The sequence below is a fragment of the Tiliqua scincoides genome, chromosome 4 (genome assembly GCF_035046505.1).
Source record: "Tiliqua scincoides isolate rTilSci1 chromosome 4, rTilSci1.hap2, whole genome shotgun sequence".
NCBI classification, from domain to species: Eukaryota; Metazoa; Chordata; class Lepidosauria; order Squamata; family Scincidae; genus Tiliqua; species Tiliqua scincoides.
This window is the reverse complement of record NC_089824.1, coordinates 64,834,209-64,899,154: the sequence shown is the minus strand read 5'-3', so window position 1 is coordinate 64,899,154 and position 64,946 is coordinate 64,834,209. Positions and strand designations below refer to the sequence as shown.

The following is a 64,946-nucleotide window of genomic DNA, read 5'->3' as shown; positions in this document are numbered from 1 at the left end:
TCTTCTATAATCTCTGCAATTGATCTCAAATGTTCTTCTTTGCTACCCTTCAGTCCTTTTCACTTTTCACTTATTTAGTTAGGGCTGTTCCCCTTTTCCAGCTGCACCTGGATACATCTGTAGCTGGGTACTGTTATTCACACATTCCATTCAATGCAGGTGCTGTCTGTGAATGGATGCACGTGGATTGCTGATCTGTAAAAATGAACCCAAAAGTGTGTGGTCATTTACATGGAAACACCAGGCATCTTGTAGATGTTGTGAACAGTCCTGTTGTGGTGGACACAATTTTGCAGAATTCTGAGCTAGATAACTCCAAACTTCGGCAACACTGCTAACTATGGGCAATGCCAGACATTCACAGGTATGCAGTTAATCCTATATCTCTTTCGCTAGCATGCATTTTGAACCCTGTGGAGAGGGAGAACCAGTTGGGAGGTTGTTTGCAGTAGAGAAATAATGGTTGGGGAAGGGGTAAGCAACCCATCCAACCCCCCTCTTTAAATTCCATCTTTCAAAGCACACGCAATATGCAATGTGTAGCCAGCTTCTAAGAGGTGTTTGCCATACAGTCCCTTCTCTGTATTGCTGGAAGAGGCTCAGTAGTTTTCAGGTTTCGCAACCAATTTGCAAGCATTCTGTCTGATTTATTTTCTGTTTCACAGCAAGTCTGTTTAGTGTGGAGGAGGGGGTCGATCCACACCGCAAGCTTCCAATAAATATAGAATGGCTTTTGTATATTTAATAATGTGCTGTGTGCCTTATTGGAACATGTCTCTTCGTGTCTGTGCTCAAGCTTTGTGAAATGTTCCTGAAGGGATTGTTGCTTTGCTTTTTGCTTATTTATTTAGGTTAAATGCTAGACTACTAAACAGAGCCCAAGAGAGTGCTTTTTAATGCTCCACATTCTATACCGTGTATTCTCTTCCCAACAACAGTCTTTTTAAAGAATTTTTAAGGCCTATTTATCTTATTCACAGCTTAGGGTTGTCAGTTTTGAATTTTAAAAATCTGGTATCAGAATAGGGCCAGACAGCAGAACAAAACACTCTAGGAAGCCAGAGCTACCAGAGAGAAGTGGATTTGAGAATATTCCTATATACTCTGCTCGAGGGACTTCCTTTTTTTCCTGGTCATCACCTCCGCTGCTTGATTGATTGTGTGGTAAGCTGCCAAGGAGCTAAGAAATACACATGTGTGAAATGGCATGCTGAGGCCAGCTTTATGTTGTATTGTGTTGGACCTACTGAAGTAGTCCTTCTGTGTCTAGGTTGCACCACATGTATAGGTGGTGGTGGGGTGCTAATGAAATTGAATATTCTGCCCCCCTCCAAAAAAAACCCTCTACATAGATAGAAACAGATAGGAAGCTGTTTGGTAAGAGAACCGATTGCTGGTATCTTGTTTTTTTACATGGAAGAAATGTTTTGCACAAGGGTTATTCAATTGTGTTAGGCCCTACCTGTGTTTGAAGCAGTGCAGCTCAGACACAAACTGACAACACAGGAAGAATTTGACATTAGGACACAAGTTGACAACACAGGAGGAATTTGGCAGTAGTATGTATGTATAGGCCTCACAACTCAATAAAAATCTCATTAGTTGCCTTTATACCCAACAGTTCCAAATCTACAGCACAATCCTTTGTGTGTCTGCTCAAGAGGGAGTCCCATTACTTTCAGTGGAGCTTACTCCCAGGAAAGCATACATAGAATTATAGCTAGGGTCAGACAAGTCTGGCAATCAACCCATTTTTTATTTTTTTTGCATTTATTTTTGCTTTCATTAGATGTGGCAAGTTGACTTGAAAGTATTCTTTTATTGGAAGGTGGGATATAACTGATTTAAATAGATGTCTGACTTGTATACAGAAATGATTGGCAACTGGCTAAAGACTAAAAAAAACCCACCAAAAACCACCACATCATGCTGGATTGCCATTAAATGAACTTATTCAGATGCGTTTGTTAGTATATTTGATGGCATAATAATAATTAAACCCAAAGGTGCCATTTAATTACTAATCCAACCATGTTGTTTGCTATATAAGCTATAGATGGTGTTCCATGAACTTGTTGTATCTATAGAGATCTGATGGGGACATTACCCTTGCAAAACTTTCATGTGAAATAGTACAGTGTTATTGTTGAAGCATCCTCTTTCAATGAGCCATGCCAACTGTCCGACAAGGGGATGGACAGAGTAGATAGAGAGACACTCTTTTCCCTCTCATAACACCAGAACCAGGGGACATTCACAAAAGTTGAGTGTTGGGAGAGTTAGGACAGACAAAAGAAAATATTTCTTTACCCAGCGTGTAATTAGTTTGTGGAACTCCTTGCCACAGGATGTAGTGATGGCATCTTGCCTGGATGCCTTTAAGAGGGGATTGGACAAATTTCTGGAGGAAAAGTTCATTACGGGTTACAAGTCATAGCAGGTATATGTAAGTTCTTGGTTTTAGAGGCAAGCTGCCTCTAATTGCCAGATGCAGGGGAGGGCACCAGGATGCAGGTTGTGTCTGTTATCTTGTGTGCTCCCTCGGACATTTGGTGGGCCACTGTGAGATACAGGAAGCTGGACTAGATGGGCCCTTGGCCTGATCCAGCAGGGCTCTTCTTATGTTCTTATGTTAACTTGTGACTTGAAGTGACAGTTGGGAGTCTCCTAAGTAGCTCCGTGCAAGGTCCAGTATATATCTTATACTTCTTTATTGGCAAAATCATCTAAAGGAAATTTGTATGGTGTATCCCAGCATTTCACAAACTTGGGGGAGCTTTTCTCCCTAAGTAAGTGTTTGTGGGGGAGGGGCTAGGGCAGCGACATGACTCACAGGATCTCGTCACTAAGGGAGGCAAGGGGGGTGCTTTGCACTTACTTGTAAGTAGGTAGGGCTGCTGGAGGCTGCAGGAGATGTGGGGAGCCCTCCACAGCACTCTTTGAGGCTTGGAATCTTCAGTAAAAGCGGGTGCAAGGCATCTCCTGCAAAACGGAAGTGTTTTGTGCTCACCTTTACGGAAGATTCCAAGCCTTGGGGAGTACTGTGGAGGGCTGTGCAGGGCTCTGGTTGTTTACTGGTGGTTCACTGGTGGTCCAGTGCTCTACAGTTTAGAAATAGGTGACTAAGAAGGAAAGAGACACGAGAGAGATTTATATTATTATTAACACTGTGGAGAAATTGGAGAGAGGAATGTCCCTTTCTCATAATTGGAATAAATAAAATTTGGGCTCTTGTAGTAAAAACTGAATTTTGAAATTGATGATATAAGTCCACTGAAACGACAGGTTCTACAAGCTTGCAGCCAAGTGTTTATGTGACTAGAATTATTAGTATTTCTGTTAGCATTTATTAATGAATAAACTGAATAAATTGTAACTAACTGGTAAGCAGCATTGTTATTCTGAAAAAGTCATTCATATTCAAACCATTTCTGGCTTAAATGTGTACACCTGTGGGCTGGGCAAAAATGGGTTAGTGAAGAGATACATGACCATTTTCTTAAGTGGTAAAATGTTTTGATTAAATATTAATAAGATTTAGGGCACAGTCCTAACCTACTTTCCAGCACTGACATAGCTGTTCCAATGTGGCGTGCCCTGCATCCTGCAGTGGGGAGGTAGTCAAGGAGGCAGTCAAGGAGGCCTCCTCAAGGTAAAGGGATGTTTGTTACCTTACCTTGGGGCTGCATTGCGGCTAGGTCAGTGCTGGAAAGTTGGTTAGGATTGTGCCCAAAGGCAAATAGTGGCTCTTATTTATTTACAATTGACCAACTGTTTCATTATTGTAATTACAATCCTGATGCCTGAAAAGTTGATAGTACATGGTGTTAGCCAGAGGGATACTTGAAGAAATGTGCGTATAAGGATGCAATCCTTACCTTGAGAAGGCCCCCTTGACTGCCTCTCCACTGCAGGATACAATACATGCCACATTGGCACAGCTATGTCAGTGCTTGAAAGTTGGTTAGGTTTGCACCCTAAGTTGCATTGCTAAGCACACATTCATGCAATCATCTTAATCTTAAACCTATTTTCTCAGAAGTTGTAAATTCCATCAATTCCACTGAATGTACTTCTCTCTGACTTAAAAAGATCTGTCACAACCAAGCAGGACTTTTTTTGTGGCTTGCCTCATCCACAGACATCTCTTCCAACTCAGGTCACTTTTCAAAAGTTTGTAAAGCAGGGATTTGTAATGTGGTTTAAGAAAGATGCAGGTCAGGGAAAATTCTGTTGTGCATGTGATTCTCCCTTTTGAGGTCAATATTTTTAAGACCAGGCTTCATTATGATGACCATACTTGAGCCGATTAGTTGGTCCTGTCCTGTATACGAACAGCACAATTCAAACCACACAGAGACTACTTGGGAGCTGGCTGGGTTGGCATGGAGGTCTGTGCCAGCTCAATAGTGCTCCTGTGCCAGCTGGCACTGGCAAGTGTGTACCAGACGGTATGGGGGGTGGGAGAGGATGGAACAGGGGCGAGGAGGTGGGGTGTTTGGATGGGGGGGTGGAACAGGAGTGAATTGAGCCCGGGAGGCGGGCAGGATCATCAGCAGTGGTGCGTGCCACATTCTAATCCCTGTTGCTGCCAGGTATATAGCTGGTGCAGATCTGAGAAGCCCCATAGGGGTGGCTGGGGCTTTACTTGGGATAAGGGGAAAAGGGTCATCCCCTACCCCAAGATGACCTCTAGCTGCCTCCTAAGCTGCTTTGGATGCAGCGCAGGCCATGTAGCCTGGCTCCACCAGTGTAGCTTAGGATTGGACTGTCCAGGTCACAACAGATGTGACATTGAATGCATGTTTATGTTGCAGTTCCCATTCTTTCTTTCTTTCTTTCTTTCTTTCTTTCTTTCTTTCTTTCTTTCTTTCTTTCTTTCTTTCTTTCTTTCAATTCCACAAGCCTTTTCGTTCCTTCCAGATTTAGGATGTTTCAGTCACGCTGCATTCAGTACCAGGTTCCCTGCTGATTCTCTAGTCTCAAATCAGCTATCAATTAAATCACTTTTAACCCATCAAGACTATTGAAATGTATATGAAGATGCTCAGGAACACAGTATTCTTAACAGAGGAATGTGTCATTAGTTCAGTTCAGTGTATTCAAACCCCATTTGGTTTTCTTTCACTTTACATGTTGCTGTAAGTTTTGGGGTCTAGGTTAGAACACCTATCTGAAGATTATATTTATTTATAACCTTGAGCAGCTTTGATTGACAATCACCTAAGCACTTAGAGATAAAGGAGTATAATAATATCCTTCTCTGTGCTTTGTGTGGACATGATATGTCAAGTGCATTTTTTCTTCATTGTTAGAGGGCTTCTTCTTTTCCATTCTATCTTTCTGTGCCTTTGCCTTAAGGAAGAGGACTGGTGTCTCTGTGTTTCCAGTACAAAAGATATAGACAAGAGTATAATGCCCATATGGACAGTGCAAGGATACTCATACTGCTAGTATCTGAAGAGGAAGCATCTTTCATTATTTCTCATTATTTTTTATGCAATTGTTCTGAAATCCAGAAAAATCCAGACACCTTCCCATCCCAAGCAGTCCAGATAAGGGATACTCAACCTGTATCTACAAATGATATTAGTATTAAAAAAAGAAGAGGCATTTTTAAACTTCTTTCAGGTATTTCCAACTGTTGGTCTGCTTTTGAATGGTTATAGTTCAACTTGTATTGGATATCATGGGGACTCTTACATTTCAATCAGGTGTGAGTTTTTCAGAAGCACTGGGGATTTAACAAAAAACCTAACCTCAGTTGTCTTTCTTTGTAATTGGAAGCATGTCTGTATCTCCGCAGATAAATATAGTGCACAATATAAAACAATTTTCAGATGTCAGTGATTCAAATTGCTATACAGAATAAAAATGCACACACACTGATCCTGGATTGGATGAATGGAGAAATATTTATGATGGTGAATATGTTTCACTCGCTTCTCTTAGTTTTCTTTTTAACGTACGTTTTAACAACCAAATCAACAAGGAGAGGGCAAACCCAGCCCTATAACTATATTATTAGCTTCTTTCTTGTTTTATGATATAGAACATCAAAGAGACTCTCTGAGAAGAGTCCAGACTTGCTGACTTCAAAGATCCAAAATTGTGAACAGGAAATTAATTTATAATAATGTTTTGCATTCCCATTTAAAGACGTTTCTGGAGCAGCCTTTAAGAGGCTCGGGCCACAATACCGTACACAGTCCCCTGACAGTAAGCCTCATTTAAGGTAATGGAGCATACTTTTGAGTAGACGTATATAGTCAGTTTCCCTTTGAGCACATAATAGGGGGCTTATAGTTGTTTTGGAATCTCTCTGTGTTGACTTTTATGCAAGCTGAACAGGAAGGCTTGAAGTGGCTGTCACATAGATAGGCCATGCTAGGAATAGCGCAGCATCAGACCTCCAAAAGCAATCACACTCCTCAGCAGCTCCCAAAGCTACTGCTAGCCATTCATTGAAACTCAGGTCTACACCTCATGAACAGGTAAGCCGGTGCAGCTGTTGCTGGTCTGCACCACTTCCCATGGAAGGGGAAAATGCTCTTCTGTAGTTAAAACTTACATACACATAGATGTCTGGTCAGCAGAAAAAGCAAATCTCTGGCCCAGTTCAAATCGCCTTCTTTTTCCATCACTTGTTACACTTCCAGACAGAACACTGTTCTCAGGCAAATTGGATGAGATGTGACTAGCATTCCAGGATCTAGATCGGTTGACCAACCATGAATGGTCATTAAGCGAATACATTACCTGTCAAGATATACACAAACACTAGAAAAGTGGTTATCTTTTCCAGTGGTGTCGCTAGGGGAGTGACTGGGGCAGACTGTCCTGGGTGCCACACCACAGCGTGGGGCAAGGGATAATGGCCGTGCCACCCAAACTTCCACCAAGTGGAGCTCCATGCCACGTTTGGTGGCAGAAGGGCCCTCCTGCTTGCCCTTGCATCCGATTGGTCACAAATTGCATCCCCTGGAAGCAATTGGTCATGGCATGATGATGCCAATGTCATCACAGCCAAACTACTTCTGGGTGCTGCACTTTGCTCCTGGGTACCAGGCACCGGCAGGTTTGGGCCTGCCACTGCAAGCAGCATCCACTGCTTGGCATGGTGAGTAAGGGGGTGTTGTGCAGCAGGGGGTGTGTCACACATTAGGGGAAATGCACTGGCAATGCCACTGATCTTGTCACTTTGCACAACTTACTAACCATGACACTATATAAAGATATCATTAAAAAGAATAAGAGCTAGGGCTGTGGTTTTCAAACTCTCCTGGAGTTTGAAACCCACAGTAAGTCCTTGCGGGAGTAGGGGGGAGGCAGCGGGGGCAGGGGAAAGGCATCTACACGATCCCCAGGATCACGCTGCTCAGGGGGGCTGCAGGGACGGGTGCGGGGAGCCCTGCATGAGCCTCTGCAGGGCTCCCCAGGGCAACAGCAGTGAAAGTCAGCGATCGTGCTCTGCCTCCGCAAGACTGGAAGCGAAGTGCGATCGCTCCACTTTCACTGCTGCTGACCTGGGGAGCCCTGCAGAGGCTCGCACTGGGCTCCCCGCACCCCAGGAAGGCTGCTGCAGGGACTGGTGGGTACACCCCAGTCCCTGCAGCCCTGTCAGAAGTGAAGCAATCACACTCCACTTCCGGTTTAGCGGAGGCAGGGCGTGATTGCCCCACTTTCACTTTGGAAGTCTTGGAGAGCCCTGCAGACACTCGCGAAGGGTTCCCTGCACCCCCGGGGGGCTGCAGGAAGCTGTGATAAGTGCAGCAAAGCCCCTGCAGCTCCCTGAGTGGTGCAATCCTAGGGATTGTGCCACTGCCTCCTCCCTGTCTCCTGGCTGCCCCCGCCCCTTAAGGGCAAAGAGGCCAGGACCCACAGGCTTGGGCGTTATGACGCTCTAGTCTGAAAACCTCTGAGCTAGGGAATACCTTTCATTATATAACTGAAGAATGTGAACAGAGAGAGCACAAGGTTGTTTACTTTTCTAACCATGTGGCAGAAAAGCTAATCTGTCAAGAATTTCATCCTGCTTAGAATTTGTCTATGGGATATAATGAGATAAAATTAGAAACTCAAAGGTTCTAATGGTTTTTACTGACCCTACCTCCTTAATGGCTGGCATGAGAGGACATTCCCAATCAGTAAGGAATGCCGCTTCCTCTCCCAGGGAACCAAGTGCTCCTCCCTCATTCAAAATATGCTTATTCTTCCACAAATTTTTATTCAGTGTCACAATGTGGGGTTAGGAGTTTTATCTTTAGTGCATAAAAATGTAGGAGAGCATGTTATAGTTAAAAAAAATACACGTGCTGAATATAAATAAATTTCTATTGGGAAGGTTTTCGCCAAGATGTGTATGGAATATCAGGTGCTGAACAATATAAATCTAGAATATTGGTTTTCCAAAGCTGGAGATGTTTTCCTGTCAAAAATCTCAAACATTTGGAAAGGAACACGAACCAGTTGAAGAGATAACATGAAAAGGCGTAATTTGACGGTGTGTAAGAAGTTGAATGCAGTTTCCCAGGAGCTATTTTCACGTGTTTCTCACAGAAAATGACTGCTGATACCTGTTAATGGGAGAAAGTCTTGAGAGCTAGTCTTTAATATTATTTATATATTTTCACATTTTTATACCATCCTTCGTCCCAAGTGCTCATGGTGATGTACATAGTTCTTCCCCTCCTTTTGTCCTCACAACAACCCTGTGAGGTAGGTGATACTGAGAGTGACAGGCCTAAGGTCACCCAGGAAGTTTCATGGCTGTGTGGGGATTTGAACCTGGTTTTTCCACACCATCCTGGATTATGCTCACATTGGGTGAATATCAAGGCAGTAAGAACACTTCAATTAAATGAATTTTTGTTCTGGAGAGTAATGAGATGAAAGAAATAGTTGTAAAAGTTTGAGGCTTTTAAGATGTTTACCTCAGTATACCTCAGTGGTAACTCAGTACCACAGTTAAACGTGCTGTTTGAATGTTGGCCTCCTCTAACATATTAATTGTAATCATAAATGTCAACCAACATATTCTTTAAGTCAACCAAATGTTTGGGCAGCTACAAATTTCTGGACAAGAAAGCTGAATTTTTCTTCTCACTTGAGCATCAACCAAAGTAGTCACCAATGCCTGGTGACTTCAAAGTAAGTTTCTGGGACGTTTTATGAGCATCAATAGACACTTGAGAGTGAACCTCACCCGAACCACTTCGACTTTGCTAGTGTGATAGGCTTAGGTCTATTTTATTGGAGATATAAATGTAACTGGCAGAAGTTGAATTGGGCTGACTCAGAGAATTTCAAAACAAAACTTTGCTAGAGATTACCAGCCTTTCTACAGAAGGACTGAACTTGCTGCAGGTTGACTTGCAATGGAAGGTAAGCAATTTTTGCCTTTTGAATTCTGATAAGAAATATTTGCTTTGTCTCAATATCTTTGCTACAATACTGTTGTAACAATTGGTTTTGTGATGTTAATACTCCTACAGCAGTTACATGCTAAGTGTGTACTGAATGTTATTTGTTGATGTGACAAGTCATAGTACAGCTACAAGAGCAAAAGAATGCTTTCCTTAGGTGTCCCAGGAGAATTCAGAACAAAAGCCTGTAGGGATACCTCCCTCCACCCATGGTTATTTGTTCCTGACATCTGGTATATTGTTTTTTGTACAGGAAATTTCTGTTTCTAACTGTCTTGGGTAGTTGTGTTTGATAGGCCTGTGCAGGACAATATGGGTTTTAGAAAAACTGCAGATTGCTGCATTCCTCCAGTTAGGTGATAATGTACATGCTCATTCCTCTGTAAATGTAGCCCCAAATTTTGTGTTTATAAATAATATAATTGACTTTTAAAAAATGCATAAATGTTTGCTCAACATGTTGCCATAAGAAAAATCCAGAGATTGAAATCCAGAGAAGGAAACTGAGATATAACAAGCCTGTAGGGGATATGGCGATTAGGCAGGGAGGAACCCTGAAGTAGTGGCGGACCTGCCATTAAATCAAAGGGGCAAGTGCCCCAGGAGTGGAGCCTTGCACGCCTCTAGGACTGTACGGAAGCTTCTCCAAGGCTCCAGACACGGTCGGAAACTGTGTTTCCAGGAGGCTTCCCTGACATGTCCTGGAGATGTGCGAGACTCCGTGCACTCCAGGTAAGTGAGAGGGCAGATTTGTGCGCAGGGGGAGGTGGCGTCCTATGGGGGGGGCACCATCGCGGAACTTTGACCCGGGGCACTGGTAGGGGAGGTTCACCACTGCTCTGAAGCCAGTGCTTCCCTGCTTTCCACTGCTCTGCCTCTATCTCAAGCAATTGCAGAGAAATGTAAAAGCAAAATGCTTTCCCAACACATCCAAATCTCACCATTCCCTAACTGTACTTATTCTAGTATCAATTTGCAGGGTCCATTGCATCTGTCCGATCCTCAGGGAGGCGAATGAGAACTTAACCATGTTCAGATGCATTCTCTGAGGAAGCCAAGCTGAAATAGACTCAAGCATTCTTGGGCTTGACCTTAAGAAACCTAGGTCTGAAGAAGTAATGGGTCTTTTTGGCTTGATGTTTTATGACCACCTTGACACCCCTACAGGCCTCTGACTTGGTCAGGTGGGCTCTGATGCTCAATCAGCTGGCATGGGCCAATCTCAGCAGGTGGACTGGCTAGGACCTATTGTTCTTGGGAAAGCAGACACAGAACAGGATACTAAAAATGACCTGTCTTTTTGGCCAGGTAGTTTTTCTGCAGTGGTACTGATTGCAAAATGTCTCAGGGACATCTCTTTTCTATTGAACCTTTTTCTTGAGGGAAACACATAGGGGAAAAGAAGAGTGCTAAAGGAGCTCAATCAGTATAAGACAGCTTCCCATGTACCTAAGCAAGAACATAGCTGGGGTGTGTGTGTTGCCACCTAATAAGCATCTTAAGCAAAAACAAAAAGTATCCACGAACTTTTTCCGAAGCTGCACATAAAAACTCATGCTACGAGACTTTGCTGCATACTCTTCCCCCTTGAACCATCAACCATCTATCTTGATGGTTGAGGGCCCCTCCAAAATTGGAAAAGATAGGATGTAGATGCTGCAGCAGGAGGGAGAAATCCCCAGAAATCAGAGGGTGCTGCCTTTTACAAGCAGGGAAGTGCCTTTTCCACTTACTGAATTTGTATTTGGATACAAGCCTCTATCTTTAAGTGAATAAAAGCCAGGGTGGTGGGTGGGTTGGTGATAAGAGAGATCTTCTCAGCTGTGTGATTCTATTGACTCAGTGCTATTAAGAGGCTGGTGGCACAGCTGTAAGATGTGAATTGGCTGGTGTCCTGCAGTGCACGACAAATGGGAACTCTACATATGAAGCTGTGCGTGCTAATCCAATGATTAACTTGCAATTTGGACATGCCATTTATGTTACCTTCACGTTTGATTTTAGCAGAATGCATCCAGACTCATGCAGAGCAGTTGCACAGAGATCTGATCTTTCTGTTTGGTTACAAAGAGCTGTAAACCTGGCATTATGTAATATTAACAGGGGAAGATCAAAGCCAGTTAAGCTCTCAATCTGATGAGTGTGAAAACATAAAGCTCTGGCTTCTGCCAGCTTTCTTTATAGTGTCCTTGAAATATACATGGAGTTGAGCGGGCTGCTGCATAAGCTTGATCAAGGGATTTCAAAAGCTGGGTAAAAATGACACACAATTTCACTTGGATTATTTACAGCAATTTAAACCCACTGGCATAAATGGGAATTCAGTGGGACAAAAACTAGTTCAAGTGCCTGTAGGCTGATATAAATTAGTATTGCATATTCTGGATATGGGAAGCTGTGGTCCTTTTATTGTTAAAGCTGAGCTCAATGTAGTGTTGGTTGCTGGTGGTTGCTCCTAAATTTAAAAAACAAAACAAAGGCCCAATCCTACCCCCAGTGGTGTATGTCTGAGGAGAAAAGAGCTCTGGAGATTAATGGGGATAAAATTCTGTGTGCATGCCTGCCACCAGATCCATCTCTTCTTCACCCAACCTTTACCCACAAACTTGCCTTTACTCCCCCAACACACCCACAAACTGCCCTGCATGCCGACTTACATGCTCTGGTTCATGCCATTGTCCATGGCAGCGGATCTGTGATGTTGCCGCTGCTTTGTGGTTACTGCTTGGAAATGGCCTCCAGCAGAGCACTCCATCTGAGGTTGGCAGCTGATTTACAGTATCGTGGTGCCGTAAATTCAATGATAGGATTGGCAGACAAACAACTTCAGTTTTTGAGGTTGTTATCACCCCTTGTTGCGATCACCCCTTGCAGCAAAAATGAGTCTTGTAGTACCATAAAGAGTAGTACATTTGTGGTGGCATAGGGCCCAGTCCTATCCAACGTTCCAGCCCTGGTGCAGCAGCAGTGCAGCTCCAAGGGAACAAATGTTCCCTTACCTTGTGGAAGCCTCCATAATTAGCCTCCCACTTCAAGATGTAGCACACACCCCATAAGTACGACTACACCAGGGCTGGAAAGCTGGATAGGATTTGGCCCATAGACTTTTGTGTGCACTTAATCAGATGCATGGTGTGGTCACTTAATTGATGGTTAATGTACATCAGTGCCACTTAATGCTCTATTACTGGTGTATTACCACTCTGCTACTCAGCTTGGATGGATTTTAGATAGCCTTATAGCTGGTTGAGAATTAAATTTTAACACTAAAACCCATAAGAATACCAAAGCAAAATGATCAAAAGTTATAGCATAATACTTCATGGAAAAGCAATATCAAAGACACTTAAAAAGGCATTTAATGCTCTTCGGAGCAATGTATGCCTTGTTAATCAGCACCTGTTGATGAGAGGACAGAAAGACTTTTCTTCCACTCTCGCTTAGATTTACAAAGAACTGAATGTCAGCAGAGGTGTATGAAAAGTACTAAGCGTCACAAGAATAAAGAAGGAAAACAAACTTGGTGACAGTTATGCAGGCTCTTTTTGCCACAGCAGAAGCAGAAACTTCAAATTATGTTCCTTCAAAGCTTGTTTCATGATATGCTTTTTGTTGAGCATACATCTCATTGCAAACAGAGCTTGGGCAAAACTTTCAACAAGTGCTTATACTGAAGGTTCCACATATTTCCCCCACAGCATAGTTGCCTGGATCCCAATTACTTGTGGAAATAATTTTGAAAAAGGACATATTCCCATAAGGATACTGACATTTCTAGCTATTCTGGCTTGAAGGTCAGAATCAGAAAGTCAACAGCAAATTAATCCCTATTTCTTGCTTCCCTTTGCCCTTTTTAGACTAGCAAAACCACATCTAGTCAACCTGCAGATTTCTCTTGCCCAGGGAAACTTACTTATGTATCTACAGTTCATATGAAGATAGGTTTTTTTGACATGTGGTTGGGCATCCACAGCAGGAGATCCACAGCAGGATGTCTCCTGACATTTTGTCCTACATCTGTGACTGGTATTCAGAGGCAGTCCACTTCTAACAGCCAGAAATAGATTTGTCTCAAGGGAATATATTAGTCTGAGAAAAGCCTTCTTCCAAAGTAAGTGCCGCTTATTCACCAAAGCTTGTTAGACTTCACAAATTAACATCAGTGTCTTGGTTCATGCTGTGTGTCTAAAGTGAGCGAAACAACATGAATGGATACTCAGTGTCATTTTTTCCAGCAATCAATGATTTCATCAATATCTTTGTTTTCCTGCAGCCTTAGAAGTAAGAGATGTAGACCTAGACTTCCTTCAGAACTGCAGAAACCATTGCACACAGTTGTTCAATGCTAATAAGCTTATTGTGAGAAGAGGCCAGGCCTTTGGATTCTATGTACATTTCCAGAACCGGGAATGGGATGATGACGAGGACAAAATTGTATTCACGGTGGAGACAGGTAATTGCTATATGCGTCATTAGTATGTTTGTTAAACACTGCAGCTAATTTTCTATTATTGGTGATGTGACATTTTAAATTGATATCTTCTGTACACTGAATTCTTAATAATTATGTATTGGAATACCTCCAATAATGCTTTAGTGCTGATTGTTTACAGCACTCTTTGTCCCAGCATGATTGACAGCCATTCTGACCAATAGGAACAGTGCATTCTGGGCCAATCAGGCCTGTTTCTTGCCTACTACTACTACTACTACTACTAATAATAATAATAATAACTTTATTTTTACACCGCCTTTCTCCCCGAAGGGACTCAAGGCAGCTTACAACAGGTTAAAAACAGATTAAAAACATAATTTAAAAACAGATAAAAGCATATTAACACATATCATAAAAACAGTAGTCAGATAAAAAGTAGTAAAAAGGTAAAAAGAGCATAGAGCAGCAAGTCATAAAAGAATCAGGCCTGTAAAAAATTAAAAGATGTTGAAAAGATGTTAAAAAGGCTGAGAACTCAGAAGGCTTGTTTAAACAGAAGGGTCTTCAGGCCTCGCCGAAAAGTCTCAAGAGAGGGAGCCATTCTTAAGTTAAGGGGAAGGGAATTCCATAGCGTTGGTGCCACTACTGAGAAGGTCCTATTTCTAGCCGCCCCACGGGCTGCCGCATTCTGCACTAGTTGCAGTTTCCGAACTGTCTTCAAGGGCAGCCCCACATAGAGCGCGTTACAATAATCTAACCTCGATGTCACTGTGGCATGGATCACCGAGGCCAGGTCTGCACGATCCAAGTACAGCCGCAGCTGGCGCACCAGCCGAAGCTGAGCTAAGGCCCCCCTAGCCACAGCTGCCACCTGGGTATCCTACTAGATCAACAGCAGCACTGCTTCATGCTGTGCTGAACTTTCAGAAAGCATTCCCCACATTATCCAAGGTATTGCTGTAGTATTGATTTCTTGTACAGGCAGTTAATATTTGACCCAATTTATGGGTCATTCTCTGTGCATTTTTCTTCAAGTGAGTGATCTGTCTCTGTGAGCACTGCGGTATCTGAGGTTAATACTCACAGAACACCATGCAGCCATTTTTCTAAATGAATTGCATTGAACATGAAAATGTTTTTTTTAATAAAGTTAATCTCTTGGTATTCCATGAATAAGCTGTTCCAGCATTACACTGCTCATGCAAATAGATCACCTATGTGAACAGTTTAAGGAGCAAAATAAGGTCTGCATTGACTTACCACAGCTTGATCTTATACGTGTTTATTCAGAAGTAAGTTTTCCCGAGTTCAGTGGGACTTAATTCCAAGTAAGTGTGTAGACGGATTGCAGGCTAAATGTATTATTTTTCTCTTATTGCTTGTTATCCATAAAATATTTTGGATGGAAAGGGAGAAATCCACAATATTCTCCATTCTTCTATATTTTCTGGTAACTAATCCTCATGTCACTTTCACATAACTTACTAGCAACTCACATTGCTACTTTGTTCTGTTTGAAGAAGTTCATTGCAAGTAGAACTTAGGCAAAGCTTTCAACAGTGCTTATACTGATATTTGATTTTTTTAAAAACTTTCTTGAATAGGCCCCAAACCATGTGAGTCTCTTGGGACAAAGAACACCTTTCCTCTAGGTGGTTCTCCAGATCAAAGCTGCTGGAATGCTTGTTACAAACTCCATAGTGAAAGATGCCTCAGCATTAGCCTGTGTTCTCCAGTCAATGCGTGCATTGGATGCTATACTTTGAATATGTGCCTTGTGTCATGTGATCACACCAACTCCCAGAATCTTGGAGACTTTTATGTCCTCTTCAATCCTTGGTGCTCTGGTAAGAATCAATAGGCAATTGCATGGTACGTCACTGTAACTAGATGAGGGGACATAGGAAGGAACTTTCTGAATCAACCCAAAGGTGCATTTAGTCCAGCATCTTCCTTTCCACAGTGGTCAAGCAGAAGCCTTGGTGAAGCTCAGAAGAAGAGCTTGAAAATAGGCTTCTCCTGCCATTCTTTTCCACCCACTGGTATTGAATGGCATACAGATTATATAGCTACCAGAACTAACAGCCGAATCTTATGACCTGCCAACCCAGAACACAGAGTGCCATCACCACAGCCTGCATTCTGTGCTATGGGACAACTGGGGACAAGACAGCCCAGGAGAGGTAAATAAAAATATTTTTTACTTACCTCTCCATAGGCCGTTGGTTCCCAGTGGGTGTTCTCAGACCTATGCCAGCTCTTTTGCTTGTGTCTGAGGGTGGGCCAAAGAGGGGGATAAGATCCAGTGTGCATGGAAACAATGATTTCAAGAAAGATTTCTAAATAATTTCTCCTCTATATTACTTTCTTAGGTGATCCTGTATATTTAGATAGTCAAGCCCAAAGAGAAGAGTATGTCCTGAATGAGCACGGGATTGTATTCCAGGGTCTTCCCAAACACATTATCTCTCACCCATGGTATTTTGGACAGGTAAATGCAACACTCTGGGGATAAAGGCAGTTGTAGATTACTTTAACATGTTACACAAAATAATGGTTCTCTTGAGTCCTGTTCAGATCTGCATCCACACATTCCTTGTGTAATTAAGGTGCCTCATGGGGGAGGGGAGAGCCTACTGGCAAGTCCTCTCCCTGTGCCATAGTGCTCGCATAGTCTGGTTGGCAACCTTCAGTCTCGAAAGACTGTGGTATAAGCCTACAGCACCCGGTATTCCCAGGCAGTCTCCCATCCAAGTACTAACCAGGCCTGACCCTGCTTAGCTTCCAAGATCAGACAAGATCGGGCATGTGCAGGGTAGCAGTCTACCCACCAGCAGTTAGAGTTTGTCTTCAGTTACAAATGCTGAATGTGCAGGGGAATGGCTTCAGAAGTACGTTGACATAAGGGTCGTGCTTGCCAGTGCATTTCACTGACCACCTGGGCATCTATCATAGGAATGACACAAGTTTGGAGAGAATTTTGGATGAAAAATGTATTTGGCAGCCCAATCCTAAGCTTCCCAGAGCCCACTGGAGAAGTGATGACAAAGCAGATACTGCTATATCCAGCAAGCACTGGGTAGACACTGGGTATCTTCTTGGGGAAAGGGGACTTTCATTCCCCTGGGGAAAGCCCCAAGCTCCGCAATGGGAATTCTGCACCAGCTATTTTGCTGGCACAGATTTGGAATACTCTGTGTCAGACTTTTCAGCCTGACAAGGAGTTTAGGATCTGGTGGAACAGGGCTGGATGAGCTTAGGAGTGGGCCCTTAGATACCTAACGTGATCATTATCAAATGGTCTAACCAAGTGGTTTCCAAACTCCTACAGGGGAGTTGGGAATAACAGAAGTGTTTGTGGGAGAGGGACATAGCAGCGGCACGATCCTCAGAATCATGCCATTGCCAGGGACAAAGTGGCTTTTTTTGTACTGCCTTGTGCTAGGGCAGGCCTCCTGGGTGGTGCAGGGAGCTATGGAAAACTGGAAGTAGCTTCTGGTAGCTTTTTTTTTACACTTTCAGAGGCTTGGGGAGCCCTGCGGTACCATCTGCAGCTCCCTGTACCCCCAGGAGGCCTGCCCAGGCAGATATAAGTACAAAAAAAAGCCCCTTTGTTCCTGGCACTGGTGCAATCCTGGGGATTACATTGCTGCCATCTGCAGGGCATTCCCCTTAAGAGGGGGGATGCCCTGCTTCCAGTTTCCCTGGTGAGTTGTGACCCACCAGTTTGGAAACCACTGGTCTAACAGATTTTTAGGAATTTTAGGAGTGTGTGTGTGTGTGTGAATTCAGTGGCGTCACTAGGGTTCGCGTCACCTGGTGAGGGATGCCAGCGCGTCACCCCCCCCATACAGTTGGCGGGGCAACACCCCAGGTGGTCGGCATGGTGATGTACCATCATTCCACCCCCACTGGTTTTTTGGCTGTACATTTTGATAGAACAAAGACAGAACACATTCTGCATGAAATTATGCATTGATTGATTTAACATGATGGTATTATTCTTCCAAATTATGATTTTAGTGATTTTGGTCACAAGTGGTGTCACACCCCCTCCCCCGGGTGTCAACTTACTAACACCTTATTGCAGCAGTTCTCAAACTTTTAGCACTGGGACCCACGTTTTAGAATCTGTCCAAAACCCACCAGAAGTGATGTCCTGGTGGAAGTGACATCATCAGGCAAATTAAAATAAATAAGTATAAATAATTAAAGTAAAACAAATAATTAAATAAGCAGAAGCCAGTCCTGTTCCACCAAGTGAATTTCTTCTGTGGCCTGCCTGCAATAACACCACCACCACCACCACCACCACCACCCCCAATCAGTAAGGTTTTCAGCCCAGTTCAATTTCAGAACTTCTGTTTAAACCAGATCACTATCAGGATCCACCTGGCTTTGTAAGTCTCAAAAAGTTTCACCTTATCAGCTGAAGCCTCCGTTTTGATCCTTTTTAATGGGGGGGGGGGGGGGAGGTTGCCTTCTGGAGCACATGTTTAGTTCCAGGTGCATAGGATTAGGACCATTCTGGAAGCCTTGCACTCTCCTTCACCTGATCTTCCACACCAGCCAAGGCACGTTTGCTTACTTGCAAGTAAACGCGACCATGAGGCTGAGTTTCGCTTTCCATAGGGCTCAATACATTCATCTGCTTGGAGGGAGGGCCTTCCTTTTCAGGTGTTTTTGGGGGTTGCATTCATTGGATCAGTACCATTCTGGTGTCGTTGGATTCCTCTCAGCCTGCCAACGGACTAAGGCAAGTTCACCTACTCATGAGTAAACGTGTGATACGGCTCACTTTCACTTTCCATAGGGATCCATGCATTTTTTATTCTCCAGTTTTTTGGCCATAACTTTTGATAGAAAGGAAATATATCACTCTGGTTTTTTGCATTGCATTCTGCTTGAAATTTCACATCCAATGGTATATAATATGATGGGGTTACTCCTAACCACTGCGATTTTAGCGTGTCACCCCCCAGTGCACATCATCCAGTGTGACCTGCACCTCCCACCCCCCCTAGCAACCTCACTGTGTGTATTTTTACTCAGATGTTCACTACTACCTAGCCTAGAAGCTCGTATATTCTGTGTATCTGAGTAGACAACATTTAAGTATTCTCTGCAGGAGCCAAACTAAGTGATTGTGCACCCAATCCTATCCAACTTTCCAGTGTTGTTGCAGTCAGCACAATGGGACATGCACTGTATCCTATAGTAGGAGGGCAATCACAGAGGTCTCCTCTAGGTAAGGGAATATTTGTTCCCTTTCCTTGGGGCTGCATTGCTACAGCACCTGCACTGGAAAGTTGGATAGGATTGGGCCCCGTATCATTACAATTCCATCTTTTTAACCTAAAAAAAGTAGCCGGGGGGTGGGGGGGAAGCACAATGTGTATGTCATGAGGAGAGCTTAAGCTGTCCTTGTGCCATTTTCCCAGTGAATATCACTACTTCCTTTGAAGTGGCTATTTGTCCCAGCAGGAAATACATCTGGTTGTTCATATTGGAATAGTAACGTTTTGCAAGGCTTGCAAAACTATTAGCTTTTTGAGGAATCAGTTCATCAAACAAAACAAATGTTTGCTGTTTGATAACCATGATACAAATTCAGAGTGCTTTTATCTAACAGATCAATTCAATGGAAATACAGGTGGTCTCCTGTATCCACAAATCCATTTTTCGCTATTTCATTTATCCATGTTAGTAGCATCCCTCCTGTATTAATGGGTGTCAGGTGCCGTGGAGATATTATATTATTATTATCATCATCATCAACAGTATTTATATACCGCTTTTCAACTCAAGATAGGGTTCTTCAGTATCTGCAATATCCCTGAAATGGATCCCCCATGAATACAGGGGGACACCTATACCTCTTTGACATGAAAAAATGACTTAAAGAATAAAAAACATTTCTGCTTCTCGTTCTCTATGTTTTCTGATATTAGTATTATTTTGCTCTTGCTTTTATCTTACCTTTCCCCTCATTTGTCACACCTTCCTGTCTCTGCTGTTCTGTTGCACCCGCCTCCACTGCTGGCCTCTGCTATTAAAACAGAAATGCATTTATTATTATTCGGGTTTATATTTAATATCATAACTGAGTGCTCATTTATATCTGTGTGTCTTTAGTTTCAGGATGACATCCTGGAGATTTGTCTGAAAATTCTAGACACAAGCACAAATTTCCTACGTGATCCTGGCATGGACTGTTCTTGTAGGAATGATCCCGTGTACATCAGCAGGGTGGTGAATAATATGGTAAAGTTTCATTACAGTAAAATGGTGGCAGCTTTGGTTTCTTTTATTTCATCTTCCTCAGCAAAACACAAGGAAGACGGGAATCATATGGCCATATTTTCCTTTAGCAACTTCTGGCATTTATCTGGTTAGATCTACCTTCACTTGTGCTGGACATTAGGCTAGCAGCAGGTACAAACTCCGGGAAAATGCTTAACAGGCCAATCCTATATGGGCCTTATGCTGCCCGAACTAGCATTCTGGCAGTGTAAGATGCCTTACACTCCTGCTATTGGGCTGCTGACACAAGTAGCAAGCAGCTGCCTGCCAACAGAGCTGCTGCATCCCCCAGCACCAGTGTGAGGATCCAGAGAGGGGTGCCAGTGACTACACACTGATCCAGGGCAGTAGTGCCTAGTGGTTAGCATATTCACCCCCTTCCCATTCCCCTCTCTTCCCCATTTCTACACACAGTTTACTGTGGGAAAACAAGCAAAAACCTTTGTAGTTTCAGTCTTCTACCACCAGCCCTGAAGATCAGAGGAGTTTTCTGGGCAGAACCCCACTCCTAGAACAATATGGAACCTGGGCTACCTCTATCAAAATCACTTTCTATCAAATCTATCAAAATAACTCTCACAGTAGCACCTGCAGAGTATAGAGTCATGACAATCCACTGATTTTTCCTTGCCAGGAACTAGGTAGACTCTGAGTAAAAACATAAAATGTTTTTTTAAAGTCTAATAAATGAAAAAGGAAATTTAAAAAAACCTAAATGAACAAATGTAAAGAGAATTGACTTTGGCAATGAAAGGGTACTTGTCTTGCACGAAATCTTCCAAAGGGGTTGCTAGCCAAGTTCCCTGGCTTGGAAAGTTCCAAAGAGTGCTATTGCCTTGAAAAGAGTCGTTTTGTGGTATGATGAGCAGAGCTTGCCAGGAACTCATCAATCGCCTCCAACATTCTGGCATTTTGAGACACTGGGAATCTAACTGTCTTGGTCTCGCCCTAGGCCAGCCCTCCAGCATCCACTTAACCCTAAATCTCCTTTAGAATCTTCATCACCACTGAGTTTGATCTAAAATGCCAGAGCCATCAAGTAACCTGTAAGGATGCTACTGCCATGAGATGCACCAGGAATAGCATCAGATGCTCTGGGGGGATTGGCCAAGTCACACCCAAGTTACACTATGACCTGCCTGTTCTGCTGCACAGCTAAAATAGCAATCTCTTTCTTTTAATCTGGTAAAACAGCATGAAGATGGTTGGCTCTATTTATTTAAATGTCCCGCATGCCATAGCAACATAATAATATAGGAGAAGAAATCATGCCTATTGCATGGATAACAAGGGAATGAACATATAACTCAGCACATGTCTAAACCACTAATGTTTGTGGTTTAAATTTTGCATGCATCATATCAGGGGACTACTGAATTCTTTCAGGGATACTGATCACAGATCATGCCACTGGTATCTTCATGATAGAAATGACCAGTGAACAGGAAATGATATATGACACATCTCTGACACGTTCCATATGGGCATAGCAATTATGAACCTTCTAAGGTCAGTGCTCTTCTGTTTCTAGATCTGTTGTCACAAGAAGAAATGCATCCTGAAACCTCCACCCAGCAATAACCACCTGCAGGGACCCAACCCTTTAATGTGGAATGGAAGTGTTCCTATCCTTCGGCAGTGGTATCACAACAAATGCAAGCCAGTCAAATATGGACACTGTGGGACTTTTGCTGCTGTGATGTGTACAGGTGGGAAATATGACAAATGGGCTCAAGAGAGTGCTGTGCTATCAGATTCTAGGTCCTGCAGTTCCCTAATTCATTGTAAGGTGGTGGGGAGCGGGAAGCACAATGATATGATGCAATTCAAGGAAATGTAGAAAATGATATACTACCTCAAAAATGTGTGAAAAATCTGCTGTTTCAGAGATATATATATATATATGAATACATTTTAGGAACTGTACATGCAATACTAAAGGAAATAACAAGAAAGGAGGGTAATATTTGAGAAAAATACCTTGGCAAAAGGTAGTTTATTAACAGTACAGTCATGTGTCAGTTAATAACGGGGATTGGAACCGCGATCCCCATCGTCAAGTGGCGCTTGACGCAATCTGAACCCTCAGCAGGGAAGGGGATGCTCCGCTCCCCTCCCCGCTGGAGGGTTGTCTGAGCCTCCCAGAGGCAGCGCACGTCTGAGCAAAGCTCAGACTGAGGGAAATTGCACCTCTTGTGTGACTTCCAATTTCATGGAGGAAGCTGGAAATCATACAAAGGCATGATTTTCCTCAGTCTGAGCCTTGCAGAGGCAGCGCTTGGATGTGCGCTGCCTATGGGAGGCTCAGACAACCCTCTGGAGGTGAGGGGAGCAGAACTCCCCTCACTTTCAGAGGGTTGGGCTGTGCGCCCCCGACGACCGCATGACTACACGTGGTCATTGCATATGCGATCCCGGTGTAAGCCGATAGGTAGTGAAGGGGCACACACCTGTATTTATATATCGCTTTTCAACAAAAAGTTCACAAAGTGGTTTACAGAGAAAATCAAATAGCTAATGGCTCTCTGTCCCAAAAGGGCTCACAATCGAAAAATCTACTTTACAATTCAACAGGGTTGCTTAGGATGTATAGTTACCATCCTGAAAGCTTGTAGTTTCTGATGAGCACAGAGCTCCCACCTAGTACACAATCATATGTAAACTCTATGGCTACTTTGGAGTGGCATCATTCTTTAAGCATGCTTCCAACAATAGATGTCTTTCAAGAGCACTTGCATCCATAGGCCCCCATCCACACTAGAATCTGTTGCCTTAGGTGATGGAAACATCCTAAGAAGAGACCCACTGGATCAGGCCAAAGGCCCATCTAGTCCAGCTTCCTGCATCCCACCAAATGCTTCAAAGAACACAAAAGACAGCAAGATACAACCTGCGTCCTGGTGCCCTTCCCTGCATATGGCATTCCGAAATAGTCTACTTCTAAAATCAGGAGCTTACACATACCTATCATGACTTGCAACCCGTGTTTAACTTTTCCTCCAGAAATTTGTCCAATCTCCTCATAAAGGCATCTAGGTAATATGCCATCACCACTTCCAGTGGCAAGGAGTTCCACAGACTAATTACACGCTGGGTAAAGAAATATTTTCTTTTTTCTATTCTAACTCTCCCAACATTCAATTTTAGTGGATGTCTCCTGGTTCTAGTGTTACGGGAGAGGGGAAACATCCTATGTTTAAAAACATCCTACGTTAAATCATCCAGTGATTGAAATTGGCTTTTGGAACTCAATGGCTGTTACTGCCAAGAAAAAAAGGGTTCCCATTTGTACCAGTGGGATCTTTCAACTATAGCAAATAGCAACCATGGAGAACCTGATAGACATTAAGACCATGACAAGAGTAGAATCAAAGAAGTCCATAGTACCAAAGCCCTACCATAGTCCACATCTGTGGGGGGGGGGGGGTGTCTTTATCCAACTGCTATTTAACATACAGCACAAATGGGCAAATGATGCATTTAGTTTGGTAAATGTAGTTCAGCCATAAAACTGCCTCAAAGTATAGTCAAGTCCTGGTACCATGCTTCCTGATCAATACCATGGTAGGAGTAAGCCCCCCAACCCTCCCACTGTAATTCCAATCTGGTTGTAGTTTGTTCCTAAGGCATTTTCCTCTGTTGGCATATGTAGGGTGCCTTTGAGAGGTGATAAATTACAAGCTATATAGTTCACTGCTATCAGGACTAGGTAGAGTCCATGCTTATATTCCCCCCCCCCTTTGGTACCTGATACACTGAAATATCTTGTGCTGACCTTGTAAGAAAGTATGTATAGATTAAAACTCCATTAGGACACCAAAAAATGTAAGGATAGCTCAAGAATTATGCATAAATTGCAGAGAAGCTAAATGAGTTTCTGTATTTCTTCACAAAAAAGAGAACTATTAAGTCTCCCTTCTCAGCCTGTAGCAAAAACATAAAAAATACTTCTAAACAGGGGAAGGAGAAGAAAAATAGGCCACCTGAACAAAACACGTGCTAAGCATATGTATGCAAATTTGCATAATTTATTCCAATCACTGGATTTAACTTTTTCAATTTCACTTTCCTTGACTATATGCAATGGGCTCCTTTTCTTCTTCGTCTTCTTTTCAAAGCACACATCCAAGGGCTTTATAACCTCGTCATTATTTGCTGACTGCATTTGCAAACTTTTACTGAAAATGTCTGAATAAGGAAAAAGGTGCAGATGGAAAATGCTTAGAGAGTATAAAACTGAGTAAATAATAGATGTAATCTGAACATTATCTTTAGGGTATTTTGAATGATTTTTAGAATTAAACCAAAGGGTAGTAGACCACATAGAAATGTCCCCACATGCATTTACCTAGTTACATTAACCTTTTCCAGGTGACAAGGTGGGAGTATGGATTACATAAGTGCACTGGCAGTCCTGGCCACCCTGGCAGTCCTGGCTGCCCTGCCGCACTGGGGCAAAGAAAAAAAATAAGCTTCTCTATCCCTTGAAAGTAATTGCGGTGACATCATGTCACTGCAATTTCTTCCAGTATTGCAGCAATAGTGGCTGCAATCTTGCAGCCACTAGTAGTGTGATTCCACGCTGAACTGAGGGCTTCCCCTTCTCACTTTTTTTTTTAAAGAAGAGGAGAAAGAGCAGACCAAAAATTGGCACATTCCAGAACTGCGCCAAGTGGCTGTGATTTTGCAGTCATTCGATGCAGTTCTGGGATGTGCCAATCTGAGGGCTGGCTGCCTCCTTCTCCTCTTTAAAGAAAGAGGAAGAGAAGGGGGAGGCCAGCCCTCAGATCAATATGTTACGAAACACCAAGTGGCCACGATCTGTGTACACATATAGAACTATTCAGATATAGCATGTGTGTTCAGATCCCCAGTTTATCTATTGTTTATTTTCTGCTCTGGTGTTATAAACCGCTTATACCAAATGCTGCTGCTTTTTTTGTTCATACATGCTCTCCAGGACTTCAACTGTCCACCTCAAAGGTTCCAAATTTCAGCATCTGGGTGTTTTTCTGTTTACAGTTATGAGGTGTCTGGGAATCCCTAGCCGAGTTGTCACAGGCTTCTACTGTTCTTTGAATGCTGTCGATACTTTCATTGTGCAGGATGTTTTTGACTACGCAGGCAGAACCTTAAGTGGCAAAGAAAATATTTGGTAAGTGGAATGCGGACAAGATGTTGGATTTCAACAGGAGAAATAAAAAGAGATGGCTGCTAATCATGGACGTGGAACACTGGGAATCAATAGGATAAACTAGATGGTTTTCAGCTCAATCATAACTAATTCCCTCCCCACCAATGCAGCTTTGCCAAAAGAGCATGTGCTGCATCCTGTGTTGGGGGGGGGGGGCAATTGTAGAGGCCTCCTCATGATAAGGGAACTTTAATTCCCTTACACTGGGGCAAGCCTTTATTGCCTGAATGTGCCATCTTGGATCTGCAGCAACAATTTTGCTGGCACAGAGCCAATCAGAATAAGGGAGAGGAAGGAGGAAAGGGAACTAGGATAGGATCCCAGTGCACACTGGTGCTGCCAGGATCCACCCCTCTTTCCCCCATTCTCCTTCCCACCCTGTCAGATCTCCCATTTCTGTGACACCCCACCTCATTCTTTTCACTGTCCACCCTCTGCACTTGCTTACCTGTGCTCTTGCAGGTAACTGGTAGCAGCGTCCATCTACCACTGCCATTTGCAGCAGCAGTTCCGAAATGTCTGATGGCAATGTGTGCAGCACACCACTGTATGGCTATGGCTATTTACAACACTGGAAACTCGGTTCTGCTCCATTAGTTTGGGTTGGGCTCAGTTGCAGATTTCCCATTATGTGCGATGGGGCAAATGTCCTGGGCATGAGCCTGTAGGACCCCGCAGAAGCCTCTCCAAGGGTCAAAAACTGTGTTTCCAGTTTCCTGGAAGCACAGTTTATAGCATCGGGGAACCTCAGGGGCTTTCCCTGAATGAGGCTCGGATTGTGCGAGGTTCAGTGAGTCTCAGGTGAGTGGGGGGGGGGTGGATTTACACATGGGGGAGCAGCAGAAGCCCGTGGGGGTGCCATCGCAGACTTTGTCCCAGAGTGTGGGGCTGGAGAGGTCCACCACTGTTTGGGCTGCCAGAAATGCAGATTCCTTCTCTGTTAACCTTTGTTAAAATGACTTTTAGTGAACTTGTGATGCTATCTGCTATTTCAGTCATCATCTTCCTACTGGAATAGTAAACATACTTATATTTTGATTTTGTTTAGAGTCGTTTTACAGTACTTGGGATCCTAAAGTCAGCTTAGACTTCTAAATGAATGCAACTATACTCAAGTGCATAATATTTGTTTCTAATACAACTGTCACCTGATCTTCGTGACCCCAGCACCCCCTAAATAATGACAACAGGCTATGTCTTTGGAATTTAATGGGCAAATTTATTAATGTTACCAATATTGCTGCAGCAGGTCAAACTGAGGGCAAACCCTAAAACCCTCCCCAAGTGCAGGGTACTAAATGGGGGAAACAGTCCTAGCTATCTTTGTCCCCCAACTCCAGGCGTCACTCAAAGATTATTAAGCCAGCCTTTCAACGTCACCCAAAGGGGGGTAAGGGAGCAGAACTGCCCTTACAGGACCCTCCCCTGCCAGGCTTAGCCAGTTCCAGCAGGGGGCTTGCCAACCAGCCTCCTTGAGCTGGTCAGGCATCATGGGAGTGGCTCTGGCTCAGCCTCTGGCCTTGCGACCTTAGATTTTCATGGTTTTCCAGAATGCTGTTGCACAAATTGACCCTAGTCTGAACTTTACCAAATTTGGTTTGCCCCCATCCTTATGAAGCATCTGTTCCTTTCATCTAATAGGAGATACCACTGCTGGAATGAATCCTGGATGGCACGGAAGGACATAAATCAATCTGGTGGTGACTGGCAGTACCTGGATCCAACTCCTATAGAGACCACTAAAGGTCAATGAAATTATCATGTGCAAGGAAGTTTTACATGTGATTAGTAGCCCAAAAATAGTAACTGTAGTTGATCAGAGGGCAGACAGGTGATATTATTTCCCATGCATATAACACCTGGAAATACATGTTTTCATCTGCACTGTGCAGTTCTGATAGGACACTGGCAACAAGTTTACATGCTGTCTTGCCACAGCTCCTCCCCACTGGGCCTTGTGCCCGCTTAAGGCTGATTAGTTTCCCTTGTTAAACTCACAAGTGCAGCAAGCAAAAGTCAGAGTCAAGTCCCAGTCCACAGATTCCAAGTCAGTCAGTCCAATCAGTTAAAGTTGCCAAACCGGAGTCCAGAGCCAATAAACCAAGTCACAGTCCAAGGTCAGATTCCAGGTAAACCAGTCCAATCAATGAGAGTTGCCAAATCAGAGTCCAGCACCAACAAGCCAAGTCACAGTCCAAAGTCAGTCAGCTCAGCTCTAACCCACACCCCCTAGTTCCTCCAGGTGCTGTTTATATACTTCTAGGTTCACTTTAGCCTCTAGTGGCTGCAGCTGTGCAGCACACCTCCAGCTACCGCCTGGGCTTTAACCCTGCATTTACTTAGAGCAAGGGGCACTGTGGACACCACACCCTATCTCCTCGGTGATATCTTCCACGATGTTGCTACACTTGCTTATCTTGAAGTCTTTCCACAAGACTTCAAGATAAGCAAGTGTAGCATCCACATACCTTCCCTGTTGATCCGCATCTCTTTTTCTGTATGACTGTTGGTTTAATTTCACATAGTAATGAGTAAGTGTGAAAAAGGCAAATCTCTGGATCTTTTCTTTGTCTTCGTCCTGTGCAGTAGGGGTAGAACAATTGCTCAAAGTGTAAAAGGCTCTCCTTGCATGCTTAACATGCTGGGACAGATGGACATTTCAGTGTTATTTCTTTGCAAACTTGTAACAGATCATCTGCACAGCATTAAGGCTGCAATCCTATACACATTTAACAGGGGATAAGTTCCAGTGAACTCAACAGGACGTACTTCTGAGAAGATATGCCTAGGATTGCACAACAAGAATGATAGTGACCTCTTGGGTCTACTAGCTTTCATAGTAGAGAAGGCAGGATAAACCCCAAATCTCTGAACTAAGCCCTGAGAACTGCCCCATCTATTGTTGATAAATATAGACAGGGAGGGGTGACTTGACTTATAAGACTCGGACTCAAGCCATCAAATGTGCATTTTCTTGGATTCCTTTGGACTCAAGTCATGTGTGCTTAGAAACGGTAAGTGACTTGGGAGTTTTTTTTGAAAATGAATGGAGACTCAGAAACTTGCTCACCTATTCTGTCTCCTCACTTGCGCTGCTGATCCCCTCCCCTCTTGCTGAGCTATGACACCTCCTCCCTCCCTGTAGGTCCATCTATGTTCAGCACTCCTTCTGAGGGTGGAATTGGGAGTTGTGATGTGAATGGGGGTGGGTGGATTTAGCACTGGGGTTCGTAAGGAACCAAAAGCAGTCTGTTTACTGTGGTCACTCCAAGAACAACAAAACTTTTGTTTACAGATGGGATAGGGACATCAGGGGAGAATTGCAATGCACACACACACTGCTAGTAGCTCTGCTTTTTATGTGGAGTTGTGCCTGACTCATTTATTGAAAAGGTTCTGACTCGAGTTAAACAGAGTCCTGAAAAGGCTCTGGCTGAGTCCTGAAGGCCGCCCATTTAGACTCGTGCATGAGCTGAAGGGAAGGGGGATTTGGAACTTGACTTGAGTCTCATCAGGGTAGATCAGCACATCCCAGAATATAGAGTACACTGGTCATTATTCAAGATGCCACTGAATAATAAGTTTGCTTTGGTTTATTAGGTACTGTGTGCAGTGGTCCTGTTTGGGTCAACAGCATCAAAGATGGAGATGTGGATAGTGACTCTGATGGCTCACATGTATTTTGTCTGCTCAATGCAAGGAGTACCGCCTGGGTTTCTCAAGGCAGAGGCAAGAAGACAAAACTTCATTGTGACAGCTTGCCTTGTGGGCAGTGCATCAGTACCAAGAGTGTTGGTAGTGACCTACGTGAGGATGTCACTAATGCTTACAAGCATGAATTAGGTAATGAACATTGCAGTTTAATTGTCCACCATACTTCCGTCATTTTTCCAGTCTGGCCCTACTCCAGATTTTAGCACCAAGTGAACTCCTTCTCCATATTGTTGAATCCAGTCCTATCCAGCCCAGTCCTATCCACTGGATCTGAGTAGGTGGAGGTCTCCTCAGAGAAAAGGGACATTCATTCCCTTAGCCTGACTAATGCCCCCAGCCTGCTCAATGGGGCTTCTTGAGTCTGCACTAGCTGTTTCACTGGTGTAGACTTGAGAAGCTCTGAGCTGAGCTTCCGAGCCCAACACGGGGGATACCAGTCCCACCCTCCCCCCACCTAGCAGGTTTGCAACACCCAGCGCCGGTGCTGCGATTGTAGCACTGGTGCTTGGGCATCATAGGTTTGGGCTGTTAGTTTATTTGGGCCGGATCCTATCCAACTTTCCAGCACTGATGCAGCTGCAATGCAGCCCCAAATGGTCCCTTACCTTGAGGAGGCCTGCATGACTCCCCCCCCCCCCCACTGCAGGATGCAGCATATTGCCTATTGTTGGCACAGCTGCATTAGTGCTGGAAAGGTAGATAGGATTGGGCCTTTTGTTTTATGGTGCTGTGTGCTACCTTTAGTGCAGGAATGGTGGCTTATAAATGATTTAACTTATAATTGATTTACAGTTATCAAGTAATAACATATGGGGATAAATGAAGTTTCATAGTGTCAAATGAGACATGGTTCATGGAGCTTTGATTTTTCTCCCCCTTCCAGGTTCTACTCAAGAGAAAAAAGCCTTGTATAAAGCTTGCAGAAAAATTAATTCACAATACCTGAATGTTCCTAATTCTGAGATAGAGAAAGATGTATCATCTCACAGAAACAGAAGTTTGACAGACGCTGAGCTGACAATGAAGTTTAAACTGGCTCACTGCTGTCGCTATGGTCAAGATGTTCAAATCAGCTGGGTGCTTGAAAACTTGAGCGACGAGATTAAAGACAAGAAATTCAATCTTTGCGCTCAGGGAATGATGTACAGTGGATGCCCATTGGATCCTTTCTGGAAGGACAATGTACATATCACACTTGGCCCCAAAGAAGGTAAGACACATTGGGATTTTAAACCCAAATGTACATTAAACAGAGCCCTTCTGTTTCTTGTGCCATGTTCTGAATATTAATGAATTAACAGAAAGACGAAGAAAGCTTTCCTCATGCATGTTAGCCAAAGTATCATTTATTGATATGACAGTTTCCAATGATGAAAAGATCAATCCCTCCCAATGGGGGCCCCTAATCTAAAAACCAACATGACAGAGAAAATAGGAAGGGGTTATCTGTGGAAGACTATGCAAGTATTTCTTATGCACATACTTAAGGTGTGATGGTGATAGTAATATATTTCTGCTGAATAGTGTGCCTAATGCAGTGGCGTCACTAGGGTTCGCGTCACCTGGTGCAGGATGCCAGCGTGTCACCCCCCCCATGCAGTGGGCGGGGCAACAACCTAGGTGGTGGTGATGTACCATCGCCCCACCTCCACTGGTTTTTTGGCTGTACCTTTTGATAGAACACAGATATGTCAATTTGGTTTGTTTCATTGCATTCAGCATGAAATTACACATTGATTGATATATAACACAATTGTATTATTCCTCCAAAATGTGATTTTAGTGATTTTGGTCACTAGTGATGTCACCCCCCCCCCCCAGGGTGTCAACTTACTAACACCTTATTGCAGCAGTTCTCAGACTTTTAGCACTGGGACCCACTTTTTAGAATAACAATCTGTCCAAGACCCACCAGAAGTGATGTCATGGTGGAAGCGACATCATCAGGCAAATTAAAATAAATAAGTAGAAATAATTAAAGTAAAACAATTAAATAAGCAGAAGGCAGCCCTGTTCCACCAAGTGAATTTCCTCTGCAGTCTGCCTGCAATGTTTCCCCCCCCCCCCAAATCAGGATGGTTTTCAGCCCTACCCAGTGCCCAGTTCAATTTAAGAACTTCTGTTTAAACCAGATCGCTATCAGGACCCACCTGGCTTTGCAGGTCTTCTGCAAAGTGCCTTCTGGAGCAAGTGCCTCCTGGAGCAAAGTGCCTTCTGGAGCACTTGTTTAGCTGCAGGTGCATAGGATCAGGTCCATTCTGGTTGCCTTGCACTCTCCATCACCTGATCTTCCACACCAGTGATGCCACTGCCTAATGTCAGGATTTCCCTGCAAAGAACACAATCATTTAACAACTCTCCCAGTCCCAACTTTTTAACCAACACATAGAATGAAGGGTAACTGAAGACAGTGGCTCACAAAAAGTATGTGAAAATTTTGTCTTACAGCAAAGACATTACTGCTAAACATACCATATGATGATTATGGGCCTCACCTTTGTGATCATAATATTATGAGAGTGGTAGCTATCTCAATGCAAGAATGCAAAGGAGAAGTCTTGATGGTGGAGAGGGATATCTTGATTGATAGTCTACCCATTGAGATAAAGGTAAGATCTGACTCGCGTTCCACCAGTGCCGGCTGCTGAAAGCAACCATAAAGCACTGAATGTGAGCACAAGCTGCCGGCATGAAGATAGAAATACCAGAGCCTTCCTGGCACACCAGTAGACCTGTGGTAAGCCCACAGTAGACCTGTGGTAAGCAGAGGGTGGAACAGAGAGGAGATGGGGTGGAGATGGGTGGATTGGACCTGGGGGCAAGCTCATCAGTGATGGATCACACTGAATTCAAACCCCCTAATTTTATTCTGATCTAATTTTATTCTGATCCATATATGTTAATTATTCTAATTGCTTGGGATTTGGGAACAATGTAAAAACAAAGTTAAAATCTCTTTCCTTTTGACTAGATTTTAGAAAATCCCAGACTGAATATATTATGCTCTGCAGAAGTCACCTTTTCCAATCCCCTCAAGGAGGACCTCAAAAATTGTGTTCTGAACCTGGAAGGCTATGGACTGATTGGTGAACCAACAGCTACAGAGTAAGTTAAACTTGAGGGGTTGGTTGGCACCTTTGTTGAGGGTTTACGGTTCTTATTTCCACCTCAGTTGCTGTACCAGATATTTCACTCAGAAACTAATTTTTATCATTCAAGCATTAGCCTTAATGGCAGACATGCTCATGATTCAATGTTCATTAAAGGTCATGAATCATGGCATCCAGTGGTGTCCATATAACCTATCACACTGCAAGTTATTTGCCTAAACACTTGCATGCACAAAGAAAGCTCACTAACACATGCATTCTTTCTCTTCTATCTCTTCTGCAGATTGGGTACATTGGCCGCTAATCACATGGCACAAACCTGTGTGGAGTTTACTCCCTACAGATATGGCAGACATCGGTTCATGGCCAGTATCAGCTGCAACAAGTTTTGTAACTGCAAAGGATATGCCAGTGTAGACATGGGAAAACCACCAACAACTTCTGGAGAAGGTGGTGCATAAGCAAAAGAGATTGCCTTTAATACATAAATAACTAAATATTTAAAAGTTCTATTATAGGAAGTTGGATAAAACACATTATGAAGTTGGGAGCACTTACATGTGCGTACAATTGCGTGAGAGTTATGGGCTAATCTAGCTATGCTTGGTCAAACTGAAAAGTAACTATATATTAGGCAAACAGATATACACAATTTTACATATTTGTATTTTAAATATACAGGTCCGCCCACATGAAGCACAGATTCAGAACCCGCGAATTTCCTTATTCATGGGTCCTACCAAACCCGCAAGCGGTCAGACCTGGACCCACCAGGGGTGAGGGGAGATGTGCCCCAGAGAGGCAGCACGTGACCGCCCACTGCCTCTGTAGGCCTCAGAATGGTCATTTAGGCCAAAAAAAAATGCTATGGTTTTTTCAAAAAACCAGAAGAGATGTTTTATGCCTTATAAGGCATTTTGAGGCCCAGGGAAGCCTAAACAGCCATTTTGAGGCTGGCAGAGGTTGCACGGAGGAGAGGGGTGCACACCCCTGGCCTTTGGAGGCTTCAAGGGTCCCCCAAAATCCATGGATTTGATCAGCCATGAATTTTCTTATCTAAAGCGGGTTCTGAGAACAGAAACCCTGTGGATAACATGGGCCACCTGTATGTATATTTTGAAGTCTATCATAAGAAATATATACAGGCAATTTACATTTTGTTTAGCCAGTTAAGAAATATGCATTTAGAATCAATGAATTATGCTCAAAAAGCATTCCATGAGTTGCCTGAGCAAGTCAAGATATTCCCATCCTTTGGAATTGACTTATAATGTAGTAAAGTACTCATACACCCTGTTTAAAAGTGGCGCACACCTAGTTTTGGAAAAATATACCTGTTCACTTGTGTTCAACAGACAAGCTTATTCTGGTTTTAGCTTATTCACTTATTCGTAATTGCCCATGTATGCAGTTCTGTATGCTTAAATATGTAATGCTTCATTTTGCATGCAATGAGGTTTGGGTTTCATATCTTGGTATTTGTTACAGACTTTATAAACAAGAATGAATCTGAATTTCTGTGTGTCGCACTGGTTACTTCTCAGAACAGGGTCAATGCATGTTTTGAAAGTCCATGCAGATGTTTCTAGGGTTGGAAGCATAACTGGAATCCTTCTTATAATATAACACATTATACTCTATTGATAGAGCAAACTGTTTATGTTAGGTCAGGTTTAAAATGCATTCTTCTGATAGTAGGCTGTAACTCAGATGAAGTAAACAGTTAAGCTTCCATCAACACTGAAGCCCATATCCCTTGACATCAATGCTACTAAACTTTTTCACAGACATATTATATTGAAGGTCTAGAAGAAAAAGATCAGAGAAGAAGTTCAAAATCACGCTGAGGACTGCAGTAAGTCCTTACAGGGGAGGGAGGCAGCGGGGGCAGCGGGAAGGCAGACGCTAAGGAGGGCTGCAGGGACTGGGATGTACTCACCAGTCCCTGCAGCAGCCTTTTGGGGCTGTGGGGAGTCCTGCACGAGTGTCTGCAGGGCTCCCCAGCCTTCTAAAAGTGAAAGTGGAGCAATTGTGCTCCACTTCCCATTTTGCAGAAGTGGAGCATGATCACTCCACTTTCATGTTTGGAACATTGGGGAGCCCTGCAGATGCTCGCGCAGGGCTCCCTGTGCCCTCGACAGGGTGCTGCAGGGACTGGTGAGTACATCCCAGGCCTTGCAGCCCCCCTTAGTGAAGTGACCCCGGGGATTGTGTCACTGCCTTCTCCCTGCCCCCACCCTTTAAGGGGGCAGAGGCCAGGGCTGTCATCGTGACACCCCAGTTTGAATAGCTCTGGGCTATCCTGAGGGAATCCCTTGTCAGAAAACCCCTCCGAGAACAATACTGAACCTCAGGGATCTCTATCAAAATCACAGTCATGGTAGTGCTGAAGAGCTAAAGAGATGTGATGATCCACTGTATTTTCTGGTTCAGTGTATATGTAAATATTTGTTAAAAGTTTAATTAAAAAAAAATTGGAGATAACAAAATCAGATGAAGTGCAACTCAATCCTATACTTCCCAGCACCCGCTGGAGCAGCTGTGCCAAAGCAGCTACTGCTATATTCAGCGGGCACCGGAAAGCCCTCAGGAGTCTCCGCAGGCCCTGCCCCTGTAATGGGTCTCCTTGTGCCTGTGCCAGCTATTTTGCTGATGCAGATGTGAGAATCTCCATGTTGGGCCTTCTGGTCCAACATGGAAATCAGGATCTGGTGGAGAAGGGCTCCGCCATTCCCACCCCTTCTATCCCAGTTCCACCCCCACCCTGCCCTCATTCTGCCTTCTCCCACCCCTCAGAGGCCACACTGCCTCGTGGCGGTTTCACTTAACCCCGCCAGCAGCTCGTCCTCCTCCTGTCTGCATTGGGCCCAGTGCCTGACGGGCACAGTCCTAGACCACTGCTCCATATTGTCCTTTACGGCATGGTCACAGCACCCAGTGCTGACTCTAGGGCTTGGTGCTGGTGCTGGGAGACTATAGGATTGCCCCCCCCCCAAAAAAAAGTAAGCAGAATTTAATTTGGCAGAAAAATGGTTAATTTAACCTGAAATGTGGTAATTACTTTTTTTTTATTTTCCAAAATAAAAACAAACAACAAATATAAACAAACACATAAACACAAACTCAATACACAACACACACACACACACACACACACACACACACACACACACACACACACACAAAACACAAAAACACACCGTTGGAGGGTGCAGGCAATCATATATCAATATATCTAATCAATCAATACATATCTTCTAATCTTGTTCTTCTTCTAGCTTAGCGTCTTAATATCATTTATCTATCATATCATATCTTATATAATATATCATGTATACAATATATTCATCTAAATGCCCTATCTTATACATCTGCAACTCCATTTTCAACCAAGCATAAAATGGTCTCCATTGCTCTATCTGTGTCGGTTTACGCTGTTGATCCAAAGTCACTGTAAGCCTATCCATTTCCGCCACATTCATTATTTTCTCTATTAATTCATCTTTTGTTGGAATTTTAATAACTTTCCAGTATCTAGCATATAAAATCCTTACAGCAGTTAATATCATAATAACTAAATACACATCATTTTCTTTATCTATAATATCTAAGATAATATTAAGCAAATAACTTTTGCAATTGAAGGAAGACTTTTGTTTTTGAGGTGAATTTAAGCCTTTTATGTTGACAGAGTAAATACTCCATCCTGCCTTTAATCATCATGTTTCTTTTTACTATTCACCTTCTCTTTTTGTCTTCTTCTTGTTGCTATCACTGAGTGCCTCCTTGCCCCTCTAGTTTCTTCCTTCTCTGATTCCTCAATTGTCTCTAAATCATCTGATTTCTTTTCTTCCAGCTCCATTTCTACACTTTCTAGTTCTTTTCTTCTCAATTCCTCTTTCTCATTTTCTTCATTTCTCATCTCACTGTACTCAAAAAATTTCACACACACTTCAGTACCTTTATTGGCATATTAAAAGTTTACAGAGAATAAATAACATAATAAAATAGAACAGCTTTGGAAATGTTAACTTCAAACTTTGGACTTAGAGACTACTGCTAAAAATTCCGCCACCAGCTTGGTAATAGGAGGGGAATAATCACTGAGAAGAACTGGGAAAGGATCAACAAGGGAAACAGGAAGAGAAGAAAGAAAAGAATCAAGTAAGTGGGACCTGAGGTTGTGATGAGCAGTGCACCGAAGAAGGATATGATCCAGAGTATCTGGTTCAACTGAACAAAATAGACATAATCTATTTGGACGAGGAGTTTTCTGTTTGTCCAAATAGATTATGTTCAAAAAAAATTTCTGCTTTCATTGTTGAATTTATATTATATCACTGTGACTGGAACTGAAAAAACATACCTTCCGGGAGAAGCCATCTATATGGTATTTGCTTTCCTCTTAAAAATTCTGCTAGCTCTTCATATTCTTTTCTCTTCTTTCTCACTCTCCATGGGACATGTCTCAGAATTTTCACTTTGCTACCCTCCACCATCCATTTCTTTTCCTGTGATATATTTCAATATTCAATATTTTTAATATTCAATATATTCAATATTTACCTCTGTAAATATTTCAATATTTTCAATATTTCAATATTTTATCAATATAAATTGATAAATTTTCAATATTTTAAATATTGTATATTGAATATTCAATATTTTAATCTCAATATTTTATCAATATTCAATATTGATAAATATTTAATGTAGTGGTTATCTACACAGGTGCTAGCCTTAGCCTTAGTATGTTGACAATGAAACAAAGCACACTTTGCACATGCGCAAGAGCAAACTCGGCGCGGCCTAGCACATGCTAGGTCTGAAGCTTTGTAGCCTGTCAACAAGGCGATGTTATAAAGAATCATATCTAAGAATGTGATTGTGGTTAAGCTAGAAGGTTACAGCCCGTGTGAGTCTCATCATCCTCTTGGAAATTTCCCTATTGCGTAGACTATTGACTCATGGTTTAGTATTGTAAACAAGATCAGAGAATGGAAAACCCCAGCCTGTTGTGAATTGTATGAGAAGAAATAAAAGGCAGAGAAGGCTGAATCCCAGGACTTCTTCTTCTGCATCTGGCCTTCCTTCTGCATCTCGCTACTATATTTGTCTGTTGTATTCATTGTTCTAACGCTTTGCTGCCTCGAGATCTAACTTTCAAACCCTCAGAGTGCTTCTGCTTTTAAAACTCTCAATCAGGCCACACGATATAGTCTTGTGTGTCTCCCACCAAGCACCAAGGCCCTCAAAAGCCTTGGGTGCACCTCAGAGCAGCATCTTGCACTAATACAATTTAATATTTTATTAATATTCAATATTAATATTTTAATATTCAATATTTTATCTCTGTAAAAAGTTCTGATGAATTTCACATGGATTTCTTTTGGTAGCAACTGTTACCCTGCACATGCCCTATCTCGTCTGATCTCAGAAGCTAAGCAGGTCAGGCCTGGGAGACTGCCTGGGAATACCAGGTGCTATAGGCTTATACCATAGTCTTTCGAGACTGAAGGTTGCCAACCATTTTTTTTTCTCTTGGTAGTTCATGTTTTCTTAGATAAAAAGTGCTCACTCTTCTCGCTGAATCCAGATCCATGAGTATCTCCTCTGTTGGTGTGTCGATCCACTCTGATATTAAATCACCAATCAGACGTCATGTATCTTCCCCTTTCTGTTCTGGTACATTTTGTATTCTCACCACTCGAGCTGCACTCTCTATCTGAATTTCCATTAAAGTTGCCTCTCCGTCATATTGGTTTCATTCTAGCTCCAATATTCTAGATTGATCTTTTGTTGTCTTTTTTTCTAATTTTCTAATCTTTTGTATAGTCTCATCTGCTTGGTCTTTAACGGCTTTCAGTTGCACACTAAGATCATTTAGTTGTGTAGTTAAAACATCCAGACTAGCTTGAACCTGCAAAAATTGTTTTGTGTGCTGCTGTCCCATCATCACTAATTTTTCTTTATTGTCTTGTAATGTCTGCTTCCAATCTTTCCCTTTTGGTTCCTCTTGTGTTAGTTTTCCCAAGCTTGACTCCAGGGCGGGAGAGCCCCTAACTTTCACTCCTGTTCCTGTCATCCTTTTTCTTCTTTCTTTTATCTTCTTTCCTGTAAAACTCCAATATCTGTTATCACATATATCACTATCAGTTACCCATACATCACATCACATCACAGCATTAAAAAAAAATCAACTATCCACCCATGAAAACCAACACAGGGAAATTTTAAATCAAATAAACCTTTGCCTTGCAATGTTTTTTAACGCCACTAGATGTCCTCAGGGTATCATCCTCCTTACTTCACTTGTCAAGTCCTGTTCTTATCCTTGTAATGTCTTTTCAAATTCACTAGATGTCCCCGATGTTCCCCTTATTCTGTTATCTTGATTCTATTGCTTACATTTGTTGCTATATCAACCACATTCCAGGAGGTAGTCCTAGGACTTCAAAACAATAAAACCACTTTTGCAAAACAAAGAAATGTAGATCTCCAGCCCTCTCCACAGGCACTCCAAGATCTCCACAGGAAAACAAAGCTGAACATTTCAAAGCAAAATTTATATTCCAAAATGATTAATTTGTAATCCAACGAGTTTATCCTCACCAACACCAACATTGATGGCTGGGTTGCCTTGGAGAAAAAACAGCCCCTGGCTAGACCCTTCCTCTCCAAAACTGTACACCATCTGTAGGATTGAATCTCTCCTGATCACAGATCCTCGGATCTCATCAGACCCACAGTTTTTTGGCAGGAAATAGCATGCTTTCCCAAGGGCTATCAAGAGCTCAGAAAAGCACAGCCATTCAGTTGCCTCTGGCCCCACCCCTCCAAATGTGGTAATTACTGAACAGTACACACACAATACAGCTGAGGTATTCAATCTGTGCATCCAGCCTCCCTAGTGAGGCATGGCAAGCCTCCAGGGGCATTGCCAGGCATCTCGGGGAGAGAGGTGCTGCCTCCTGACTTGCTGCTTTTCTGCAGCTGTGAATGAGGTGGGTGGGGCAGCATGAGGCTGGGAGGGCATGGTGGGGGGAGGTGGGAGAGAAGGCTGGCTGGGCAGGCAGAGTTGCCGCATCTCATCACGAAGCTCTCTCCATGTGCAACCTCGCCCCAAGGACTACATTTCCCAGTGTGCCCCTCGCCCTGGGCATCCTGGGATTGGTCAAGACTGCTTGGGAAGGAAGGAGCCAGCCTGCTCCTAGTGGGAGGGTGTCCAAATGCCCCAGCCTGCATCCCTCTGTCTTGCCTGGGGGGAACAGGGGTAGCATCTGCATGTTGGGTGTATGTGTGTGAGCAGCCCCCATCTACTTTGGAGTGAGTTGTAATCTTGCTGTATGTGGCTGCAATCCTTTCCACACCTTCTGGGAGTAAGCCCCATTGACTCAAATGGGGCTTACTTCTGAATAGACCTACATAGGCTTGGGGTCTGTGTCATTTTAAGCCAGGATCCTCACTACTCTCTTTTTCCTCCCCCTTCAAAAAAGAAAAAAAGCCACTCTTAATGACTTTGTCTCCAAAAATTGATTAAAAATAAAAATCCCCATTCCTTTTTAGCCATTCCCCTTTTTCCTCCTGCCTCTTCTGTTGGCTGCTACTGTAAGACAAAAGGCACAATCCTAGCTAGGTCTACTCAGAAGTAAGTCCTTTTGTGTTCAATAGGACTCCCAGGAAAGTGGGGTTAGGATTCCAGCTAAACAGTCTCTAGGTCTCAGTTTGCAATTAGCAGATACACACAAAACAAAGTCTTCCCCTCCTACAAATTCATCACTTCCCCCTCCCTTTCCGAAACCTTCCAGGTGTGCTGCTAACAAACTCAGGGCACAATCCTAACCAGGTCTACTCAGAAGGAAGTCCTATTTTGTTCAATGGGGCTTACTCTCAGGTAAGTGTGGTTAGGATTGCAGCCTCAGAGTGCTGGCAGCCTTGTTTCTAGTGCATAATTATAACACCTTCATCCCCATTTTGGGGGTAACTGAGGTGAGGTGTTGTAATGGGGAGCTGCGGCCAATGGCTACAAGGATCAGGGGAGGTGCTTGCCGAAAAAGTTCGAGAACCACTGCAATACAGTAACGCAAACAGCCAGCAGATGACACTGAGAATCTCCCACATGCACTTTTAAGTCAGAGCCTTTCCACAAGGTTTGAATGATCTTATAATGTGATCAGATGGCATAAAGGAGAAAAACTCCAAAACATCATAAAAGCTAATAATTCCTGATTAATAAACTATACCCTATCTGGTTGTACCTGGATGATGGAAACACCAGCTTGTCCTGTATGAATGAGTTGGTGTGCTGTCTCCTGGCTAGCTGGAGGAATAGGAGAGCAAGCTTTTGGCCAGGAACTGTTTTTTGTTTCTTGGCTGTAATGTTGTCATCTGTTACCTGATTTCTACCTCCCCCTTTCTTGGGAGGGGGACTGGAAAAAACATGAACCAATCCACCCCTTGAAACCCCTTGAAACAGGCTGAACCAGTTTGCTGGTTATAATTTGCATCTCTTCTCCACCAAGCTGTCTAGCAGCTTCCTATAATCTGCATCCCAGCTCTGATTGACACAGACTGGTGTGATTTTAAGTTTCCCACATAAGGAAATAGTCAAAATATACCTAGAAATGCATATAAAATACAGACTTTATGACAGTGTATTGACAGTGTATTCCTCTGATGTTTTTATCTGCAATTGTACCTGCCTTCCAGGCCTGTTTCCCTGTCTAGGGAAAGCCAAATGGAAGAAAGTATGTTTGCATGGGTATTGCCTGAATAGATGAGATGCTTAACTTGAATTGGATAGTGATAGGTTTGTCTCTGAACAGCATTGGCTTGGATGACTTGATCCTTGATAGCCGTACTGTAAGGATAATTAAGCCGTCCTTTGTCTAAATCACCTGGAAGGTAATTCAAGCTGCAAAAACTTGCCTTGGAAAAGCTAAAATATGAGTTTGGCTACAAGATAAGAATCTCACATGATTTAGTGTAAGTGGATTTTGGTTGGCAGAATAACGTGCCCAGAATGGAATAGTTTTGGAAATTTCAGCATGCTGATTTTGCATTGTAGTTAGAACTCCTGATATCTACACATTCATAATACCTGCTCAACTGCATTGGTTTTAATTTCTGATGTCACATTTAGGAGGAATATTTCTGGTTTGAATTGTAATACACAATTCAATATCTCTTGCAACAATTTACATTTCATTTCATTTAAATAGGGATTTAGATAAAGCCTGCCTATGTAAACCGCCTTGAATAAAGTCTTGAATAAAGACCAAGAAAGGCGGTATATAAATACCTGTTATTATTATTATTATTTTCCAGTATTTCTTTGCTATTTCACATGTCTACCACATATGACAAAAGGTTCCTTCAACCTCTTTACATTTTCAACTCTTATTTGATGACCCAGAAAGAATATTGCAAGCGATATTGCGGAAAGAATATTGTTTGCGCAAAAATGGAAATTTGAAGACGTGCCAACTAGAGAAAATTTAATAGACAAAATTTATGAAATAGCAGAAATGGAAGTTTTAACAGAAAGAATGAAAGAGAGAGATTTAGGTAGAGTAAGAAAATATTGGAAGCCTTTTAATGACTGGATAGATAGTTTTAGTTAAACAATATTGAGTGTTTAGATGAATCTAAATTTTTATACTGATAAATATGATAGCTTTTGTATTGATGATTATTGTGCTTTTTTCAGTCGTTTGATTGCTTTTTTTTTTTTTTTTAATAATGCATGTTGTAATCTAGGGCCAATACCCTGATGTATAACCTGTGTAGTACCAGCCCCAAGTATAACCCATTTTCCTTACCTGTATCTGTAATAAATAAATAAAATATTTAATTAAAAAAAAAAAAAGATTATAATGAAAGAACCAGAACTTTTGGGTATTCTCTCACCTGAAAGAAATGAATGCCATAAAAGCTTCCTAGAATTTCCCATCATTTGGGGAAGGAGAAATACTATCATTTTCATTCATTAGCTATATACTGGTCTATGATGATTTTGTATTTATGTTTATTTCACACAGTACCCTCTTCAGAATTCTGTTGGCTTCTTATACACCATGTTTGCCTCTGTGGTGAACATAATAGAACTCTGAATAATTTCATTTTTCTATGCCCCTTTGTTCCCTTTGTCTGCATTGTAATGAGAGGTTTTGTGATCTGAAAAATGCCAGTCTCTTTTTTTTCCTTTCCTGAAAAGCCATTTTCCAGCTAAGCATGTGGGTTGCACCCACACTTCATTTTTGAAATTAGAAACCAGAGAAGGAGCACAGCAGGGGACATGGAAAGCCTGAGGAATGTCCATCATTGTAAGCAAGATTAATCTTCTATTCCTGCCAAGAGTGTGATTAGGTTGCCCTGTTGTAATTAGTTAGACATGATCAATAACCTTTTATTTATTGTCGTTCCTATTACTTCTGCTGGTTTCCCTACTAAAATTTTCTTTGTATGAGAGAAGATAAAGAGTTGAGAGATGTTCAGGAATTCATGATCTTCAAAGGTAGGAGAAAAATATCCTCAGGGACATTCCCTTCTTTTTACTCAGTTCTGACTAATAAATGTTCATTTTCTCCTCATTAAAACTAAACCATGAAGCGATCAAATAGATACGTTACGGCTCAACCATTTGCGACAATACCGTTTCATCCTAACTATGATTACTCAGAAGTCAAACCAGTTCCCTTCAGTGAGACTAATGGCCCACTCCTGTGGGCCTTTTATGACAGTGTTATCTGATACACTGTTGAAAAAGGCTGGCGATGGCACAAATACTGCAGAAGAGTGGCAGCTCTGCATGCCCACTGCCATGTTGCTCGGACTGTGCTAACCCCAGTAAGTCTATGACGGGGCATGTCATGGGCAGGGAGGCAGAAGGCTTAGGGTCAGGGAGGGGATAGTTGGGGATGGATCCTGTTGGCAGTAACTTGAGCCCGGATCCTATCCCCTCTTTCTTGTCCATCTTGCCTGTTTCCTCTCCTCAGACTTCTGCCAGCTACATATAGCAATGGGTCCTTTTGGTCACCCACTCCCCATTGTCCGTTTAATGTAGAATATTTTTTACAGTCCAATATGGGGAACTCTTACCTCCCCTTCATTGTCCTCCTAGTTGTCACATATTCTTCTCTTCCAACTTCAAATCAAGCCAAATGCTTTTGTTGCAGAGCTGTCATTTGAGGAGAAAAATTACATTTTTATCATTAGTTACAATACAACAACCATCCATTCATAGGATATGTTCTTTGGTTGAGTACAGGCGATATGGTCTCTTATTTGATAGGCAATTAATCAACCAATATGAACACCATGTTAAAGGCTGTAAATGTTTATGTATATTTACAAAATCCATGAGATAGAATATCCACAGAGGAAGGTAAAATTTTGTCCTTGAAACCCTGACCACAGGATGCTCTTCTTGATAACTGGGCTCTCCCAGCACCTTGGCATTGTCGTTTTACCCCTCTTGGTCTCCCCCTTCCCCTGAAGCATGCCTTGCCTTCTGAGGCCTCCTTCTGTCTCACCTTCCCAGAGCCTCAGCAGAAATGATGCTGCTGAACAGACAATTATCACATGGGCTGAATAAAGCGCTTCCCCGAGTCAGATACAGCCTGCGGGGTTTGATACCCCAGCTTTAGATGATACTGGCGCCCATTGTATGATGAAGAGAGTGTGTGCATAGGTCCCCCATAACACCCAACATGCCATTCTGTCCCACATGCTCATGTGGCAAGGCAAAAGAACATTCAATTAGAGGTGATTCAGGTATTTCAACCTCCCAAGCACGTGGTTTCAATACTATCTGTCTGTTTATCAGGGCAACTTTATGTCATCTTTTCACCTCCTAAGAAGCCCTCTTCACATTCTTTAATGTAGTATTGAAATGACACCATTTGTTTTGCTTTGGATGCCTTTTCCCATAGCAGGATTCAGGTGGTTCAGGTGTGATAAGGGGGAAAGTTATGCACACACACTCTACCTCACCCAATGTGAGCAAGGCAGTCTCAGTATTATCTGAATCAGTCCAAATATTGAGTTTTTCTTTGCCCTTTTCCTGTTTCTTTAAAAAAGTTTTTAGCATTAAAAAGAAAAAGAAGAAGAAAAAAACTGAAACCAGAAATGCTTGGGTTATTTTTAGCCATATAGCATATTTGAAGCATAAAAGGACAGCCCTCTCAATGTCTACATGGAAGTAAATCCCACTGTATTCAGTCAATCTTTCTCCCGAGTATGTGCTTTTACGACTGCAACATTACACAGTTAAACGATTGATGCATCAGATTTATATAGATCTGACTAGAGATGCTTACAAGACAGAAGACGTGGTCTTGATAGCTCATTTTTAGCCTGTTTACTTTAATCCATTGTGGTCCTATCAAAGTGAATACCACATTCAGAAGTTCATAATGACTTCTTAAACTTTGTTCTGGCTCACCATTGCAGGAGATGATTTTTCTGCAAGCGACAAAATCCCCATCATTGTGAAAATGCTTTCAGCAAAGGCAAGTCTTTTAAGCAGGACCCTGGTGGCTATTCTGTTAGCTTCTTCTCTTCAATAATGTATTAAGCATGTAAATAATTGTCAGTAGTCTGGATGTGTGTTTCTTGAGTATTTCTAACCCTCATCCTTTTGCGTCTCATTCCCTTAGTACTTGGTTCAGAGAAATGAAATACTTAAATCTTGATGTGAAAAGAGGTCATTTCTACTTCCCCAAAGCATGAGTGGAAGGTTTTAATCTTTCAGTACAACTCTGGTTATCTTGCCCAGCTGTTTGATGGCAAAGAATTGTGGAAGCCAACCTTTCCCCACAATCCAATCAGACAAACAACAGGTTGATGGAACAGCAAGGTAATTGGGTTAGTGGCCACTTAGGAATGTAGTTGTATGGACAACCCTTTGCTTGGGTGTTATTCCAGGAACAAGTGGTGTTGTGTCCTCCTGGGGCTCATTCACACATCAAAAGCATGCCCTGACTTTGAGCACAAATCTCAAGCAGTTTTTAAACCCATGAGAGTGTAGTTTCTTTCACATGCTTCATTACAGACTGACTATAGCCCTGTTGTTCCAAATACAAGGGGAAAGGGAATGCTGCTGAATTTCCAGAGTTCCAGGTGATGGGGAGAAAGTAACCCCTAGTTCAGTTTTCTTCAGATGGTTGGTTGGTAACCTTCAGTCTCGAAAGACTATGGTATAAGCCTACAGCACCCAATATTCCCAGGCAGTCTCCCATCCAAGTACTAACCAGGCCTGACCCTGCTTAGCTTCCGAGATCAGATAAGATCAGGCATCTGCAGGGATGGACACTAGTTCATTTGGGCTGTTATCTAACCATGCAGAGTGATACAGAATGTCTGTATATTCTTTGTATCATGCTTTGGGGGAGGCAAAGCAGAATGTCTACATATTCTTTCTGTCATGTACAATGGCCCTTACGTCTCTAGAGAGCTCCTTCAGGTCTGCACAGTTGCTTGTACCCTTCTTCACAATTTCAGTAACAGCCCTTTTTTATCACCCAACTGCTTGTCTTCACCACACACATGGTTAGTGTCTGGTTAGTGGTTAGTGTCTCATCTACTGTCTCAAGGATTAATTAATCCTTTTATCTGTCTATATTAATGACAGTGATTTTCTTAAACACATTTGATATCTTTTATATGGTCTTCTTAGTTCCACTGGTATTCTTCTCTCAGCTGAAATACTTGCCCTGCCTCTATATCTTCCTGTCTCCTACAATCTCTTATAAAACTTTCTTCAGACTTTTTTTCCACCCTTCTCGATTAATTCCACAATCTAACTTTGGTCTCTCTCATCATCAGTTTTGAACTTTTGTACCTTCCATCTCATGTTCCCGGTTCCTTTTGTAATCAGGACTATATCGTACCATCAATCACTCTGCTGCAGAATATCTAAAGGCCTTATTAGCAGGTTCATAGTCAAAGCTTCTTCTGTTCCCACCTGTGGGCATCTCTGTGCAGAGTACCATGTTCCTTCAGTGAGGGGGATGTGCTCAGCCCCTTGCAGAAAGATGCTCAGCAGGGAACGGATGGCTGCACTACATCTTAATTCTCCTTTGTGCTGTGAGCTTCTCTGGAGTTCTTGTTGTACTGAAATTTTAAGTTCATGCTCTTTTGTTCTTCAGCGAATGGGAAAAAAGAAAACTGGCAAGGATATTTTCACCGTGAATGTGTTATACTCAGCAAAAGGGTCATCTGCAGAAAATGAAAGTGTCTAATGAGAACTTCAGCATATTATGACAGTTGCAATGCATTACTTAAACAATAAGAGGTGGAAATTCTTTGGTTCCAAACATAGTAAGTGCTAATTCACAGATGAGAAACAAGGTTATATTTCTGTGATTTAACAGAAAAGCATGCAATATGTGTGCAACACTCTCCTGGGGAGATGTCCTTGGGTTTGAATAAGGGTGAAAGCAGCAAGGCTGTAGATATGGTGATGTGTTTTGCCTTTAGACTTTTGTTGTGGTTCTGCTAGGGAAAACGGTTGGCGCCTCTCGGCACTAATGGTTGATCACCTCCAGCTCCTCCTCATGCACCAAGGCTGTGGTGGGGAGCTCCAACTGGCTGCCCTGCTGGGGGTGGGCGAGAACTGAGGCTGGGTTGGGCATGCTTCACCTGTCCAGCATCAGTCCCAAAGCAGCTGTGACCATGCCCTCCCTTCCTCCCTTTCATTCAGCCTGAGATAGCTAGTCATTATTTTCCAAGGTTTAGTAGGAATTTTTTGCTGATTGACCCAGGGATGCCAGTTTTTTCACCTACCCCAGACTGATGTTTTTTGTTAGAGCTGTTCACCATTCCTGTTCAATTCTTTTACAGTCACTTTAGCCGGAAGCATGTGAGTCTGGGTAGGCAGGTACAGCTCAGTGTCCAATCAAGGCTGCAAAGTCAAAGGATGAGCCATATATGCCTGACTGGCTTGATGAGGCAGGCTGGCAAGCCCCTTTGACTGAACTGGCTTGCTTGGCGCAGCTTGCCCTGTGGGCCAAGCAGTCCTGTGACCTTGACCCTTATGGGGCGACGTTGACAGCTGTCCTGGGCAGTTTCACTGGCGACAGCCTAGAGTCAGATGGGTCATCTGGGGGATGTAAATGGGTAGGTCTGTTTTCCCCAAAGTTAGGAACCTGCACACCGTGGGGGGCTAGTCTGCGAGTGCTAACACCTGGTTGCCCTGCTGTAATTAAAATCTAAATAAAGTGGGCCAGTTTCAAACCCAAAGCCGCAGCCTGGTGTATTTATTTGGTAGGTGCATGGGTAATGTCACCAAACTCTTCTCGCAAAAATGTACAAGAGAATGCATGGTTCTGGCCCACATCTTGCTTTCCAGGTAATTGAATTTTATACAATATGAATCTGTCTAGGATTCTAGATATTTGTGAAAAAGATCTGTACATAAATGTGTAGTTTGCAATGTGTTATCACACCAGCTGTTTGGCTAGGAAATACATGAAAACATTTGAGGGGGAAAAAAGATGGATTTTAAAATATGGATGTTTCTAGCAATAGAAAAAGAAACCTGGGGATTTTTATCAGAAGAGAGCAAACAGAAATGAAGGAAACGGCAGAATTTCTTTCGATGCTGACCCCAGCATAAACTTACTTGATAAAAATAATAATCTTGTTGCACCCTGGCCCCCAAAAGAAACTGATTCATCATCAAGCCACATGCAAACAAGGCCAAGTTATAAGCTTTTTGATCAAATACAGCTGGGCTAATTGGGTAAGAGGCACTTTTTCAAGTGGGTGCTCCTCTTTTTAGCAGGGGGAGAGTAACTGGCCCACCTCACCCCAGCAGTGTCTGTTTTGGTGGCTGCCTGCTGGTGTTCTTTTGCATCTTTTTAGATTGTGAGCTCTTTTGGGACAGGGAGCCATTTAGTTATTTGATTTTTCTCTGTAAACCGCTTTGTGAACTTTTAGTTGAAAAGCGGTATATAAATACTGTTAATAATAATAATAATAATAATAATAATAATAATAATAATAATAATAATAACTGTTAGCCATTCTCCACACTGCATTGAACAATTATCACAGAATATAAATAAACCATGTATCTTACACTACATATCTGCAAGGAAGGTATTTCTTCTAGTGAAAGAGAAATACTGCATTGCAAACTAAATCTACCTCTAGGGCATTCTCATGGACCATTTATCAGAGCATGAGATGGGATTCCTCGTTTTCGATTGAGGCAGCAACCAGCTTTCGAGTCCAAAGATTTCAAGCCTGCAGTTGGTGTCAGTGTCAAGTGATATGTAATTATTGGCCACTTTGTAGGAACTGTGCCATGGCATTATTTCTTGGGAGAAAGCTCTTTCAGTAGTTGCTTGAAATAGAGTACAGTTCAGTAGGATACTCTGTAACTGACAAAGTTCAATACTGGCAGAACATTAAAAAAGTTAAATTGACAAGAAGTTCAGTTCTGAGGTGGCTACACTGATTGGGTTCCACTTTCTCCTGCCTTCACTCTCTCTCTTTTCAGGTTTTGCTCTCTGCAGTGTCTTTTTTTGCTCTCCTCTGTTTTGTCCTTTTTTGCTCATCATTGGCCATTCAGATTGTATGCTGGCATTTTGTAACATCTTCCACAGTTTAGTTGAATCTGAATATTGGAGATTAGTTGAATCTGAATATTGGAAATTAGTTGAATCTGAATATTGGAGTTTTAGCTACAGTACCACTGAAGTTGTTGGGATAATAACTCTGTGGTTTTCAAACTTTTTAGCACTGGGGTCCACTTTTTAAGAATGACCATCTGTTGGGACCCACTGAAAGTGATGTCATTAATCTGGAAGTGATGTCATGACCAGAAGTGACATCATCAATTTAGGCTTCCAACCTAAGCCATAATCAGTCAAAGGTCCCATTACACAGCGTTTGTGTGCTGTTACTTTGCATAGCTCAGAACTCAAACATTCCCACTAAGAAGTCAAAGCAGAACAGACTTGGATCCTTCTCCAGCCAACAGCCCTCTGCCCTTTCCAGCATCCCATCTTCCCACCTGTTCAGGACAAAGCACCAGGACTCTCTCCAACTGGGAGCCTGCACTGCCAAGCAGCTCTGTACTCTGTATTTTCAACTCTGTATTTTCAGCTGGGCTAAGTGCTACATGACCCACCTGAAATTGGCTCACTACTCGACATAGTGGGTCTCAATCCATAGTTTGACAAACACTGGTCCATGGGTCAGGATTCTAGGAACTGAGCCTTTGCTTTAATTAAACTGGCCTGGCCCCAAGCATAATTTCTTCTTTATTGTCTCTATTACATATGAAAAATAATGGATTCATTCTGCTTTGGCTCCCTTTTGTTGCCTCTTCTTTTCAATTGCCCTCAATTGTTGGTTCACTTCCAGTGGCTTGAAATTATGAATTGTGAACAATATTAGAATAGGGGACAGTCATATATAGGGACAGGTTCCCTGAGTAGGACTATCCCTGGATTCTGTTCACTAGTTTTTCAAGGTTTCCAGTTGTAGGGCTGATTTTAAAAATAAACCCAGGTACAGTCATTCACACAAAATGAGTTTCTATGTACAGACAGCTGCCCAGCAGAACCTGTGAACATCTTTACTGACAGCAGATAAGGTGTCTGTCCAACCAACACCCAAGAAGCCAACTTATCTTAGGTTGCCTCTAGCTCATCCTGCTCAACTTTGTTAGGACCTAGATAATAATCAGTGGCGCTTTCATGTGCCCCTATATTCATTGTGGCAACTGAGAAAAGGGCCTGTTCTGTGGTGGCACCCTGACCTTGGAATGTACCCCCCAAAATTGCTTTCCTAGCAGTTTTAGGTGCCAGGTGAAAACCAGCATTTGCTCAGGCTTATGCCGCTCATAAATTGCATTTTTAATGTTGTAGTTTATAATAGAACTGTTCCAAAATGAGAATTCATGCACTGTTTTGATTTCATTGTTAGTTGTTAGATTTGGTGTCTGCATTTTTAGTATAATTAAATGAGGTCTGACCCATCCGTTGAAAACAGAGGCCTAAAAACAAACAAGGTTTGTGCTCCCTTGGGCCTTTTTCAGTCCTCCAAGCCTCTTCTCCCCTGATGCACATTCTTTACATCCCTGGTGGTTAAGGCCTCATTAGGGTTTTTTGTTAGCAGAAGCATATTATTGAACTGGTTCACAGATGATTAAAATCTCTTTCTACAAGGACACTCTGCATGTGTACAGTGGAGAACATGCTCCCTTCCTCTCACTGATTCCTCTCACTTAACCATCATTAAGTGTCTCATATTTATATTCCTGGAGCTTCTTGCTAGTTGTCGGATGCTCAGCGATTGACAGTAGAACAACTTTAAATGCGTTCCCTACGAAGCACACACCTGTTCATTAAAAATCAACCTGGAGAGATCTCAGAGCAGTTTGGCAGCAGATGCTCTTGTGGCTGCTGATAATGATGCAGGCTCTTTGACAGGCAACATGGATGCTAATGACCCTTATTGCTGATGTATATGAATGCATCATAAGTTTCTGTGCCCTTAAATAGCTTCAACTCCATCCCTAGCCCTCCCTGAAGTGGGAAAAGGATAAGTGGCTGTTATTTAGAACTGGCAAAATAACAGCCGAATCCTAGGCATGTCTACTCAGAAGTAAATCCCATTGTTCAATGAGACTTACTCCAAGGAACAAATGGATAGGATTGCAGCCTAAATGTTTGCATTAAAGCTTATATTAGGAACCAGTGATACCATTTTTCATCTCAGTCCAGTTTTCTGGATTCACATAACTGGGCCTGTTGCTGTAGGTTTGGCTGACCAGCTATTGGGTGGATAGTGATCTAACATTGCAATCTTATGTGTGTCTAGATTAGCGGTTCCCAAACTGGTGGGTCACAACCCACCAGCCTGGGAAGCACTGGCCTATGCCCCATTAAGGGGTGGGGAGGTGGGAAGGCAGCAATGTGATCCCCAGGATCATGCCACTACTGGAACATCAGGGTGGGGTTTTTATTCACCAGCAGGCCTGGTCAGCTTCAGGAGGTGCAGGGAACCCCGTGGAGCCCTTCTCAGGGTTCCCCAAGTGTTTAATTTACGGAAAATAGCAGTTGGAAACCACTTCCTGTTTCGCAATGGTAAATCAGAAATGATTTTCGATCACTATTTTTTAGTAAACTGAAGGCTTGTGGAGCCCTGTGGAGGGCTTTGCAGGGCTCCCTGCACTCCCTGGAAGCCAGCTGGGCTTGCTGGTGAGTAAAACCTCTCCTTCTGCCCCAGCAGCAGTGTGATCCTGGGAATTGTGTTGCTGCTGCAGCCCCGACCCTGCAAAAATTCAAGTGGTTCTAGCCTCTTATAGGACTTTGGGAACCACTGAGTTCAGTAAGACTTACTTCCATGTAAGTCTTTATAGGATTGTAGCCTAACAAAAGGAGTGTTCCATCATAGTTGGAAATCTAAGAACATAAGAAGAGCCCTGCAGGATCAGGCCAAAGGCTCATCTAATCCAGTTTCCCATATCGCATAGTGGCCAACCAGATTCCTCAGGGATCACCAAGACAACATGATATGATATTTTGTTGCCACTCCCTGCATCTGGCATCAGAAATAGGCTACCTCTAAAACTTGAAAGGTGCTGACAGTTATCATGGCTTGTAATCTTTTCCTTCATAAATCTGTCCAAATTCCTTTCAAAGGCATCTAGGGTAGGTGCCATTGCCACATCTTGTGGTAAAGAGCTCCACAGATTAATTACACCCTTCCCAAATCTCTCTGCCCTGCCTTTGGAAGGTGTTATCTGTCAGAGTAAGAGACAATTTGAAGACTCTTTGAATGTAGACATGGCCAGAAACAGAGAGTCCTGGTAGTGTTCAGCTGTAGTTAGAGGAACTGAAGTAAACATGGCAATTGTTGCTTTCAAGAATCTGAATCAAGGTTAGCAATTATGGGGCAGGGGAGTGTTAAATCCTAGTCCAGTGGTTCCCAAACTTTTGAGCACTGTGACCCACATTTGTGCTCCACAGTGTGTTGTGACTCAATGCTGTGCCGAAAAGCCTTATGGGGAGTTCCTGGCCACTTCCTGGTTGCATTGGGCCTGCAACTTCAATGTCCTCCATGGGCCTCAGAATGCCTCCTGGATACTACAGGTAGTCACAAGCAAACTATAGATAGTTATCATTAAATAAGCAATTTTAAAAACAGAAGGCAGCATCCCAACTACTGCCTCCACCAGAGCTGATTAGGATAGTTGCCTCAAGAAGCAGGTTGTGCCACTTCCATCCATCCATTCACTTCCACTGGTCCTCCTGCTACCACTCCTGGACTGGAAAATGAAGAGTGGGACAAAGCAGAAAATGAAATGTGTAGGAGAGCAGAATGTCTGGAGAAGCTCTAGCTCAACACTCTTTCTCTTCCACTCCTTACTGCTCTTTCTTTCCTTATTCAAGGAGTAAGAGGAGCAGAGGCTGGTACATCACCAGGTGAGGGAGGAACCATGAGCTCGGGTTCCAAGAAGTCTTGGGTGGGCCCTACCTTTCACCATTGGGAACTCTGTCCAGGGATGAAAGGAGCATTCCACTCACGTAAAGGTTCTCTGTGTGAGGGAGCTTTCATTCCTGGGATGCTATCCAGAGAGATGATATTCACAAGTTCATAGAGATTTCTCCGGTGGTCAGTTGCCCTTTAAAATGACTCTAAGCCTTCACAGGTTTATAGAGATTTCTCTGCTAACCAATTGATCTTTAAAATGGCTCTAAGCCTCCTTGATTTACTTTTATACTGGTGCAAACTTAGTGCTCTGAAAAATAAGCTCTTCTGGAGGTAGGAAAGGTGGAAAAATAAGCATCTGTGGACCTTCTCAACTTCAAAGAAACTGCTTCACCCTTAAACAACAACGTTAATGTTACCTTACAAACATTCCTGGTGCTCACTGAGGCTGTGGTGAACCAACTTCCCCATTGACTGGACTGTGTCGTATTCCTGACATACCACAAGATATGACACTAATGTTGGTGCTTACTCTTCAATACAGCTGATTTATATTAGAAGCCAGGTCAAAGGTTACTATAGCGATGTGAAGTCTTAACCACATGGATTAATTTTCCTACCAGATGCAGTGGTTCTGATGTTTGACTTAGAGCTAGAAAATCCAGGTTCAAATCCCTGCTTAGCCACAAAGTTTCCTGGGTGACATTGGTCCAGTCACTATTTCTCAGCCTAACCTACCTCACAGGGTTGTTGTGTGAGCAAAAGGAGGGAAGGAACTATGTCCATCACCCTGAGCTCTTTGGAAGAAGGGTAGTCGATAGATACAAGATACAAGAAAGCAGTATAAAACAAAAGATTGGATGTAGGGATACATGAATCAGACAGTTCACCTCCAACCATGACCAACCAGGCCTTGCTGCCACGTATCAACCAATTCAGTTCAGTTCAGTTTTATTACGGTGAACTAACAGTATAAAAATAACAATATGTTAGGGGCTTGCTGCCGGGCCAGCCCGTCTTACCTGGAGAGGTGGGGGGGGGCAGAGGACAGGCAGGCAAAGCCCCTGGAGGGAGGTGGGTGAGCCCCACCAAGTGCCCTGGCAGGCGAGCAGGGCTGCCAGGCAGGCGAGAGCTGGGGAAGGAGCAACCCCCGGCAAAGCGCCCCTCCCCACAGTAGTGGCCCCACAGCCGAAGCAGCCCTGCTAGTGGCTGCGTTGTGCCTTGTCCGCGGAGACGACACCCCTCCCCATGGCCGCAACAATGTGGCCAGAGTGGCTCCGCTGGTGGATGCACCGCCCCCCGGCTACGGTGACTCCCGGAGAGTTTCCTCTCCCCACAGCTGCAATGGGGTGGTCAGGGTGGCTCGGCCGGCAGCTGAATCATGTCCCACCCACAGCAACCCGGGGAGAGCGAGGGGGTGCCTTGCGACCAGCTCCAGTGGGGGAGGGTGAGCAGGGGAGTACCCCAACAGGCCAAGGCTGCCCCCAGGGAGGACGCCACTGGCCACAGCCACCGCAGGGGCATCCTGCCCTGCAGTGAGGACCGGCAGGGAACCGGACAGCAGCGAGCCTGGGGGCAGGGAGAAGCAAGAGGCAGGAAAGGACGCAGCAGGTTGCAAGCCTCCACCAACACCTGCAGCAGGGCAGGGGCGGCCCCAGGACCAACTGGGCTAATGGGCTGGCTGTGGCTGCCCTGAGAGAGAGGTGGGACCAGGAGCTCCATAAAGGCAGGGGAGGCCAATGATGAAGGAGGAGCCTGGAGAGGCTAACAGCCGGGAGGAAGGCTGCACGCCCGTGAGTCCAAGGCTACCTTGGAAGCCAAAGAGGGGGACCTGGGTGAATCTAAACCACCCCCTTTGGCCCTGAGGCTGCTCAGCCTCACCCCAGGGACCTGTCACAGGGTGAGTCTGACCCCTTTCCGACCAGAGACTCTTCAACCTCCCCCCAGGGGTTTGACAATGGTGCCGTGACTTGGATCTGTGGGTTCCTTAGAAAAAACTGGAGAGGCGGGTTACCCAGGTGGAGATGTCTACTCCCACGGATCTGGCCCTATTTGGGCAGTGGCTCGCAGATCACCAGAGCCAGCCGGTGAAAGAACTGTATCGACAGTCAAGGGAGGACCAGACTGCACTCCTCCAGAAAACAGAAGATGGGCTGGCCGCCAGTGGGGCCACCGGCACGGCAGCTGCAGGGGTAGACGGCGGGTCACCCCAGTTCCGGGTGGCCTGGTTGACGGCTGATGAAGATACAGAGATGTAGTTAACGACCTTCGAGAGGACAGCTACATTAGCCAGATGGCCTGGGTTATTTATTTAGGGAAATAAATCCGTAAATATTTGAACTCTTTTACCTGTTCAATAACCTTCCCTTCAAAAGACCAATTGAGAAGTTTCTGAGATTTGCTAAATACAGCTATCTTAGATTTGTCAAAATTTAGGTGTAGCTCATTTTTCTTAAGATAGTCAATACAGCAGGTTATCAAATGTCTCAGACCTACCCTCGAAGTTGACAATAAAAACATGTCATGAGCATATAAGAGAAGCGGTATATGATTGGAGCATATTTTGTATAAATACCTGTATGTATGTATGTATGTATGTAAGTATGTAAATACCTGTATGTATGTATGTATGTAAGTATGTAAATACCTGTATGTATGTATGTATGTACGTATTTTGGGGCTGTGGGCATTGATCTCTTTAAGATGTTTATTGAGGTTGTTTATAAATAAGTTAAACAAGGTTGGATTCAGAATGCAACCCTGTTTCACCCCCTTATTAACAGGAATTGGCTCTGAAAGGTCACCTCTGAGGGAGACTCTTACCTGGCAACTATTATCTGAATATAACTTCCTAATTAGTATGAGGAGTCTTCTATCCATTCCCAAATGGGAACGTTTACGCTACAGAATATCTCTATCAACAGTGTCAAAAGCACTGTTTAAGTCCAAAAAGGCCACAAAGATATTACCATTTGCCCGGGATGACTGTTTGTTGATAAGATGAGAGAGGACCATACAGTGATGTAAGATGGATTTGCCCTTTCTGAAGAAGGGTGGTATATAAATGTGAAAAATAAACAATAAATAAATGTTGATAGTGCAGGCCACGCTCTGCTGGAAAAGGGGGATTGATTTTGTGCCAATGCTGGGAGCTCAGGGCCAGGGCTACTTTTTTGCCTCTGCCGGAAAGCAAAGAATAGGATTAGATTATTATGAATTTTAAAATGGGATTATAAAAATACAAAGGAAAAAAATGCTTTTGTAATATTAGCCAGGCAGTCCAATCCTAACCTGCGCTGGAACAGGCAGGTTGACTGGCCTGTGCTGTGTTCAGCACAGGTTAGGAGGTGACTTGAAATAAGGGGATATTTTTCCCCTTAACCTGTGTCATGCACCAGCCATCCCTATGGGGCTACTCTGATCTTTGCCCGTGATTTTGTTAGCGCAAATACGAGCAGCCCATGCAAGGCTGTTCAGGCTAGAAGTGGGGGTTAGAATTCAGCCTGCTTAGCTATAGCAGATCTTACCCCCTTTCCAGGCCTACTCCACCTCCTGCTCTGCCCTACCCTGCCCAAAAACATCCCCTCCCCGCCTCTATTCCATCCTCCTGCTACCCTCCCCCTCCCCATGCTGGCCTGCCTTGGTCAGTGCAATCATACCCCATCAGGATCTGTCCTCCAGCAGCTGGCACAGGACTCCTCACCAGTGCACCCAGCTCTCAAGTAGCTGAAAACATGCTTCATGGCACATTTGTGGCACTTCTTGGCTCGCACAGGAGTCCTGTGCCAGCACAACATCTGTGGGTTGCGCTCTTAATTAAACTACTATTCTACTTGAGTACCTAGTGAAATATCTCTTGTATGACTTTGATATAAGTGAAGTTGAAAGGTGTTGTAGTCTATTCCATTTAAAAGAATTCTAATTTTTGGGGAGGGGGATTTTGAGAGGGAGGTGTGGGAGAGAGAAAACTAGCACAACCAGGGATGAGATGGAAGTATGTTAGTAATGGAACACTTGAAGTTGATGTCATGTTGGCTGAATGGACCATATAAAAGCTCATTTAGTAGAACAGAAATGGACAACAGACTGAACAGAATCTCTTTATAGGGAGGTCATTCAGACTGTGAAACAGTATGGAACCTTTTAGAACATTTTGTTAGATTAATGGAGCAGTGAATCTTACTCATTTACTCCACAATATGTCTTCTTTTCATTCCGATCTTCTTGCCACTACAGCTACCACTGTTGCTGCTGCTATTACTTTTTTTCCAGTGTATGTCACTTAAATAAAACATCTTCTCACTTTGAAAGCACTGAAAGCGAGGCAGTTATGTTTGGTCTCAGAAATCCATATACTAACTATAAAAAAACATATATTCTTGCTCACTCTGTGTGTTTTGGTTTTGGATGATTAATATCCTTGTAGGCAGTATAGCATATAAGGATAAATACTTGAGGATTCAGACATAATATGGTTCAATGAAAATATATTATAACAGGGAGTGTCACATGTCCAGTTTGAAATAATGCTGTTATTTTTTTTTTCTTTACAAAGAAAGGGACCCTAAAATAAATAGACTGATCACAGATGTACCTGAGCTGCAAGATAGCTGTCCTCATTCCTTTACCACCCAGGTCTTTTCTTCATGTGGAAACGCAGCTGTGTCTTCCAAAATGTATACTGCACTTTAGAATCAGAGCAGGGACCTCCTAGAAAGGCAGTCACCCAGTACTGACCACTTTGGTCCTGCCTACTTTCAACACAATTATTGATAGCAGAGCTGTGGAAAAAACAAAAGCACAGTAATGCTAAGTTACACAAAGTGTTTTGTAACACCCAAGAAGCACCTGGTCACAGCCGCTTGGGCAGGGAGATGTCTAAACAACCATAAAAGGAAAAGAAACTATTTTATTTACTCTCCTGCATTCAAGGGCACTCAAGGCGGCTAATGGGAGGTCTAGTCAAAGTAAAGGAGACCAACCCACAAGCCTTTATACTAGGGATTGAATAAATACCAACTCCCCCTACTGGTGGGGATTTAGATATAATTAGATTAGATTTAGATATAATGCCCCATTGTCAGGGACGTGCAAATCCACTGTGGCTAGACTTGAGTTGAATCCCGAGTCCCCACCCCTTTGACTTGGCTTGTGCACGGTTCTTAATGGGTGGCCGTGGGGACTTGTCCAGAGCATTTTTGGGACTCTATTTGACTTTAGTCCCAAGTCTTTTTGATACATGTGTCAGGCACGGCTCCATGGAAAAACAAATGGGTGTGTGTGTCGGAGAGCCAAATTATAAGCATGCTAAATGTATAACATGACTCAGTGGGTTTTTTGTTTCTTTTTCAGATAGCCTGTTGGGGGCTATCCGATGTGATGAAACTGGGAGGAGGGATAGGGGAGCCTTTAATACTTTGCCTCTGCCATGGTTTTGATACTGATCATGCTGCCCTGCATGCTATTTTTACTGGAAGGCATACTTCCACTAAATAGGACTATGAACAAGATTGGAAATTTGGTGGGGCCAAATACTAAATCCTCTCTACCCCCGCTACACTTCCAACATACTTTGCAGGCCCTCTATGTACTAGCTGTAAAAAACAGAAAGAAAAAACCCACCCAGCTGCATGGGGCCAAATCCTATCCAATTTTCCAGTGCTGGTAGAGCCGTGCCAATTGGGAATGTACGTGTGCTCCATCCTGCAGTGGGGAGGCAGTCACAGAGGCCTCCTCAAGGTATGGGAACATTTGTACCCTTACCTCGGAGTTGCACTGTAGCTACACCAGAACTGGAAAGTTGGATAGGATTGGGCCCTTACACATTTCTCATAATGTGCAGCTTGGTTTTCATTGACAGGGTTGCAAGAAAACTTGAGGTTTCGGTGGTGTTCCCTGTTGATGTTACAAGGCAGTCCTCTCCCCCCCCCCCCAAAAAAAAACAACAAAAAAAAAAACCAAAAACAAAACATGGGCTGGAGAATATCTGATAGGAGAGGCAAGGCCCAGGAGAAGTAGGATAGCATCCTGTGATAAAGGGGGAAGAGTCCTACTCCATCCCCCAAATGACCCAAAATTGATCTTTGCTGCTTGCCTGTCTGGAGAAAAAGCTGAAGAACTGGCATCATGTTTGGAAAGCCAGTCATCATGTTGTTGATAGAGCTGTTACCTCCCAAACCAAGATGAAATTGTCCATTTTAGCTCTCCCTTTGGTATACTCCAATGGCAAGCTGAACAAAGTCTTTCTAGTTCTCTGTAGAAGCAAATGAGAATGAGAGAGTCTGCTTTACACTAGCCACTGGCTTTGTAGACAATTACAGTTATGCGAGTGGAGTTTACACCCTCTGGGGTGTAATACCATGCAATGGTTTGTATTGAATTTAAATTTGAATGAACCTGGCCCTTTACCCTATCCTTAGAGCAAATTGTTAAGCATGAAACAGATGCTGTTCAGGTTTAGATCAGTTGTTATGGCCATCTATAATTGCCTGAAATGTAAGGAACCCCAGTGGATCCAATTAAGGGATTGCTTGCCTCCATCACATTTCAGTGTCAAGTAAGGGTAGAGTTTCTGATCTTTACCCAATGGACCCAATCTGTGTTGGAGTAAAACATGAACAGAATGGCCTAGAAATCTCTTGGCCCAGGTTGACAATTTAAAAACTAGCTAAAGGGTTTGTAGTTCATAAACAAAATGAAGCATTTGCTTCCTGTTAAGTAATTTCTTGAAGGTATAGTCTTCATGTTAAACACAAGAATCTGAAATGTGTTTTTACTTGCATTATCACCATTTGCAAACCTTGCCACAAGTCATGGCTTTTGATTTCAATTGTTACATTCTTACACAACTATGTGAAGCCTGGAAAGAAACATAAGCTTGGGCTGTGGACTGTTTCAATCTGTTTCCTCAGAGCTTCTCGTCACCATAACTTTTTCTTCAAGCACTGTGTTTATCTTTTGTTATGCTTTATTCTCAGTTGCCTTGGGTGTTCCTAGTTGGGTAAAAAGGTGTGATATAAATAAATATGGCAAATAAACACAGAAACGTATACTAGCACTAGACTAGACTTTTCCACCTCCTTATCTCCACAGTGTCTTTGCATTTCACACATTCAGTTGGCAGTTTACAATTCAAGGACCCAGAACGCTTTGTGAAATTTGAGGCTCTTAGATGCACTTGACTCTAGCAGCCTGCTTACCTACACGGTTCCTACTTATGCTCTTTCTCACCAACTTATTCTTGAAATAAGCAAGGACGTGCTTCTCTCTTTGTTCCTCATTTTCAAATAACAGCAAATGTTCTGACAGATCTAGAGGCTATCGTTACATACGTGAGCACTTCATTTCTTGAGAAGACTTTACTACTAAATCTGCATTCAGACTGGGTGTAAGACCCCCTCCTCCACAAGCATGCTTTAGTGCACTCACTACTCTATTCTGATGTAAAGTAAAATTCGATCTATAGTATCTATAGCATATATTCCATCTCCTCCATTTCTGCTATGGTGACGCTCGCACAATGTGTTTATCATCCAGCTGTTGGCCTTGAGGAATGAGGTAGCGTCTACTGATTGGTGGATGCAGTTAGGCTTTCTTTTTGGCTTTTCCTTGAATGCAAAATCTTTAGGGCTCGCTATTTTTTTGTCATTTTAGCTGGTCTCAATAAAGGTATTTTCTAAAATTTGGCTGGAGTTAGAAAATGTGATAAAATTTGGTACAAAGGTACACTGCCTTTGAACCACTACACACAAAGTTTCCTTTGTACCATAGATACACCTTGGTACAAAGGTGCTTACAATGGCTGGATGGTTCATGTTAACTTTTACCAAATTGGGCCATGCATACAGTTTCTCACCAAGTCTTTCTATGCATATATTGTAAGAAACCCTGTGATCTCTCCTGGGCTGTTTGAAATGGCTTAGTTCATGTAATCCTAGGAAGACCAATTTAAATTGGATATGAAGGAAAGACTCATCATGGGCTGATGTTAGCTTATACTTTTTAAGGGAATGAAATTGCACAAACCTGCCTAGCGCTATGCATATAGTATGAGCTTAACCTCAATTCCAGTTGAAGTATTGACACAGTCTGTGTGGTAAATTTGCCTCATAAAAGGGCAGTGTGTTGAGATCCATCTTCCAGTACAGCTTCAGTTCTATTCAGAGTTTCAGGTTGAAAATAATTGACTACTTTACCCCTGCTAATTGGGTAAGAGGCACTTTTTCAAGTGGGTGCTCCTTTTTTTAGCAGGGGGAGAGTAACTGGCCCACCTCACCCCAGCACTGTCTGTTCTAGTGGCTGTCTGCTGGTATTCCTTTGCATCTTTTTAGATTGTGAGCCCTTTTGGGACAGGGAGCCATTTAGTTATTTGATTTTTCTCTATAAACCGCTTTGTGAACTTTTAGTTGAAAAGCGGTATATAAATACTGTTAATAATAATAATAATAATAATAATAATAATAATAATAATAATAATAATAATAATAATAATACTTTCTGAGTAGTTGTAAAACAGAATAAGGAAAATGTATTTTGTTACATTGGATAGTTTACTTAAGATCTGTGTGTGTGAGAGAGAGTTTGTTTCCTTCATCAGTGTGAAGGCAAGAGAATGAGATCCTCTAATCAGCTTCAAATGTCGGTTATTAAGTCTGACAAGACATACACCTTCTTTAAGAATTAACTAGTTTTATGAGATGACGTTTTGAAATCTGGCTCAAAATCCCTGGCTATAATGCGTCATTAGCTCCAGGTTTTTGATGTTAGGCAGCTTTTAATAAGTAGCTTTAAAAAAAAAATAGAGACCTAGTCACAGTTTAACAGCTTATATATAACCTGTCGAGGAGAAAATTCATTTTCTCCAGAGTACACAGTTGACATCTGTCTCCATAAAACTGCACAGAGGAAGAATAAGGTTACTTTCTGTCTACTGTCTCCTGGTAGACAGAGGTAATTTACCTCTAGCCACTGCTTAATACACAGTCTGTCCAATCAATATATTTACTGCTTACAAATATTGCAGCAGTAGGGTGGAATCTCAGCCATATGGAAGCATTTTTCCTTCATTGCCACATGTACAATGACTGAATGTACCTGCAGGATGCATCAGTATGACAAAGTGGGGAATGTGGCCTGGTTGAGAATGGTAACATTTCTGTTAATGCCTCTTGCATTCCTCATGGAGCTATGCCTTCCAGGTTCTCTTGATCAGAAAGTATGCCTCTCAGAGCAGTTTAAGGGCCCAATCCTAAAGACCCACAGTGCTGGTGCTGAGCTCCAGCATTGCTGCTAGGTGTAGTAAACATGCCATAAAGCATGTTTATGGCACTTTGGGAGGAAGGAGTGGGGAGAGGGAGCTCTGGTACTGGGCTAGCACCAGTCGGTATTGGGCCCAGCGCTGGAAGAACTCAGCATGGCCTCCCAGAGTTGAGTGAGACCATCGGGCAGCAGTGTAGGCTTTTGGGGTGTGGGAGGCATTCTGGGGCTGAGGGAAGGAAGAGTAACCAACCAGGAGGAGGGTGGGACTGGCAGAGTCTTCCTCTGCCATATCCTATCCTCTGTTTTGGGCTGAAAAGCCCAACCCAGAGGTGCTCAAGTCTGTGCTGGCAAAATAGCCAACACAGACTTGAGAAGCTCCATTGCAAGGCCTGTGCCTTTACTTGGGGGAAGTGGACAAATGTCTTCTTCCCCCAAGGAGACCTCCAGTGGCTTTCCCATGCTGCGGGATACAGCAGTTGTCATTTTGGTGCCACTGTTTCTCTGGGCACCAGGAAGCTTAGGATTGGGGTGTAAGTCCATGGCACAGACCATGCTAGGAATAATATAGAGAAAAATGCAGCAATAACTGAAAGGTACAGGAAACAAAGGGTGTAACATAAAGGCTGCCCAAGGTCTTATATGCCATCCCTGTAACCCATATGCACAGCACATATGTTTTAGGTGTGTACATGCATGCATCTTTGTAGAACTATTGCTCTTCATAATAATTTGCCTGACCATTTTATGGCAAACAGATTGTGAGAATCTATATGCAGCTAAAACAACATGAGAACAAAACAAATATTGTATTTAGCTATAGGTTATTACAATACAACACCCCACCTAGTAATGGTAGGAAAGGTTTCTGAATACGGTAAATGAAAACAAATTAAACCAAAGGAGTCATTGGTAACCACCTCTTCTTTTTCATGTTTTCTGTGAAGTCACACATAGCAGAGTTGTATACATAGTTGAACAAAGAAACTTCCAGAGCTTCCTTGAGCATTCTTCCCATTGTATTTGGGGGGGGGGAACCCTATACAATACACTGTGTACTGCACTATGGGAGATGATCATCAGCTGTATTGGCACTTCCAGCAAACCCTCCTCCTTCACCATCCAACAACTCCTTCAAAGTACACAGATCAGACCTCACTCTGCTGCTGTCAACACCTTTGGAGTGATACGTCAACCACAAAACATCTCAGTAGGAACCAACAGTTCATAGGAATCCTATTGGATTCGGCATACTACCAGGTAAGGGGAAAGCTAGTTAGTCTCCACTACATGTGCCTGCATAGAAAGCATGGAGGAAGAGGACAGGCTGTTTATCCACAACTGTAGCTCTTTGAATGGTCATCTGTGCAAACCCACAACCCACAAAGAGAGCGACTAAGATGATTACGGGGCTGGGGCACCTTCCTTATGAGGAAAGGCTACGGCGTTTGGGCCTCTTCAGCCTAGAAAAGAGACGCCTGAGGGGGGACATGATTGAGACATACAAAATTATGCAGGGGATGGACAGAGTGGATAGGGAGATGCTCTTTACACTCTCACATAATACCAGAACCAGGGGACATCCACTAAAATTGAGTGTTGGGAGAGTTAGGACAGACAAAAGAAAATATTTCTTTACTCAGCGCGTGGTCGGTCTGTGGAACTCCTTGCCACAGGATGTGGTGCTGGCGTCTAGCCTAGACGCCTTTAAAAGGGGATTGGACGAGTTTCTGGAGGAAAAATCCATTATGGGGTACAAGCCATGATGTGTATGCGCAACCTCCTGATTTTAGGAATGGGTTAAGTCAGAATGCCAGATGTAGGGGAGGGCACCAGGATGAGGTCTCTTGTTATCTGGTGTGCTCCCTGGGGCATTTGGTGGGCCGCTGTGAGATACAGGAAGCTGGACTAGATGGGCCTATGGCCTGATCCAGTGGGGCTGTTCTTATGTTCTTATGTTCTTATGTTCTTATGTTCACTGTAATGATAATCATTTCGTGGATGATGCAGTGTTGACAGCAATTCCCATGTTTTGACAGCTGTTTATCAGTTTTGGGAAGGGCAGGGCTGGCTCCACAGCTGTAATCAGTCAAGGCCAATGGAGACCTGGGCTTCATTTGACCTTGATGGGACTTTGCATGGACTAATGAGGTAGCTCATAGATGAGCTGCATTTTGGATAAAGGGACATAGAAGGATAAAAGGCAGTTTCAGAAGGAGCAAGGATTACCCAGACCTATGGGACACGGATGAACTAACACCCACACCGGGACAAGGGGACTGCCAGGACTCTGCTGGAGGACACAGAAGAGGGGACTCTGCTACTGGGAAGACTGGACTGTGCTTTAGGAGATTGGACTTTGGACTTGGACTGGAGGCTTTAGACCTTTAACCACTAAGTTAAGTGGAGTTTTGGGGAGGGGAAAGCCTCTGGACAAGAGGAATTGCAGGGAGTGTGTTTAGAGCAATAAATTTTGTTAATTGCTCAAACTTTTAAGGAGTTCTGTTCATTTCTTTGCACACCACAGCTGTAGTTTCTAGAGATAAGAGGGGTTGTTAATTAGCCAAAAAGTGGGCATTGGGAGACGGAGTATTTTTTGGATGGGACAAATTGACATAGTCGGCAGGATGGCAAGACAAACTGGCGTAGTTGGCAGGATTCAACAAATTGGGCAAGACACCCACCTGCCCTTCTCCATTGCAGGTCTGGCTCTAATTCATGAAGCCCTGTTCAACTGTGACCAGGAGGTTGTCCTCAAAGCAACTGAAGGAGTGATTGAATGTACTAAATGTGCTCACAGAGCACAGCAAGCCCTAGGAATGGAATATCTTCTATACAGGTATCCAGAGGGCAAAGATTGTCATGAAAACCTGAGGCCCCATCATTAGTGTTCCACCACCTGTAGAATCTATATTCTGGGGTGAAGAGTAAACAAAGTAAAACAAATAAATTATAACCATAAACTCAAAGATAACATCTTTTACTATGGGTTAATTACTCCTGAATAACTAACATAGCTTGATGTTGTAGTCACTAGAATAAAAACCCCTGCTCCAGGG

At 43.1% G+C, this 64,946-nt stretch overlaps 1 protein-coding gene and 1 pseudogene across 1 annotated transcript; one reads left to right on the top strand and one right to left on the bottom strand.

Annotated features, from left to right (window-relative positions):
- Window positions 1–15,628: 15,628 nt before the first annotated feature.
- LOC136647759 (protein-glutamine gamma-glutamyltransferase 5-like) lies at window positions 15,629–32,642 on the top strand. Its single transcript, XM_066623512.1, has 11 exons — window positions 15,629–15,707; window positions 16,233–16,351; window positions 19,996–20,124; window positions 21,695–21,872; window positions 25,186–25,318; window positions 26,999–27,102; window positions 28,958–29,200; window positions 29,955–30,281; window positions 31,520–31,680; window positions 32,043–32,176; window positions 32,465–32,642. The coding sequence occupies exons 1-11, from the start codon at window positions 15,629–15,631 to the stop codon at window positions 32,640–32,642; spliced, it is 1,785 nt and encodes a 594-aa protein (XP_066479609.1).
- Window positions 16,574–16,695, bottom strand: LOC136650164 (5S ribosomal RNA; annotated as a pseudogene).
- Window positions 32,643–64,946: the final 32,304 nt, after the last annotated feature.

Bases quoted from the DNA above. Each gene is read 5' to 3' on its own strand.
- LOC136647759 (XM_066623512.1), top strand. From the start codon at position 15,629: ATGTGCCTTGTGTCATGTGATCACACCAACTCCCAGAATCTTGGAGAC. The intron at 25,319-26,998 runs GTAAGTGGAATG...TTCATCTAATAG, and splicing joins AGTGGCAAAGAAAATATTTG to GAGATACCACTGCTGGAATG. The intron at 31,681-32,042 runs GTAAGATCTGAC...CCTTTTGACTAG, and splicing joins GTCTACCCATTGAGATAAAG to ATTTTAGAAAATCCCAGACT.